This window comes from Cupressus sempervirens, chromosome 11, assembly GCF_028749045.1.
Source record: "Cupressus sempervirens isolate cs-2001-9-10 chromosome 11, ASM2874904v1, whole genome shotgun sequence".
Classification (NCBI taxonomy): Eukaryota; Viridiplantae; Streptophyta; class Pinopsida; order Cupressales; family Cupressaceae; genus Cupressus; species Cupressus sempervirens.
The window spans coordinates 786791904-786863992 of NC_143128.1; the positions used below are offsets into that span (position 1 = coordinate 786791904).

The 72089-nt window shown below is 36.6% G+C and overlaps 1 protein-coding gene across 1 annotated transcript; it reads left to right on the plus strand.

The window, feature by feature from the left end:
- Positions 1-10164: 10164 nt before the first annotated feature.
- Positions 10165-36875, plus strand: LOC149531950 (thioredoxin domain-containing protein 9 homolog). The gene is made up of 5 exons (XM_089809631.1): positions 10165-10304; positions 10420-10541; positions 12751-13032; positions 36204-36362; positions 36519-36875. The coding sequence occupies exons 2-5, from the start codon at positions 10518-10520 to the stop codon at positions 36705-36707; spliced, it is 654 nt and encodes a 217-aa protein (XP_089665757.1). The 5' UTR covers positions 10165-10304; positions 10420-10517; the 3' UTR covers positions 36708-36875.
- The last annotated feature ends 35214 nt before the right edge of the window (positions 36876-72089 follow it).

Genomic DNA, 72089 nt, shown 5'->3' on the forward strand with positions numbered 1-72089 from the left:
ACATAGGCTAAGCATTTATCTTTGAGCATGCGACAGGGGTCTTATAATTTCCGCGATACCAGAGCAAGACAAAATAGGATTTTAGACTTGCAAAGCAAACAGTCTATTACATCCGTGTAGGTGGACATTGAACCCAACCATACAGACACAGAGGAGATATTCTTTGATCAGGACAATAATATGGGTGATCGAGATGACAGGAATACAGGATTAGGCGGAGGCAGAAATGCTGGTCTAGATCAGGGGGAGGTACTATTCCGACAGTTACTGGATACATTAGAGCAGGGGCAGCGTATGCAGTAGGAGCAGAATAGGCGAATGGACATGATGTTGCAGCTCATGGCTAGATAGATGGGTGTCAATATTAATCCAGGTGATGCCAACAACAAAAACAATAACAACGAGGGAAACAATAACGATGGAGGCCAAGGCAACAACAATGGTCTTGAGAATAACATTAATGGTAATAATGGACATGACAACAATGGAAATGAGGCTGATAACTTTAGACACGTTGTACGCCCAGCACGGACTGCGAGCTTGAGACCTCTTCTACCCACTTTCCCACCCAGAGATCTGGTTCAACCAGTAAATGAACCACAAATTATCGAGTTACAGGATCAATTCAGGAGGGACTGGGAGGCTAGTGGACCAGAGTTTCAGGCGGATATTTCTCTTAGAGATTATATGGACTTGAGGATGAGACACATGCCTAAAGCAGGAGAGAGGAATCAAAACTTTGAGCTGAGGAAGAAAGTTGGAAAACTTTCTTTACCTTATTATGATGCTTCAGGGAAGATGACTGCATGAGCTTGGGTGCAGAAGGTAGATACATACTTGCAACTAAATCCTATGCCTGCGGAGGAGGCTATCAAGTATGTGGCTATGCACTTGGATGGCGTTGCACATGAATGGTGGCATCATGGCATGGTGACTTTGGGGCATAATCAGATTACATCCTATGAGGAATTCACCAAAACATCGATTGGGAGATTTGACACTAAGGATCCCGAGTTACATTTCAAGGAGCTAGCACAGTTAAAACAGTCAGGTTCTGTGGATGCTTACATTGTCGAGTTTCAGCGCTTGTCTATACTTGTTACTGATATCTCTCCTAGGAGATTGGTGGTGTTATTTTGTGATGGTCTTGCTGAGCCATTACGAGGTTGGGTGAAGGGACATGATCCACTCACGTTAGCTGAAGCAACTAAAAAGGCACGAGATTTAGCCCCTTCGGTATACAAAGGAAAAAAACCATTCAACAGATTCTTCCTACTGCAAGGACAAAGACAAAAAATCATTTTAGAAAGAGTATAATAGCAAACCCAAAGAAGGATCAAAAGGACTAGACAATGAAACCTTGAATGAACTTCGAAAGAAGAAGCTGTGCTTCCATTGTAGAGAGCCTTGGGACTTATCTCATAAATGTTCTCTCAAAGCTAAGGCAAATCAAATGGAGTATTTTTCAACAGAAGAGTCAGAGTTAGAAGGGGAAGATCAACACTCTGATTCAAATGAGGGTAACACTATAGAGGAGAGCAACATTCCTAAGGATGATAGATCGTTGGCACGCTTGACAGGGGCCCAAAAGGCAATCACATTCAAGGTCAGGGGTACTATCCAGGGGCAGAAAGTGATATCTCTTATTGACACTAGGGCTACACATAACTTCATAGATGCACAGTTGGTAGCCAGGAGAGGGTTACAGACAGAGGACCATGATGGGTTTAGAGTCATGGTGGCTAACGGTGATAAGTTATTATGCACTCGGAAGATATCTAATCTTTGCATCAGGTTTGGAGATGGCTACGAGTTGGAGGATGAGTTATATGTTGTGGACATGGGAGATTATGATGTCATCCTCGGCATGACATGGATGGCTTCACTAGTTGAGTTCACACTCAATCTAGCGAAATTGGAGATGAGATTCCAGCATGAGGGCAGAACTGTGGTACTTAGAGGGCTTTCAGATGGAGGTTGCAGAGTAGTGTCCTTGAGGAGAATGCAGAGACTTTTTCGTCATGATGACATAGAGTGGGCGACAGAGTGCCACATTATGCCAACTTCACTAGAGCCACAAGAAAAGAGTCATCCACTAGATGTCCAGAAGATACTTGATAGACACACTAAAGTATTTAGCGATATTCCTCATGGGGTTCCTCCTAACAGAGGGATGGAACATGTTATTGAGCTCGAGGAGGGAGCCAAACCAGTTATGATTACTCCCTATCGTCATCCTAAGAAACACAAGGATGAGATAGAGAAGGTGATTAAGGATTTGTTAGAGATGGGGCATATCAGGCCCAGTAAGAGCCCCTTTGCTTCAGCAGTAGTATTGGTAAAGAAGAAGGATGGGACGATGCGCATGTGCATCGATTACAGGGCACTGAATAAGAAAAAAATTAAAAATAGGTATCCCATTCCTAGGATTGATGAGCTGATTGATGAGTTGCATGGGGCATGCTTCTTCACCAAAATTGATTTGCAATCCGGATACCATCAGATCAAGATGAGAGCAAAGGACATTGAGAAAATAGCCTTCCGATGTCACTATGGCAACTTTGAGTTCATGGTTATGCCATTTGGTCCAACCAATGCACCCGCTACATTTCAGAGTTGTATGAACCAGGTATTCAGGAAGCAGCCGAGGAGATTTGTCTTGATCTTCTTTGATGACATCTTGGTCTTCAGTAAGACCTGGGAGGAGCACTTACATCATCTAGAGGAGGTGTTATCTATTCTGGAGAGAGAGTCATTGTATGCCAAGGAATCTAAATGTGAGTTTGGCATGACTGAGCTCCTTTACCTTCGGCATATCATTAGTGCATATGGTGTTTGGGTTGATCCCGAAAAGATTAGAGCTATTGTAGAGTGGCCTACTCCCACAAACCTTACGCAACTTAAGGGATTCTTTGGTTTATGTGGTTTTTATAGGAGGTTTGTTAAGGGATTCTCACAGATTGCTACACCCTTGACAGATCTTACTAGGAAAGGAGCCTTCGTGTGGACAGGGGCAGCACAGAGGTGTTTTGAGCATTTCAAGCAGGTAATGTCTTCATGTCCAGTTCTAGCTCTACCGGATTTCACGAAGCCTTTTGAGCTTCAGTGTGATGCATCAGGTGATGGGATTGGAGCAATATTGATGCAAGAGAAGCATCCCATTGCATTCGAGAGTAGGAAGCTCCGGGGAGTTGAGAAAAGTTATTCTGTCTATGACTGGGAGATGTTGGCCATAATGCATGCATTGGCCAAATTTTGATCATATTTGGTAGGTGGACGTTTTGTGATCAAGACTGATCGCAACAGTATTAAATACTTCGTGAGCCAGCGTGATCTTAATGACCGACAACAAAAATGGGTGACTAAATTGTAGGCTTATGACTTTGACATAGAGTTTTTCAAAGGTAAGAAAAATGTGGTGGCTGATGCCTTATCTCGGAGACCTCATTTATGTGCTCTGGCAAAAATTTCAGGAGATTGGAGAGATCAGATTATAGCAGAGTATGTGGGAGATGCTTGGGCTTCTGGATTGATTTCAGGTACCATACATGATGATCGCTATGAGGTAATAGATGGATTGATCAGAGTTCAGGACAGGGTTTATTTGATTCCGTCATCACATTTGAGAGAGGTGATACTAAAGGCATTTCATGATGCACCCACAGCTGGACATCCGGGGGTTTTCAAGACCTACAGGTAGATCCAAGAGCGGTTTTCATGGAAAGGGCTCAAGGATGATGTTCAGAGGTATGTCAAGGAGTGTGTGGTTTGTCAACAGAATAAGGGAGAGCACACATTTCCTGCAGGTTTATTACAACCCTTGCCCATTCCTGATAGGAAATGGGAAAGTATTTCGATGGACTTCATCACTGGTTTACCACGAGTGCAGGGAAGGGATTGCATCTATGTGGTGGTGGACCACTTGACGAAGTTTGCTCACTTCTTTGCTATTCTGTCCACTTACACAGCAACACAGGTGGCAGATCTTTTCTTTAAAGAGATATTCAGGCTACATGGGCTGCCCAGATTCATTGTCAGCGACCAGGATAGTAAGTTTATGAGTTTTTTTGGCAAGAGTTGTTTAGGTTGTGTGGTACAGATCTTACACCTAGCACTAGTTATCATCCGCAAACAGATGGGCAAACATAGATTGTGAATAAATGGGCGGAAGGATATTTGAGGAACTATGTAACTACACAACAAAAGGCTTGGATCAGATGGTTGCATATGGGAGAGTATTGTTATAACACCACTTATCATATGTCCATCAAGATGACTCCTTTCATGGCACTCTATGGTTATGAAGCACCTAGCTTCATGGATTTAGTTTTGGGGGACAGTAGAGTGCCCAAAGCCAAAAACTTATTGCAGGATAGTCAGGACATCCTGAAAGTGCTCAAAGAGAATATACAACTAGCTCAAAATCAACAGAAATTGTATGCTGATCAGCACCGAATAGAGCGTAGCTTCGAGGTAGGGGATATGGTTTACTTGAGGCTACAACCATATAGACAGTCATCGCTCAAGAAGAGTGAAGCTGAAAAGTTGAAACCTAGATTTTATGGTCCCTACAGGGTGATTCGCAAAGTGGGCAAAGTCGCCTATGAGCTTGAGCTTCCAGAGGGCAATCGAGTGCACAATGTGTTTCATGTGTCTAGGCTTAAGAAAGCCATTGGCCAGAGTGTAGTGCCTTCTGCAGATTTACCCCCTTTGGATGAGGAGGGGAAGCTTGTGTTAGTACCCGAGGCTATTCTGGACACCAGAGAGAGGAAGCTTAGAAACAGGATAGTGAAGGAGTATTTGGTTAGATGGAAAGACCTGCCAGAGGAAGATTCTACATGGGAGAGTGAGCAGGTTATTCAACAGGCTAGACTGAGATTGCTTGAGGACAAGCAATTTCAAGGGGGGTGGACTGTAATGTCCCCATTTTAGCAGTTGACCAAGTGTGTGTGTGTTAGCCTTGTTCTACATGGTCCCGAGGGCTAACGAAGGGTTTAATGGGATCTTGGAGTGTTTTGGCCTAGTCATTTCCAATTTGGGCAAAAACGAAGTTGATTTACTCAGTTTTAGGCATACTTACTATTTTTAGTAAGTCGGCAAGACACAGTGCAGGTCAATTTTGGTGATTGGATTCGATACTCCTCGGTGAGAGCTTTCCGATGAGCTATCACTCGCATTATTCGGAGTCCGATTGCTAATACATTTTAATGCCTAAAGTTTTATTAAAGTAACGTCTAATTTAATTGTAAAATATTAAAGTGTTACTTAATATTTATTTTATGGTGATGTGTACCCAAGGGAGACATAAGGGGTATTTTAATATATGTTTTATATTACACATCTTTTATCCCACATTGCCCATATGAGTTGAGCAGACCCTTGGGAATAGAATAAAAGGAAGCATTTGTGGCTTCATTAGAGAGGTTGAATATGAGAAGAAATTGGTGTGTGAGTTGCAGCTCCGTTCTTGGCATTTGAGGATGTCTATCCTCTCTTGTAACATTCTAGACGTCATTCCCTTGGGGTTTGGCCTTTGGAATTCTTTGTTATTGGCTTCATTATCAGGCAGTTTAGTTGCATTTTCGGCTACAGGCAGATTTGATATTTTGCTCATATCTTCTTCACTACTTGTCGGACGCTTATGCCGCTTGGAGGGAATGGTATTATGAAGGTAGTGGACTGATTGGAGGACAAAGTATTGTAGCAGCAAGTTCGTAAGCATGGGCTGGAGTATTATGTCAATATTGCTGAAGTAATTAGTGAGTTGATAAATCTGCCATGTATTTGGTTTTATGAATTCTGAAAATAACATTTTATTAGCAGCAGTTCATTTCCACTTTGCATATCATTGTAGTTTCTTTCTTGTTTATGTTGTATGATACCAATTCCATGCACGAAACACAACAAACAATAAATGTTTGATTTTTGAAGTTATAAGGGGTTTAAAACATTAAACAGAGAAATAAGAAGTTGAATGCAAACTGTTTGAAATAATTCCTTTCAGCAATTTGGTTTAGTTTTTTGGGACATCTAGGGGTGTCCATTTCATTTTATGCATGAGCATGGATATCACAAGTGTCATTCAGATCATTGTGTTTATTTTGAGAGGTTGGATGATGACAACTACATTATTTTATGTTCATATATTGATAATATGCTTGTAGCTGGGTCTAACATGGATCATATTAAGAGGTTGAAACACTTGTTAGCACATGCATTTGCTATGAAGGATTTGGGGGCAGCAAAACAAATCCTTGGTATGAAGATTTGAAGAGATAGGAAGAACAAGAAATTGACAGTATCTCAGACTAATTATATTGAGAAGGTGTTGCAACATTTTTCTATGGGGAATGCTAAAGCTGTCAGCACACCTTTACCTGATCATTTGAAGTTGACTAAGGAGATGTATCCTAAAACATAAGAAGAGGAGGATAAGATGTCCAAGGTACCTTATGCTGCAACTGTAGGAAGCTTGATGTATGCTATGGTATTGACTAGGCTAGATATTGCACATGTAGTGGGATTTTTTAGCAGGTATATGAGTCATCCAGGGTTTGAGCATTGGAATGCAGTTAAATGGATTCTCAGATATTTGAGAGGAATGCCCAGCAAGTGTTTATACTTTGGGGGCTCTACTATTGATTTAGAGGGCTATGTTGACTCAGATTTGGCAAGGGATATTGATATCAGGTAGAGTACTATAGGTTATGTATTTACTATTGGTGGGGCAATTATGAACTGGGTTTCTAGGTTATAGAAGGTTAATGCTTTATCCACTATAGAGGCAGGCAACTAAGGAGATGATATGACTTCAATTCTTCATACGAGAGTTGGGACATTCAGAACAAGATAATTATTTGTTCACAGATAGCCAAAGTCCCATTCATCTTGCAAAGAATTCAGCTCTGCATTCAAAGACAAAACACATACAATTACGGTACCATTTTATTTGGTCAATTTTGGATGATGGACAGTTAAAGATAGAGAAGATACATACAAATGATAATCCATTAGATATGTTTACAAAAGTTGTGACAAGGGAGAAGCCGATTTCCTCTTCAGCTTTGGTTGGTCTTATAGACTGAACAAAATAAAAGAACAACATAGTCTAGGGTGGTTTGACATTCCAGTGGGAGCTAGAGGTTTTAGCAGTGCTATGATCAGTCTCCAAGTGGTGGGTTATTATTGTGGAGTTTGATTAGCCTCCAAGTGGGAGATTGTTGTGACGTGGAGCCTAATTAGACTCAGAGGTTTATTCAGCATGATTTACCTCCAGATTATTTCTACAGGGGTTTGGGGGTAGTGCCCTCGAGATGGGGTCAAGGGGTAGCGTCCCAAGTGCACTTCCAATTGTAGTATAGGGTGGGGTCGAGGGACAATGTCCCCACAAGGATTTTCGAGGGCAGCGCCCTTGAAGCCAAAAATGACCTTATATTGTAAAAGGTGTTGGCTACTATTTTTCTATTATTCTAGCCCTAATTTTGGAAGCAGCAAAAGCTTGTACAAAAAAGCCTTAGGGTTAGGGATTTCATGATGAATGGTGATATTGTAGCTTCTTGTGGCAGTATTGAGATGTAAGGGATTATAGATTGTAATCAGGTTGTAATCACTGGATAATAATAATATTGGACTTGCTGTTGGTGGATGTAGCCCACAGATTGAGTGAACCATGTTAAATCTTGATGTCTTGTGTTCTCTTTTATGCGATCTACTGTTTTCTGGTATTGGTTATATTTGCATGTAACTGTTATTTCTGTCTGAGGTTAATCCTAACATTTACCTGGTCATTTGAAGTTGACTAAGGAGATGTGTCCCAAGACACAAGAAGAGGAGGATAAGATGTCTAAGGTACCTTATGCCTTAGTTGTAGGAAGCTTAATGTATGCTATGGTATGTACTAGGCCAGATATTGCACATGCAGTGGGAGTCGTTAGCAAGTATATGAGTCATCTAGGGCTTGAGCATTGGAATGCAGTTAAATGGATTCTTAGATATTTGAGAGGAACATCCAGTAAGTGTTTACACTTTGGGGGCTCTACTATTGATTTACAAGGCTATGTTGACTAAGATTTGGTAGGGGACATTCATACCAGGCCGAGTACTACAAGTTATGTATTTACTATTGGTGGGGCAGCCATGAGCTAGGTTTCTAGGTTACAGAAGGTTAATGCTTTATCCACTATAGAGGCAGAGTATGTTACTGCTATAGAGGCAGCTAAGGAGATGCTATGGCTTCAATCCTTCTTAGAAGAATTAGGACACCCTCAGAATGATAATTATTTGTTTACGATAGTCGAAGTGCCATTCATCTTGCAAAGAATTCAGCTTTGCATTCTAAGACAAAATACATATAGTTCCAGTACCATTTCATTCGGTTAGTTTTGGATGATGGATAGTTAAAGCTGGACAAGATACATATAGATGACAATCCAGTGGATATGTTTACAAAGGTAGCGACAAGGGAGAAGCTGAATTCCTCTTCAACTTTGGTTGGTCTTTTCGACTGAACAAAATAAAAGAACAATAGAGTCCAGGGTGGTTTGCTATATTCCAGTGGTAGCTACAGGTTTAACAGTGCTATGATCTGTCTCCAAGTGGGAGGTTATTGTTGTGGAGTTTGACCAATCTCCAAATGGGAGATTGTTGTGATATGAAGCCTAATTAGATTTAACCTAATTAGACTCGAAGTTTATTTGGCATGGTTTTTCTCCCCATATTATTTTTACGGGGGTTTGGGGGTAGCGCCCTAGGTACACTCACTATCCCAGTACAGGGTCGGGTTGAGGGCAATGCCCCCATAAGGGTTTCTGGGGGCAGTGCCCTTGAAGCCAAAAATGCCCTTATTTGTAAAAGGCGTCGGCTACTATTTTTTATTATTCTAGCCCTAATTTTGTAAATGACAAAAGCTTATATAAAAAGGTTTAGGGTTAGGAATTTTATAATGAATGGTGATATTGTAGCTTCTTGCGGTGGTATTGAGCTATAAGGGATTATAGATTGTAATCAGGTTGTAATCACTAGATAATAATAATATTGGACCTGCTGTTGGTGGACATAGCCTAGGAATTGGGTGAACCATGTTAAATCTTAGTGTCTTGTGTTCTCTATTATGTGATCTACTATTTTTTGGTATTGGTTATATTTGTATGTAACTGTTATTTTTGTCTAAGGTTAATCCTAACATTGATTTCACACCCGAGGTCACATCCTCCTCGTCGTTTATTTAGTGGTGGTTTTGGAGGTCACCAATGCTCGATTTCTCATCCTCAAGGCATGGTTCTAGATGATCCCCGTTGGCTCCCCCTGTTCCTCCTACTCATGCATGGCCATTTGCCCATCCAGATCCTATGTGGTCCTTCCCCTAGCTGGACTTGGCTATCTTGTCTCCCATGCCAGAGGGAGATAAATATAATGAGAAGAATGATGATGTTGCGGATGGGTGGGCTCCTTCTGAGCTCCCCACCAACTCTATTGATGTATGGAGCCATGATGATTGTGATCCTCCCTCGACTGACACTACTCTTGCAGCTTGAGGTTGATTTATATGTTTTTTTTCATGAATAGTTAAGTGTTCGACCTTTGGCTGCATGAACTCTCGCAGGGTGACCTTGTGTCCCTCGACCTTTTTTTGGTGAATATATAACTTTATATTTAAATTAATAGAAATGAACCTATTCATAAAATAAAATAAAATAGTTGTAATGAATTGGTCACCACATATCATGGTTTTGGGGAAAAAATGATTTAGATTTTACTGAAATTTCATCAATAAGAATATAAACACTCATGACATCATAAACCTATTTGTCAAAACAATTACACTAACTAAAAGTTAAAAAATTATTCCATACAATTCAATTTAAAAATAAGTGCACTAAAACTTCAGCTTCAAATTTTTTGTTTCTCCCATATGAACTCATGCTTAGGGTGTAACGGGAACATTAGTTCCCTCCCTCACTAAAAAGGGCTGGGTGAATAAGAAATCAATATTTATAATCATTTTGAAAATTGTTTATTCAATACCCCCCCGTATTCATACGAATTCAAAATTAACCTTTTGGCACAGAAAAGTGAATATGATCGTCTAACGTATTGTAAACGAATACCATACGACATTGCCGCTAGGATTTGATTTATACGACCACATTCTAGCTACTGCTGCTCAGGTACAAAATTTTGTGCAGTTGAAAGGAGACCATCATTACTTATAGTAGGAAAGAGATTCTCTTGCTCATCTGAGAGGACCTGGCCAAAATCGCAGCCGGCGGATCTGTTGGGGGAGTCGCAAAGCTTCAATACCCATGGTAATTGCTCTTGTCCCGCTTAACAAGGATTCCTTATAATTGCTCTTGTTCCGCCGGAAACATGAATTTATATATGTTTTATGTATTGTAATGTGTATTGCCTCTGCCTTTTCAGGGACATTGAAATCGTTTGCTATTAAGTAGAAAAACCCTACATTGTCATCTGTGCAAAGTTTGAGAAGACAAAAACAGGTGCTAATTGAATCAAGCAACATGAACGCGGAGCCGGTGCAGAAGGTTTGGGCGCGATCATTATTACCTCTAATTCTATCTTGATTTGTTGTTAGATGACTGGGGTAGTTCAGTGGATGCCCTTCCTACAAAATTTTATATAAAAATTGCTAATTCTATTTCACTCAAAACAGGAAAACAATGTTGAGTTCTTGTAAACTTCCCAAATATGACACGCTGATCTTTTTAACTAGAAAATTGATAATGCAGATGTTTTTTTGCCTGCCCTCGTTGAAGAGCCAAGGCTTCAGAATGTAGAGGATTTCTAATCAAAACTAACTTTCGAAGGTTCAACCATTCAGGAGACTGTCGTTAGGATTTTCTTGTCAGAATTAACTATATAAGGATTGTCCCTGAGAAGGAAACAATAGCGCTATTAATCTGATCTGGCTACCCCTGATTGAACTGCTCGTATCAAACTTGCAGGCAACTGTAGCTATAAGTTCGTGGTCCCATGATCTATTGTTTTAACTGTAGTTACACAAACCTGAATGTCTTTTAACTGGCCGCCGGATGGCGCTAAGAAAAAACAAGACGAAACTCAAAGATCTCCACAAGTTGTATTACAATTAAAGAGCGCTCTGTGGGTTTTACCAATACACAGCAAAGTGATCCATATTTTAGCCGAAGACACAAAAGTAAATGACAGATCCGGGATCGGGAAGGTCCAACCAAACATCAAAATGTATGCTAATCCATGCTTAATAGTATAGTACAATGACACATGTAAACCAAATGATTTAGAAAAACAAGATAGCTCTAATCCTTTCACAAGATCTAATGCTTTAAGTTGTCCGTTTTTAAGAAAAAATGAAGTATAAGGTAGAAATTGCACTACCTACAAGTTTACAAGTTCCCGTTTCCTGCATCAATTTACGCAATAATGTTTGACATGACAACTAAGCAGAGAGTAAAGACAAACATTTGAATAAGATGTCATCTCTCTATAGTAGCATACGACAATGAACCAAACTGAAGAATCTTCATCGGTAGGGATACTGGGATTTCCTTTAAATAATTGTTTCAGAGAAAAACAATACGATCTACTAAGACTGGATTTGCCAATAAACAAATTTTCCAAAAAATATTGACCAAGTTTTTGAATGAAATGTAAGGAAATATATAATTTTTCCAAAGCATAGTTGTACTAATGGTTATTAATTTAATTCTATAAATTCAAATGGGGTTGAGTGTAAGAGGACAGTAATGAGAGCAAGAGAGCAAGCTTCCATAGGATAATTGGGGTTTAATACACAAGTAGACTTGGTAAATTTTAAATGTTAAAATTGGATAGTGGGCATTTAAATCTGGTGCAGCATTTCCAATATTCAAATCTGTTGTAAGTTCCAAATTTTCCGTTCTACATGCTAGATCAATTTTGTCAAGAAAAAGAAAAGACACTCCATATTCTCTCAACTAGGATAGAGAGGATAACGATCAACTACAATGATTACCATGAAATTTAGATACCTGAGTTGAAAGATAGAACACTCTTCCTTGGAAATCTCTTCCCACATTCATGCAGTTTCCAGCAGAAAAGAAAAAGAAAGCTCCCAGTGACGGAGCCAAATATAAACCACTGCATCACATAGAGTCCTAATAGTTCAATGAGGCGGATCCCAAAAATCTTTGAAGAAGCAGTTTGCACTACCGGGAAATCTTTCAGACAAACATTGATTACCTTATTAGTTATTCTTTAACCACATGGCAAAATGGCAAATGCATTCAAAGGATGGTAAATGCACTTTACTTAGTTTGTTCCCTACTAAAAACTCTCACCCTGAATTGGCTAGAGGGTCCACTTTAATTTTCCGTTTATCCCTTTGAAGAGAATCTGACAATCCTCCTCCTTATTAGTATAAGCTATTATAAATATATTTTGAAAAATAATATTTAGCTGCCAAATCTGACTGCACCTATTATGGATGTGTTTGATAGCAAGAAGTGACTCAAAGGCTTTGTGACAACAATTGCTGTACAATGCTAGTACATTATATGATCTGTAAAGATGCATTATCTACCTAACCTGCCTGGGTTTGATATAGTTGTCCTATCAAAGTTCAGTTTTATCCATTTCTTTCTTCGGCATACTATTTAAAGTTTGGTCTTGAGATCTTAACCTCACCAACCCCATTACCAGAGTATAATTATTATTAAACTTGGTTATAATTGTTTTGTTTTATATTGACTTTGCTATGATGAAAAATAATGACAGATTATTGAGAATCAAGTGCTAACCATAGCAAAAGCGGTAGAGGAGAAGCTGGATGAGAAGATATCTTGTTTAGATCTAGATCGGTTGGATGAAGATGATCTGGAGCAGCTGAGAGAAAGAAGGCTGCAGGAGATGAAGAAAATGGCTGCAAAGAGACAACATTGGCTTTCTCTAGGTCATGGGGAATACCAAGAAATACCCGCAGAGAAAGAATTCTTTGCTGTAGCCAAGGCAAGTGAGCGCGTTGTTTGCCACTTCTACAGAGAGAACTGGCCATGCAAGGTTTCTGACTTCAACCTTTCCCCCTTCTCTTTTTTGTTTTGTAAATTCAAGTCCAGATAATGAATGGGTACAAAAGGACATCTAATCAATATTTTAAAATGAATCTTCCAACTGTTCTTCCGTTTCTTGGTTGTAGCTTTCTAAATATATGTACTTGCATATGTAGTGTGAATATTTATGGTTATAGTCTTATGTGCTCTTTTGGGCACATGGTTATTCCTCTCTTTATTGTCTCAAGAACAGGAAACTAGTATGAACAGTAAAATGACTAAACTTTTCATAAACCTTAATGGAAGCCAAAGGACTGTTTCCTTCAAGTTGACTGGGGCATCATCCTTATTCAGTCTGCTTGCGAGATTGGCAACCAGTAAAGCTTAAGTACACCATTCATCCCCTTCAAAGGAGTCATGCTGCTTGATATATGTATTCAGTCTGATGCAGGAGCATCCAAGTTTTATGCAATCTTGCACACCCAAACATAATATTCAAATGATTTTGATTTTTCTTTTCTGGTATTTTTCATGTGTGGTTAGCCTTGCTTGATGTTCCTGTTCTTATGCTGTACTCTTTCTGTCATGATCTCACCCGTTGCTGGTGTGAGTTTAATCTTACGTTGTCTGGAGGTGTAGATTTATAATAGCAGTTGTTCTTCAATGAAAAGTTTCATTCCTGAAGTTGTACCTCCTTCATGATGATGACTGTTAGTGGCAGTGGTTACAAATCCTGAAACATGGGCGATTAATAACAGTTACAAATTAAGTGGATGTTGCATTTACCTGTCAGGTGCAGCCTCACCTTAAAAATAGCTATTTCTGAATAGTGACTTGTAATAGTTAGTAATGCTGGGTGGTTAACATATGGCTTAGTTTACTACTTCTCTCATCCATTTTCTGCAGACCTTTAATACTCACATCTGAATGTTGTCATGCTTTCTGCTGGCATTTTCACTCTGCTGAATTCTTATTGCTGGCAGTTATAGACATCATCGTTTACCTGGTGTGGACACTACTTATCAAATAAAAACCTTGACCCAGGCAGTGGCAGAATAATAAATTGAAGGCATTTTGGTTAAAGGTGGCTTAGTTGAGAAGATTTAAAAAAATGGCCAACAGGCAGCCTGTGTGCCAGGCTGAGTGTTAGTTTTGAAGTTTTAGTTGGAATGCTGAAGGTTTTTAGTTACTGACTAAGTTACCGATGCTGGTTCTGATGCTCATGTGGGTGTGGGGTGCTGATGCATGGTTTTTTTTGGGATTTTGGATGCGTCCATATATATATATATATATATATATATATATATATAGATACACACACACACACACACAAATTTATGTATGTAAAAAAATGCAAGACATATACAAAAATAAACCATTCCATAGCAATTAGCATATTCAAATTGAAATAACAGTAATTTCAAATTAGTAAATTACTAGTTCACGGTTCAATGTTGATCACTCAAGAGTCAAGGCTCAAGATTCACAAATCAAATTCGATCAAAACATGGTGCTCAAAACAGCCGGATGCTCCACGGATTCTCCTGGATGCTCGACTGATGCTTTGTGGATGCTTTCCCAAGCATCCCTCATGCATCCGCACCCGCATCCCCCAGAAAACATGATGCGCCGGTATCTTAGGTTATTGAGTATTTTTTAAGGTCTGTTTTGAGGGCTGTGCGCCTGCAGCTTAATTGTTTGATTTTGGACTTTCCGAGTGTTGCTAGCTTATATGCCTCTAATTTTGTTGGCCAATTAAAGAAATGAGTTCCATTGAAAAATTTAAATTGCAATGCATTTCTTTCAAAAGGAGGAATGTTGTTACAATGCGAAATACTGTCTGCTGTTGTCTGTTGACTGGGTGTGTATAGTTGGGTTCGCTTTGTACACCTAATTTCTTGAGTGCATTAAAGACTATTTTCATGAAGTTATTGGGTTTTGAGCTTTAAGTGATATAAATTCAAAGTTTCAATCATGGTCACTGAGAAATCTTCTGAAGTGGATGTGTAGGCCTTATAGAAGTTGTGTTTGAATCATGACAAGGATAACAGTAATCCAGCCATACAAGAATCTTGGAACTTCCCTATCTATCTTTTCATTTTGAAACATTTTTTTTTAATTGATTAGTTTAAATTTTAAAACTTTGAATCAGTTTGCTGTGCGTCTCTCAAACCCTGTTTTGCAATGCTCATCTTTTCTGCTATTCCTGAACTTCAGGATGTTGCCATGTCCAATGATTCATGAGATTCTATGGATTTACCCCGCCTCCAGAAAAACAAATTGCTGCATAGATGTACCATACCAATGTACCTGCACCCTTACCCAAACCTGATTTGGTAACTTTGAGTTTCTCTTATAACACAGATGAAATGGGCTTCCTTCACGAGGTACTGCTGATGGAACCATTTCTTATGCCATATTTGTTCCTGGGTAATTGGCTGTTCAGGTGAGACAGGACGCTTATGGTTAACTTGAGTGTTACTGGACTTGGTTTTTTCCTTCCATTTTATTCTTGATGCATCCTTTACATGTGCATTGGCTAGGTATGGTTCAACTTGATTGTTAGAGCAGGCACTTAAGTATTTATCTCACTCCAAAGGCCAGTAGCTCTTTTTCTGAGTCATCTCTTACCACCCCTCTTGCCTTTGCTCTAGTGGCTCTGTCATAGTTTAGCTTGATGATTCCTGGAGGAAGGGTTTGCCACTGTAATTTCCCTTTTATAGTACCTTGACCAATCTCTTCTTCAGGGGAAGCAATGATTTAAATTCTCCACTTTGTGAAGACATCTTTATTCCCGCTGAGCAATCTTTGCGTGTTTTTCATTTTAATGGTTTCCACAAAGATTCAAACAAAGTTTTATTTAATCTTACCATATACCATATCTAAAGGTTTAAGACTGTTCCTAGAAGTGCTCCCATTTTTTAAAATCCAAGATTCCAATTTCTATCTGGTTCCTCTAAAGAGCTGAAGTTGGAGTTGGCTGGTTAAATCTGTAAGGTTCCAAAAACTTTGAGAAACTGTTTTGTCTCCACAGGGGTGCCCCTTGTTACATGTCTGTGCTTTTCATTCTTTCTAAAGGCTATCCAAGTGAAGTTTGCATCCTTGGGCCATTGGAACTGGTGCCAAATATTTAACCAGTGCATATTGTCACTCTCATCAATTTCTACTATAAATTAGTAAGTTTTGTTATCAGTCTATGTTCCATGGATTCTTTAGATTTGTGGATATGGGGGAATAATCCTTGGCAATGGGAGATCAAGGCCCAGATTTGGGACGACAGAAGGGTGGAGGTTTTCAGGGCTAGCCTAGTGGGGTTTAGGGGCAGCACCCATTGTGGAATTCCTATTGTAATTGAGGGCTAGCAGTTATACTGAGGAGGGATGAGGGGTATCAGGATTCAGTATCAGAATGATTTTTACCAATTTAAACTTTATCAGCCACAATAGTATTATTACCAAATTCCAAAAATCATGCACATAAGAACACAATAACACAATATTTATGTGGAAATCCTAATGGGAGAAAACCATGACAAATCAATGCTATTATATAATTCTTCTTTTACGGTGTTTGTAGGCACCAACTTGTAGCTTAGTTTGTGAGCATAAACCCACTGGAGTGTTGAAGATTGTAGCTGTGATAGAAATCTTTATCTCTAATTTTATAGAGAATATTGTGTCAACAGCCGGAGAATATATTTATGATAATACTTGAGATAATATTATTTGGAGAGACATGTGTCATGCAAATAGTCATGTGTTTGGAAACATGAAGAGTCTTGTAATTGGAAATTAAAGAGACCTTTGGGTGTAATGTGAAGTCTCTCAATTCTATATATAAGTGTGTGTGTGTGTGTGTGTGTGGGTGTGTGATTGCTTTGTGAGTTAAATAGAACAGATCAATCGAAAACATTGTACTTCAACATTTTATTATCACTGGTGTGGTTGGATTTTCCTCTTGGTGTGGAAGGGTTTTCCTAGGATAATTTCTTGTGTTTTTCGTTCATCTTTATTCTATTTTTCTTATTGCAGTTACATCATTATTTTCTGGGCAAAATGTCGACATGAAGCACCAACTTCCAATCTATTAGAAGCACCAATCCTATTCATTTTGTGAGTACCAATTTGCTATAGGCCCCACCCTCTTTATCCGTTCATGAGAGGCACCAACCTCTTATCAATGGGAGTTTTGCAGAGAAAATTTCCTGTGAAATTGTTGTAGCTGTGAGATGTCACATCCAAAAGGATAGAGATGGAGAAGTATAATGGCGACAATTTTCAGTTTTGGAAAGTCAAAATGGAGGATATGATTGTGGATAGAGATCCATGGGCTATACAAAACCTAATTACAGATGATGTTTGGGACGTAATATATCAAATAGCCAAGGGTTTGATGAGACTTTGTTTGGCTGATTTTGTGCTCTTGAATGTCAATGAAGAGATGTAATTGAACTTTCAAAGAAACAAGGAGACATTTATTAGGGGGAATCCTTGGCAAATAAGATCTTCTTGACAAAAGTTGTATTCTTTGAAGATGAAGGAAGAAGGAAGAAGGATCCCTTATAGATCATTTCAATGTGTTCAACATGATTGTTGCTCAATTGGGTTTTGTCTGTGAAGATTGATGAACAAGACAAGTTCATGCTTCTATTATGGTATTTTCCATTGGAAGCATGAGAACCACTTTGAAGATGGAAGATGTGCTTTGCTTTGTTGTTGTCTGAAGAAACGTGAAGGAGATCTTTCAAGATTGTTGACGAGGCCCTAGTTGCTGGTGGTAGATCAATGGAGAGGGGCAAGAAGGACACAAAGTATAAGTCTAAGTTAAATATTTTAATGTTTAAATATCAATCTAAAATTAAATGAATTAATTCATTGTAATAAAAAAGTATATTAACAAGGATTAATAGTTTATATTATATATAAAACATTTCTAAGTTCTTAACTATTAATCTATGTCAATATATATTTTAGTTATGTTAAATATATTAACAATGATTACATCTAATTAAAAAAATAATATTCTTAAGTATTAATCATAATTAATATGTCTTTGGACATTTGGTGCCATGGTTAAAACTCTTCATTGATTAAGTGGCCACCAAGGTTTAAACTTGGGTTGGGCTATTAGACTCCCAGGCCTTGTGCCTTAGTTGGGCTGTTGATCTTAACAAGTGAAGTGTGGGGTGAAGTCCCTCGTTTGTGGCTTGATTGGTTCATAGTTCTTGGTCAAAAGTGTTTCACGTGGAGCTAGAGGGCATCATGCTAGTGTCACCGGTCATGCTAAAATGTTTACTAGACATAATTTAAAAAAATAAATTAAAAAAGTCATGATTAATATCATGAATATATTAAATAATATTTACAATGATTAGCATAATATAAATTAATCTTCCAATATTATGAAATATGATCTATACATAGTTTTTGATTGAGTTAAGCAACCCAGCAAAGGGGCTGATCTTTACTAACATGGCCATTATAATTGATATATTCCAAATGCAGATTTGGATCTCATATAAATGAGAGGAGACATGTCTCATGAAGAGATATGTCTCTATGGTGTAATCATCATTTAATAATATTATATTAACATAAATAATAATAATATATATATATATATATATATCTATTTATATGTATTGTATTATATATATATATATTATATACAATAATATTATTTAACATAGATTATTATATATGTAGGAAAATGATGATTTACCAATAACAATAATGTATCTCAGATTGAAACAATCCAACTGAAGCTACAACCTTAACACTCCCTCTTAGCTAGGGAGGATTTGTAGAACACATTGTGCTCTCAAGTATATCAAGATATATTGTCTCAGTATGATATTCATGGAATGACATATTTAAGGATATCAACATAAATCTATCAACACACACACACACACACACACACATATGCTAACATATATTAAATATGGAATTTGTTCACACTGAGGCTAAATTTCTCAACACTTCCTCTTTAGCAAAGAGAGAATTGAAGCAATTTCTATAACTTTAATATAAGTTTAAACACCACCTTAAGTGTGGTCTATAATAGTAACTATATCATGTTGTCTGACAAAATTCAGCCCAAAGAATCATGACAAGTTGGTTATCATGGTGTTCGGCAAAATCCAACCCAAAGAACCATGATAAGTTGGTTATCATGGTGTCTAGCAAAATTTGGCCCAAAGAACCATGATAACACTTGCTCTTGGATATCCAACACATATAGGTACTATAAATCAATGTAGTGTATCTAGGAGATAGGTCAAACTATTGATAAAGTCGTCACCTTACAATAGTGACCTCACACACATGAAAGATCGTCACCTTTCATTACATATCATATGCGAAATAGTAACCGCCATGAACCAAGTTAGTGGATGGTATAAGGGCTTTCAACTCAATTATCTCTCATAGAGAAGAACACATTATAATAAAGTTTACTTAGAACTTCTCCTGATAGAGAAGATATCATTCACAAAGGATTGCACCTCAAAATTCTTCCTTTGAACAACAATGATCTCGGGAAGTCGGGTCCTCTAGTTACTCCATTAGAAGCTCTCTTCGCGCAAGGATGTTTGTCAAACTCCCTTTGAATCTGATATTAATCTTTATACTTAGTGATAAGTCGTTATTTCCTCATGATGTACACATTGGTAGGCCCATTAAAATTACGAAGTCACACATGTATTTTTCAGACTCCCCCTGAGTATCAATCTTCTGAGCTCCTACGTTGCTTTATCCAACTTGATCATTAGATGACTAATGACTTCTAGACTATAACTTCTTCGGAGCTATTGTCATAAGATTGAGTCTGCACAATATTTGGTAGCATGTGTAAGGTACCAACTTTCTTTCTTGCAAGATCATTTTCAGATACAAAGGAAAAGATCAAGGATAAATAGTTCATATAGAAATACAAATAAGAGAGAGATTATAATGAGTAGATAAATGTAAAAGATAAGAATATCTATTTGCACATGAGGGTCCATAGAATATCTCCTTTGAAGTGGAAATGAAACATTTGATATTATTTCCCCCCACAATGTAAATTCCCACTTATTCCATTGTATATAAGGTTCCGAGTCACTAGTTGCAAATTAACTGTAGTATCTTCATTCAACTTATTTACTTTAACATAACCAGTAAACGATATGCAAAATAGGGAAGTGAACCATTCACCAACTCTTAACTTTGGCCTTCTTACGACAATCAACCTTCTGAGATGTTGTTGTGATGCAATCTTCATAAAATGGTTGCACCCAAAATCTAAATGGTTTACCAATTAATAAATATCCATCACAGTGATTTCTGACAGAATGCCTGTGCCAAGTTGAGAAGACCACCAAAGAATGCAATATGTGATGGGTACTATTATGTTTGACAGATTTGCTCAACACCATGTCATCATCGCCAAATATCTTCTAGATATGCTAATGAGGGAGTTTGTAGAACTCTTGCGCAGAGTGAAAATCTTGAGCAAAGTATTATTTCCTTAGGTGATCATTATATTTTTCGAGAACTCCTTAGTTATAGATATACTTTCTTGTATTTTGCCCTTAATTTTATCTTTCACATTCTTCTATAGATGCTTGTGAATACCCAAGATGTTGTTTTGTGGTCATATGTACTGTGTACACATGGAGTTATTCAGTAATATTTACACTCAACCACCATTACTTTGTAACGAAGTATGAGTTCTATTTCAACACATAGATATAATAATCCCTTCAGGTAAAATATAGAAGCTTCCTATTCGAGAAAATATTTAAATCTTGAACAATCCATATTAAACAAAGTTTTACTAATATTGTCTCCAATGGTTATTCATGTAAATTATTGCATTCAAACTTCCTTCATAATACATATCATGCCATTGACTTCTCATGAGCATTCTTGCATACTCAAGTTCACTACATGGTTGAAATATTCACTCTTACCTTATAAGAGATATCTTTCCAATCTTGCCAACTTTTTTTATTCATCTATCCATGTGGATCACCCCAATTTTTGTGTTTTGACTAGTGAGTAATAACTCGAAGTCTCACTAAAAACCCTTGGTGATGTGTGATAATATTTTCTCTATTACTTGTTCAGCGTGTTGTGTATTTTGTTAGACTTAACACTACTTTTAATGCCACTTGTGATTCAACCTAGGCTTGTTTGCATATGTGACAATCTGTGTTAATGGGCTTGCCGAAATAATCCATGTGCGATAATTCATCAATCCGATCTATTAAATTCTCGTTCCAAATGAATTATTGATTCGTGTAAATGTAATAACACTTGCCTTATCATCAAATCAATCCTTGATTGGGTCTCAAGACCTTATCTTTTAATGATTGTGTGCATTGTCTCTATCATTTTATCTTCTCAGAATATTGTGCCCATTTTGTATGTGTAGAGCCCACTATACTTTCAATACCTTTATACAGTTTTTGTGGTTTGATCCACGTTCCCTTTAATAGCTTGTCTTTACTACGACCACATTCTAGACTTTATTGTACATCATAACATTTGCCAAATTGTGGGATCCTTAACCGATCTTCTTCTTATTCACATCATAGATGATCAATTCACATGATGGTATTCAATGTTGATGTTCATAAAACTTTATTTTAAGTAATTATTGCACTTCATTCTTGTGGTCTTCTCGATATCAACGCCTCTTAGTTAATGTGTAATGCCAATGGTATTCCAAATTACTATATGATGTAAAGGAACCCATGAATATAAATTACATTGATTTACCCTATCGATTAGGCAGAGTTGAATGACACCTAGCCTTGGGTCTCTATGTTACTAGACTCAATTTGAAAATTGATCGCTCAACCTTGTATTTGTATGAGTACTATTTGTATTTATAGGTATGCAATTTCTTTACTGACCACACCTCCTTCAATGTTTGCGGGTCTCTTTTATTCGTGATTCCCAATTTGCATGGCTGTCCTTATTACACGGTAGTGTATATAGAATAAACCAAATGTCGGTAATTGATATCTCCCCAATGACTAGTTGATTCATTGCAATGGTGTTAAATATGTGTTGTTTCTGACTTTCACTGCTTTATTTTCATTCAAGGACTGGCCATTTATCAAGTGTGCAGACCGTGGGTCCAATGATCTGTATGAGTCTATGCTGACTTCCTTAATTAACTTGCCTGGTATCTGTATGGAACAAATGTTCAATCTCTTCTCCTGATTGCCATTGCCTTCTCTCGCCAACTATATTTGTGTTGGGTCTTATATCCTTCTATGATCCTTGGGTTCTTCTCTATGCCACTTCACAGTTATATCTTTTCTTCCTTCAACCGTACTCTTACCAAATAATGCCCTGTTGAATTGGTGCCCATCTGCGGAGCTCCCACAGCATTTGAATGGCTGTCATTACCATACTTTGATAACATCAAGTGTTCTGGAAGGGTCTGCGTGAAAGCTTCTATGAATGTGCAGATACTTACCTCCGAGTGAAATCCATGGTTTTCACATTTATAACTGGTGCTTTCCAAGCAACGATTTAGTTGTACAAGGGAGGGGGTGTTGTCCAGTTATCATTGGGATCCTTAACACCATTGCATTCTGTCCATCATCATTTGAGGTAAAAAATCTCACTGAATATGTTACGTGCAGTCCAATGTATTTGTGTCTGTTAAGAGGGCCATATTGTGTATGCCTTATACATTTGCAGTTGGCTCTGATACCATGTTGAGTTGGCTCTGATACATTTGCAGTTGGCTCTGATACCATGTTGAGTAACATGGGTCATTTTTTGCAAATGTACTAACATGGCCATTATAATTGATATGTTCCAAATGCAGATTTGGATCTCATATAAATATGAGTGGAGGAGACATGTCTCATGAAGAGACATGTCTCTATGGTGTAATCATCATTTAATAATTTTAAATCAATATAAATAATAATAATATGTATGTGTGTGTGTGTGTGTATATATATATATATATATATAATACTGTTATATACAATAATATTATTTAACATGGATTAGTATATATATAGGAAAATGATGATTTACCAATAACAATAATGTATCTTAGATTGAAACAATCTGATTGAAGCTACAACCTTAACACAAGAGCTGTCTAGAACAACTATTTACAACGAGGTCAAAAAAAGACCAATAACAACAGACTAACAACACAGCTTCTAATCCACATCAAGTGGGTAGATAGTTCACCCACAACTTGGGGAGGAGAGTGACAGTCTGCAGAGTGATATTTCATTGCCTGTTATACAACCGTCCAGGTGATACCTTCAGCAGGGTCCCCACCACAAGGGAAAGTGGCAGAGCCTTCTTTGAGAGAGAATCAGCAAGCAGAGAGTGCTGACAATGCTGTACCTCAGCAAGCAAGGTTGGCACACACCAGGAGCATAGCAGTTGGAGAAGCATTAATATGGTTAATCATAGATAATATATTGAATATTAATGAAAATATATTGACAAGAATTAAAAGTAAGGGGTCCTAAAAAATAGCTGCATCCTTATCGGATACCATTTCCCAATCTTATCCATATTTGTCTCCACGCAACTTTGTTATTATTGAATGAATAAATGGTTGAAAAATTGTTTCTCCTACGTGCATCAATCAGAAGTGGTCACATATTTGAGCACTTCCTCTTGTCATGCACTGCGTCAAAATGCCCCACATAGCAAGTTAAGGGAGCGAGAAAATAAGCTTGCCCAAAGTCACTTCATAATTTGATGACATTTTGAAACCTTTTTTACATTAATCCAAGGCATCTATGAGGCAAGCCCTTTTTTTTGATTATTGTCAATTTCCTTGTAAATTCTGTAATGAATACTTAGAGTCAAAGCACACAAGGATTGATAGGAGTGGATATATTACCAAATGTTGTATCCTTCATCTCAAGTCTTTTGAGGTTTTGGCAATGAACTCTTAGTCAACAAAAAATGTTTTAGAAAGAAATGCAGAGAATGTGGTTTCTGATATTTGTTTCACTCTGCCTTGTTGAACTTACTTAAAACCTTCCATTATCCAATTTGCAGTTAAAACTCCGTGCAAATAACCCTGCAGCTAAAGCAAACACAATGACCATTCATTTTCTCAAAATTTTAATGACTAACATATTGATTAACATGATCAATGTTTCATTGTAACTGGAAATGTGCTCAGAAATTTAAGTGATCATGAAATGTTTGCTCAAAATATTGTCACATCTTTGAAAATATTGGGACTGTTATTGACATGAATGCCAGTAACATGACAGCCGACATGTTTGTGTTAATAATTGAAGCAAGACTCTTGATACCACTGTATTTAATCATTCACTTGTCAATTTTATTTATTAGATAATCCTGATATGAAATAAAGACATCCCTCTGCACACGGGCATACCAGAAAGCAGAAAATAATACTGAAGCCTGTGCTGCTATCTCTTCATATAGTTATCTTTCCATGCCTTTGTAACAATGTACTGATATTCTCAGAAATATGAAATATCAAGATGCAACTGTCATAACATCTTGAAAGGTTATTAATTTGACACTTCAAATGGTCACCATTTCTGGCATTCGACTGAACAGACACATCCCAGAGCTGCCATTTCAGGTTTTGAGCAATGTCTTAAGTGTTGTGCCGAATGGAGTTCTGGCATAATGTTGATCAGGGTAATGCTGATGTCTGTTTTTTTCCCCCACATTCATTGATTCTGTGCTCCTTTATTTCAAATTCTGCCCAAAATGATGGTGTCATAGAATATTCTCCATCCTTATATGCCTTTGACATTCTTCATGCCTTGCACAGGCATCTTGATAATGGTATGGATCTTGCAATCTGCCGTAAATGCAATTTTTGAAAGAAAAGTTTCATATTCATTTCTCTTTTTTGGACAATGTTTATGCAAGCCCTGGTGAAAAACAGTAAAACTCTTGAAAGTTACATAAAAACTTATAACAACCTAGTCTTCTGTATTTGTCCAAGTGTTTTCAGTCCCTTGTAAACCTTTGCAAACATGCACTCTCCAGTATGAAGAACGAGCTGTTATTTGAGATGAAGATTACAACAGTGATAACATACCTCTTTGTAATATTGCTTGCAAAGAGTTGGGATGCTAATAATGATTCCTCATCTTTAAAGTTTAGCGTCTGAAGCTTGTCTGTTTGTTTATGGTTTCCAACAGGATTAGCTCTTTAATTACAGACATTTGAAATTACCAATCTTGCTGACCTTGTTTCCAGAATTGGTGATTATCTGAGTGATGGTAGGTATGTTCACTGTTGGTGGTGCCAGTGCTCCCTTTTAGTCTGCACCCCCAAAGATGTGGACCTAATGTTAATTTGTGGAAATCCAAACATCTCTCCCCCAAAGACTCCAGCCAGCCATAGTCTTCCTGAAATAAATTTTTTACTCGCCCAGAAACTTCTTTTCATTTAGTGCATGCTAACATAAATGACAATCTCTTAACGGGATATTGAACATTGGAGCACAGTCAAAAGCATGAAATATAAGATCTTCTCTTTATGCAAGATATATTAGGCATCAAATATAATCAATGTGCCATCATCACTTAGTTGTATATGCAGGAGGAAAGTTAATTGGCGCTGAGGCTAGCAACAAGCTTACTGTTTTTATGCTCCAAAAATCTGAAAAGGAGCATTTGGTGTTTTAGCAATAGATTGAGAAGATCAGCTAGTCCAAAAGGTAGCCAATCACATATCTTTAGCACTCAATGATGCAACTGGTTCACCTAATCAGGGGTTGTCCCAATTTAGCTACCAAGGAAATGGGTGCAGAAAATGGATTTGAAATGCTGACATTTAACTGCACTGGTAGTGAGCACAGGAAGGGGATTTGGACTTCTTAGAGAAAACAATCAAGGGAACTATGCCCCTCCAACTTATCCTTTGTTTCTTTAACACTTTCACTTCTATTTCTGCAGTTCCAGATATGACATTGCTCACGGCTATCTAGTTATAAAGAGTATATTGTATATTCTCGCCATATAATCTTCCCCCATCACTACCTTGAGTTATTGTAATTTATATCTTTTGTGTTTGTGAAAGGTTTCAGCTTAATTAAAGAAAAAAATGGAGCTTCCTTTAGCAGAATTTATTTGAGGGGGCTCTCAATCTGTAGCCAACAGAAGGCATTTGATTGGTCCGTGTCATTTTGATCTGTTGCACAAAACAAATATTTAGAATAAAATGTAAATTAGTTAATGAAGCTTTGTTCTATTCATCACAGATTGCACCTAGTATCCAACATGAGTTTTGAATGACGGCTAATAGGGTTCACCACTCGGTAGATGATCCCCGATGGAATCTGCCAAAAATATGAAACCCAATTCAAGTGTTGATGTCCCCAAAGAGGCTGGTGATCAGTAAGCAAGTTCACACTCTCATCAAGAGAAGACAATGCCCTCATAACTCAAGTGCTTCGAGAAGGATATAAAATTCTTTATTAAGCTGATAGGCTTCTCCTATGGAGAGGACACGCCAACCTACAAACATTACTTGCTTCATGCTCGTTAGCTGTCTCACGCAAAGCTTCACGCTCCCAAACCACTGAGCATCTTGTTTCCTGCTAGGGAAGTGGTTAACAGGCTACTGTGAAACCATGTTGATACAAATATGTTGACTGTAACTTTTTTATCGACTCCCTCACATTGTCATGATCACAGATACCTGATTGAGTACAGATTTGCAGATGCTCAGATAATGATGGACATTTGGAGTCCCTTTTCGGCCAGGGCAATAATACAGGCAACTAGTAAACAATTTTCAGGCAAGCTTTGAACTCATTTTTCTTTTCGGTTTTGATATAAAATTTATGATGCAGTATGATTTCCTCCTATCCTTTCATTATAACAGTCGTACAATGTGATCTATCTCAATCATTCACTGGGAAAACAAATTTTTTGTTGAGGCAGGAGATGTTCAGCCATTTGGCTACCTAATCGATGCCAATAACCTTGTAAATATGGCATCTTTAAATGGAGGTAGTGAAGGTATTTCAAGTGTCTTGTTATAGGCAGGAAAGTTTTGAGACACCGATCCTGGACAGTGACAAGTGCGGTTTTCACATAAAAATTGCAATTCTTGACATTGAAAAGAAAATGCTACACGGATGGTGTCATGAAGTAGATTGAGCAAAAACTACATGGATGAAGACCCTTGGCTTACACATTTGAAAGCGAATGTGCTTGACCAAAATCTACCACAAGAAATACCTTGGAGGCACCTTGGAGAAACACAAGGACAATTTTTTCATGTGGTATCCCTTTTTGTGGAGTTGAATCATGTAGAAGACACCATCTAGGTGCAATCTATTTAGGGTTTTAAGGGTTTTCCATGTTAATGTTTTTTGCCCAGAATTTGGATATATAGAAACATAGAAGAGTAAACTACACAAAAGACTCAATACATTTATCCTGGGAAAACTCTTCCAATCGGAGGGAAAAACCCAGCCACACCAGCAAAATATCACTTTTATTGATAATCAAAATGTTCGAGTACAAGTCTTTCACTTGACTGATTTACAATAAAGCAAGCATCACATAAATAGATTGCATAAGACTCTTCATCTTTCACAAGGTCTCTTTGAGTCCCAAAAATAGAATCCTTCATATTTTTACCTATACAACACTTCACATTTCCATACGCATGCCTCTTTGCATGACAAATGACACGTCTTTTTTTTTGACATAATATTAACTTAAATATAATCACAAATATCTCTCTGTGAGCTGAAGATGACCATAATGGTCATAACAAACAAATTTCTTTCTCTTAAAATCAGAGATAAAGATCTCAATCGCAGTTACAAACTTCAACACTCCCTCTTAGCAAGAGAGAGATCTTTAGTTATGCACGCACACATAGCTGCAACCAAAGATGATAAATTCACATAACATATGTTATCTCAGCATAACATAATTTACCATAGTTACTTCATAGGTACATAGAATGGAGTCTCACACACATGACTGTCACCATGCCTTCTCGCAGAGGGTAGAAAGAAGACTTTTATTTCAAAACTTCTACCAAAGAAGGATACATATCCACCATGCCTACTCGCAGGGGGTGGTCCACCGTACCTCCTTGCAGAGGGTGAAACAAGGGCTTTCACCTCAGACTTCTCCCAAAGAAGAATGCATTTCCACCGTGTCTACTCGTAGTGGGTGGTCCATTGTACCTATTCACAGAGGGTGGAATGAGGAATTTCTCCTCAATCTTCTCTCAAAGAAGAATGCATTAATAACAAAGATTTTCTCTTAACAGAGACTGCCTCTCAACAGAGACAACCGAGATTTTCTCTTAACAAAGACCCCCTCTCAGCAGGGACAACTTTAATAACTGTGATTTTCTCTTAACAGAGATTCCCTCTCAGCAGGGACGACTTTAATACCCGAGACTCCCTCTCAGCAAGGACACCTTTAATCACCAAAATAAGATGACTGACTATTGCATAAACTTGCAAAGGGTTGGACATCTCCCTTTGTCACATAATCTCCCTTTGAAGCTGAATAGTCTTCCTCCGAATACGTATCATTAAAGCAACATTCATCTCATTGCTTCTTTGTTGCTTCCTGCAATCATACGAGATATTTATAAGAACTCATAAGATCCAATTATCATAGAGATCAAACCAAAGATACAAAATTCATAGAATACTTATCTCTATGAAGTTTGATCTCAACACACATACATAAAAATGCAGCCCAACATTCATACGAACAAAATGTGTTACGCACTAAGAATGTTACCAAGCAGAAAAATGAGAATTGGGATCTTCCAGTATAAGTCTAACCACAAGCTTTTGCATAAAGTTAAGTTAGTATGCACATGATACATTCAGAAACGACAGCACCGAACATTAAAACCTCTTGTGTATGGTTGTTCATTCAAGTGATCATCAGCATCTTGCAATCGATCTAATATCTCATAGAACATGCCAAAGCCCCAAAGCCCCTTATTAGTTTATGTTGATGCCAGCCTATAGTCCATTGTTTCAATAAATCTCTACACACACGTAGAGTAATTCTGCATGCATACAATGATGGAGTTGCACGAAAAATATACACAAGAAATGTTTGATACTGATCCATTAAATCTTGCATGGTGATAGACAATAGCCTATGCCCCTAATCAACACAACATGAAACTTCTATGAGTTCCTTTTGAATCACAATCACATACACAGAACATATAAACTGAAAAAAATCAGAGCAGAACTCAGAGAAATCTCAACAAGCATCACTCGCAGAGCTTGCTAAGAATAACCAGGATAAAAAATATCAACAGCAGTTCCAACCTCTGAACATGTATTCCCCCTTTCATGTATCACATACAATTTGCATAAAAGTTGAATCACTAGTGAATAAGGTACAATTTCCCTATCTTTATCAGAACCACACCAGAGATAAAAAACATAATAAGCAGCCAACACTTCTTGACATGAAGCACATCAAATAAAAGAAATATTAAACCCCAACATCAATTCAGTAAGTAGCACTCTCATGTTTGCCCTGCATCCTGCAAATATTGAGATCAATGCTATACTCCATTTTTAGTAAGATAACAAATTCAAAATCTATATTTAAATATAGAGCACTTAAAAAGTTGATACAAAAAAAAAAACTTATCTGAAGCTTGAATCAAACTCCCTTCCATAGCTCTAAATTCTGTAAATGATAACAATCATCCCAGCTAGTTCTTGGCTCTTCAAACCTGCTTTCTTCAGAAAGATTCAAGAATCCTTTTATTGTTTATTTGTCCTCACAGTTCATCACTAGCTCTTCTCTTGATCTCAGATCTTTAATAGCAACAAATAACATCATTTGTTTGATTATTCAGAACACCCCTGAACAACCCATGAAGGAAGCACAAGTCTCCAATGTTGTCATTGCCAGGAAGTAGGGAATAGCCCATAAAACCTCCTGCAAACTGATTGTAGCACATTCTTGAGTGCATAAAGCTAATAAATTGTGTGCAGGCATGCATATGAAGCCAAACAATAGTACAAGAAACTGGGACCTGGACTTGAATAGCAGCTCTCCTCCTTTGAAACACTCGAGGTAGAGACCTTGATTCTGCTCTTTATCTTATAACTAGGACTTGACGGGTGCTTTGGTGTGGGTCCTATCAAATTGAATCACCACCCAGACAAGGAAGTCGATGAAAAAATTGAGCCGATGGAGAGAGAAATTTGATGAGGCCAATACGACACGACTGGAATTACAATACTCTGATAATGAAAGTGACTCTCACATTCTTAGACAAACATATACAGTCATAGAGGCTTCAGAAATATTCTGCCATTCAAACATAAGTTTTACACTATTCAACTCTCTATGAAATATGATAGATATGTAACACAGATACTTAGACTGAAACTGTTCTGAAAATGACTGGCTGTGTCTGAAGAAATAGACGCTGCAAATTCTAATGAAATCAAAGCTGGAACTCGACCCTTGCTGCAGATAATCAATTTCAATAGAATAATTCTACGTTGGCTAAAAGAATCCACCTGTAGTAGCCGGACATCTGAAGAAACTTTGCACATAATAAAACTTTACAAAATCATAAACATGACATCCCTGATCTTTTAATGGAAGCTTATTGTGATATGTTTCTTCATGCGTTCAAATCTAGAAGATGAGCAGACCGGTGGAAAGATATGGCTCAAGAAACAACTGTCGTCATTATGTTTGCTTGGCAAAAAGAAAAAAACGAATAAGTAGCCACATATACGACCCCGTTTGAATTTGAATAGACAGAACAAGACACCAAAAACCAAGAACCGATGACTGCCAGAATAAGAACCAACAACTGATGATTTACAGATAGGATAAATTGTTAAGCTCGTAATAACCAAAACATGGATCTTTACTGACCACGACAATCTATTATACCCCGCTTGATTGCATGAAGACAAAGAATCCAGAGTTTGCATATGCATGCATTGCCTATCTCTCTGCCTTGATAAAACGACCTTAAACACTTACAAGAACAATTCCATCTCGAACAAACACATAATCCACATGCTACACAACCATGACCCACCCGGCAATAAGAAGAGGAATGAAGAAAATATCATTCCTGTTCTGAACAAGTAACACATAATTTACTATGAAAGAAAAAATGCAGAAGGAAGTGACTTGAGATGCTCTAACGAAAGTCTAGAGAGAGGAACCCAATGAGAGACATGCAAAAGAAAGCTCAAAAATAATCATTCTATGAACATAACTTCTACACAGTGACCCTTGAGAACTCACAATAGCAGAATAATACACAGCTTGGATATCTTGAACGGCTGTCATAATCAATGATAGTAGCATGAGTTATCTGGCAAACTTCAATTTTCATCAAAAATAAATTGCACTAAAGCGACACTTATCAAGGATAAATAAATAATCATAGCACAAATATGATCGCTGAAATTTATGAACAGGTCAAAAAAATTTAAGATTTAACATCCGCTGCTGAGCTGCGACCAGATTTTGATTTCTGCAACTTCAAAATGCTTGAGATTGAATTGAAAGTATTTATTAACCTTGCTTCTGCCTTTTTTATTTACATGCAACTCATGACAACAATCAGGCAAAAGCAACACCACTCCTAAGGTTGCTATTATCTAATTAGGCTCTGATACCATGTTACTGTTTTTTGCCCAGAAATTAGATACACAGAAACAAAGAAGAGTAAACTACACAAAAGACTCAATACATTTATCCTGGAAAACCCTGCCGATTGAATGGGAAAATCCAGCCACATCAGCAAAATATCACTTTTATTGATAATTAAAATGTTCTAGTACAAGAATTTCACTTGACTCATTTAGAATAAATCAAGCAATCACATAAATAGATTGCATAAGACTGTTCATCTTTCACACGAAGGTCTCTTTCAGTCCCAAAAATAAGACCCTTCATATTTTTCCATATACAACACTTCACATTTCCATATGCATGCCTCTTTTAATGACAAATGACAGATGTCTTTTTACATAATATTAACTTAAATATAATCACAAATATCTCTGTCATAACAAACAAATTTCTCTTTCCTAAAATCAGAGATGGAGATCTCTATTGCAGCTACGAACTTCAGCATTCCAGTGGTGGGTGAGATGGTTTCAAATTTTCGTAAGCCTTCTTCCCAGGGTCATGATTACAAATACACTAAATACTGGAGTTTAATATAAAGGAAGATCAAAACAGAGTTTTGCGCAACAAGAGTCCTCATTTGCTTGAATATTTAAATGGCACTTTCACCTTTGCTCTCTACAATGCTTTCATCCACACTGGCTTCTCCATAGTGGTAAGTTCAAGGACAATGTTTTGTTATTTGAGATTTGAATTATATCTCACAAAGTCTGCTCTGCTAGATCATTTTGTTTGATCATATCTGGATCTAAAGTTGATTCTCTGCAACAAACAAATGAAGAAACCCTTTGAAATTTCCCCCCCTATAGATGCTTAATTCTTAGACACATTTTTTCAGACGGTTCATGGGCTTTCTTTATACTTACACATTTGTTTATATTTTTTCTGGAGCAGCTTCAACATCAACATTGCCCAAAATCAGTTTAACATGATGCTTTGATGGTCACAATACCTTGTTCTATGGCTTCCATTTGGGTAAAAGCCATGAGGATAGAAAAGTTTAACTATGTTTCACTTTACAGATGCCGAGCATGTTTGCTTGAGATTTTCATAGGATTTTTTTAGCAGATCCATTTTGATTGTATCCTACAATAATGTTATTCCCAAATATGGATCATTTTATGGAATAGATTATTTAAATTGCCTATCCTTCCATATTTCGTTTAGATATTTTCTCAAACAGTTTACTGGCACAACCCTTCATACATGACTTTGTAAATTTCAAATCTCACTCACAATTTCCATTCATGCGCCATCTTGTGCATTACTGTTAATGTTCATCTTGTCGAGACATTTTGTCAGATAGTTCATGAGCTTTCTCTCTACTTCCACAGTTTGGTTTATATGTCTTTTGGAGCAGCTTTGACATCAACATTTGACAAAAAAACAACTTTAAATGGTGTTTTGATGGTTACCCCTACCTTATTCTATGGCTTCCATTTGGGTAGAAGCCGTGAGGATTTTAGGAAAGTCCATGTGTTTCACTTTATGGTTAATACATTTGCTTGAGCTTTTAATATAATTTTTTGAGCAGATCCATTTTAATTGTGTACACGTTAATGTTATTCAAAAATGTGATCAACTGTAGGAAGTAGAGAGAACCCAAATAGATAGTTGTTAAAATTGATTCAATTTTTTTTTTTGGCATCACGAAAATAGAGAAATGTACTCAATGAAGTAAAAGGACAAATCAGTATAGCACAGGATTGCATGCACCTAACAGGCGTGCTGATTTCAAGCAGATAATGATGTCAAAAGGATTCAGGAAAATGGTTTTATAAGTTATTTTAACTCTATGTTGTCCTAACTATTGGAATTAGATCGAATCCCTATATCGAAATACTAGATTCCATTGTTTATTTCAAGAATGGTGAAAGAGGCATAGAAATATAAGACCATCTAACACTATATGTCTAAGTAGATCCTAGTTTTGAAGTGTTGATATGCACTTGCTCTGTGATTGTTAAGAAGAAAATCTAATATGTTGTCTAGGCTATAATAGTTATAGTGTGACGTTTTAATGGTTTTTTCATTTTTAGATGCTGAGATGATGGACCCAGGATTGATTGTGTTTGTATTGCCCTTTCACTAGGTGTTCTCATTGTTGTACATGTACATAGAATCTGTTGGAACATTTGGGAGATTGACTTCTACGAAACTTGAAAATTGCACTGAATATTTAGGCCCTTTCAATTATTGATGCAGAAAGAGGGTAATAGCGGAAATGAAAATAGGAGCAGAGAAACACAACACATATAGGTGTTAAAAAGATAAAGTAGGGAATGTGGATATCAAGAATCAGAGAGCCGGAAAAGGAGAACATGATATTGTCGGGTAGATTTCCCACACCTGAGATGGCTGCTCATGCACATGATGCAGCTGCATTTCTCTTGAGAGGTGAGTCAGCCAATTTCATTTTCTCTGAATTAATTCAGTCCCTTCCTTGCCCTGCAACTTCTTCTACAATAGATATTCCAGTTGTTGTTATCCAAGCTGCATATGTTTCTTCTGAAGAGCAAGAGAAGCAATAAGTACCACAGTTGTGCTCCAACATGAGCACTGATAAAAAACAGCAATGCTTATCTTGAATCAGAATTAACTATACAGAATCAATTTGAGTTCAGTGACATCTCAGGAACTGTATTAAAAAACATTGAGATGGTGGGTTGCTAGATTGATTGGCCAAACATGCTAATGAATATTGCAGATGGGGTAGATATCAGATCACTCTTCTCTTTCATAAACTATTTACTTAAGAAGAAGAAGGTGGCCTCTTTACATCTCTGGGATTTCACTTAGAATATAATAGTAAGGATTAAAAAGAAAACTAAATAAAAAATGGGCTTATCAAGATGATAAGTGTAACGATAGGCTGCGAGTTGATTACCACAGTTAGTCTTGTATAATTACTTCACTTGAGAGAGGAAATGTTAAAGCCATATGAATGCTTCCATTGAACCCAAGTATAACAATATATACTCAATTTTTTTCGGACATTCATACTCTGTTCCAAAGCTCTTATTTTGGGAGAGTCAGGAAGGGTGATAAATGAGGGGGGAGAGGTCATTGCCTCATTTGACTATGGTGGCGAGTGTAAAGCTTATTTCATAAATGTCGGAGATTAAACACTTTATTTCATCACAATCTCTACATAAAAATTAGGTTCACCGAAAGATTGTTTTTTCAACATATCAATTTATTCTATCGCCCATATCTGTCAAACCTGTTATTCTATTGACCACAAAGTTTAATGCTTAGAACTTTAGTATCATCACAAAGACAACATTGCTCTCCCATTAAACCAAATAACTATAAAGTTGCAGATAAAGTCCCAACTTCTGTTAAAAACTGCCATGTGAAAAATAGTTTTTTTTTTCTTTAGTCTCTTTGATGGATCATATGCCATCTTCTATGAACTGTGGTTTTTTAATGAGTTTATGGCAAAACTGAAAGTAGACAAAATATCCAAAAGCATTTTCATGGCATTTATATCATATCTCATCCACCATTAATATCAATATTTGTTCCCTATAATTCTTAAAAAATCTAATATAAAATAATATTTTTAATTGATATCATAAAGCTCCTTGTGCATCTTCACTAATATTGTGAGTCAACATAACATAATGTAAACTGTAGAAAAATATTAATTAGTAGAGTGAGATCAATTGATTTCTTTGAATTATATTATTATTCTATCTTGTTTAATGATTTCTTTAATTGATATATTGAAGCTATAACAACATAGTTTTGCTCCGCATTCTATAACATATTACACTAATAATCTATTAACTCTAAAAGGATTTTGTACGTGAAGAATCATGCTCCAACCATATGTGGAAACATATATAGATCTTAACAATTATATAGATGTTAAAATGCGGTTGAGTTTTACTTTCAATATCCTATCGGCTTATCCCTTGAACCTCTTATAGGCGCAAGTGCTAGTTCTAGTTGGAATTACAAGCTACTATACACTCACCTTATTAAAGTACCGCATCTATGGTGTATTGGGCATTGCAAGCTGAAACAGTAGCTGAAAGTTGGAGATAAAGCACAAGAATAGTCCATAAACCATTTAACATATAGAGCACTGCACCTGATAGGGATTTGCAGGCTCTCACCTTATAGTAGGATGGACACAATGTGAATTTTTGTTAACAGAATTTCAATAATGTAAGTTTAGAAATCGATAGACAGTATAATATGAGGCAGGATTAAAATGCATTTATGGCAGCGAACCTTCTTTCAGTGGCAGGGTGTGCAACTCTTTATCCAATTGTTCTCAATCTATTGACCTTGGTGGCAAAACATACGGATTTTTTGGGCAAATTTATTAAATCTTTTTGAAGAAAATTTTAATCGTAAAATTCATCAGTTATGTAATGAATGGTAATCTGGAGTTTTATTAGAGTTTAAAAGATACACCTAGCTTTTGGTAACATTGATTGGCTGGAAGGACAATATTTTGTTGTCTACATATGCAATGATCAAATTCACAATGCATATCTGGTTTGCAGGTAATGGACAAGCACCTGAGTCTCTTAGCAAAACAACATTTAGAGACACGCTTTGTGAAAATTCATGCGGAGAAGAGTCCGTTCTTGTCAGAAAGGCTCAAAATAGTTGTTCTACCTACATTGGCACTGATAAAGAATGGGAAAGTTGACGATTATGTGGTATTCCTTGTTTGAACATATGCCTTTATTTAATATTTTTTTTAATTCCTTGTTAGCGTTTGCTTTCTGTGTGTGAAATAATCTGATTGAGGAAATCTTTTGAAGACGTTCTTTCTTGAATAATTGAAGTTTAAAGGTTATTTATGGTAATCTCAGGTGGGCTTCAATGAGCTAGGCGGGACAGATGAGTTCAGCACAGAAGAACTTGAGGAGAGATTGGGTAAATCCAAAATAATTGCATTTGAGGGTGAATCATCAGGAGGCAGATTAAGAACCAAAGCTTCTTCTAACAAACGGAGTATTCGACAAGGTGGTAACCAAGATGATTCAGAATCAGATGATTGATAATTTTACCTGAATATATTAATCACCTTTGCATTGTTTAGTTGAATGAGTATATTATTGAAGGCTGGAACTACTTTTCAGGCCATATCAAATTTATAATGCATTAGAGTATTCTGAAAGGGTTTTGATGTGGAATAAAAAGCACAATTTCATCTTTTGATCTTTTAATCCTCTGCTGGAATATCCTTTAGCTACATTTTATGCTCAGCTGAAGAATTAGTTTGTTTTTACAATCGTATATAGTCTTGTTTGTAGATTTTAAAAAACATCCGTGTCTGTAAGGGGGGCACTAATGTTTTGAGTTAGCAATTTTAACATTAATTTTTCTTGAAATCTTGGCAATCATAAAATATTGAAGGTGAAAGTTTAATGTTTTTCACTTCATGTATTTTGTAAATTTTTTAAATCCAATTAGATAAAATTCTGATTGAATATTGGTATATTATATTTTCATTTAGATAAATTCTTCACATGTTCAATAACTATAACTTTTATGGTTTAAAACTATTGTAAAGAAATTTAAATGATTTTAAACAATTTACATTTGTTTTAATAATATTTAAGAAGATTATTTTTTAACAATTCTTAAGATTAATCTTTCTTAATATCTTTTTATGTTTTTTAGGTCATTAATATATTGGTCTAGAAGTAATTAAGAAAAATATAAACAAGAGATGCAAAGTGTAATAGTTACTGTCTAAGGCATAATTGTTGTAAGGCATAATTGTTGTAGAGTTGCAATGGAGTGGATAAATACAAAGTTAAGGTGAAGTGAACACAAAATAATATTTTAGATCATACTTGTAAATTAGCATTGTTACTATTGTAAATGTGTTCCAATAGTAATCTTTAATCTTTAGCACTTATTTTATTTTGCATGTAAAATATCTATGGTACCACTAGAAAGCAAAACATTAGTCCAGTCAGAACCTTGATGAATCTTATGCATCTATTAATAATTGAACATCATGTATTTGTCTTGCCAATTGATAAACCATGGTTTACATTGTAATTTAGTTGTAATGACCATAGTCACAACACCAGTTGGAGTTTGATTATGTATAGAGACCAAAAATAAAATTAATAAAATGTTGAATCTCCTAAAAATGATAAAATAATAATATTTTAAATTTTAATTTTTGATAAATAAGTGGCAAATGCCCATTTTATTGATTTCAAAAATATTTACAGAACCTTGTTCAAGTGCAGGCACTACATGGAAAAGAACGGGGTTAAGAAAATCCCTGGTGTAGCTTGAGGCTTGAATATGTATAGTTGCCCAATATGGGACTTGAGGGCATACCCTCTTTTAACAAAAAATTTAGAGGGCATATGCCCCCTATTACAAAGTATTTAATGTATGATTACATAATTGAGAAATTCCTCTTTTGAATGTTTGCATAATTGAAAAATGACACTTAAGAAAGGTAAGGTTATATCATTAAAGATTGGAGGAAGAGAGCTCGAAACTAGAAGACTCTATTTGCCAACATATCCACTTGCCAAAGTTTCTGAACAAACAAACACATAAATTACTTCCAAAAAATGTAGTTAGCTCAAAATAACATAGAGCATAGTAATCAACTGCTTAGGAGGTAGTCAAGAAAGTTCCATGCTCGGGCAAGCTATATCCAAAAACACCTTAATAGAGCTTGGAGAAAGAAGAGCCTTCTAGAGGTATTGCAACCCATACTTGGTTAGGAAAGCAATAAAGATACTATAACTAGATCATTATCGCTTCAATAAATCCAGACTAGTAATTTGAAGGAGAACTAAAAGAATAAACTACAGAACATAATGAAACCTTTAATCTTTGACATCCCCAAACTAGCCAAAATTTTACTGGGGGAAGATAAGAGACAAATCCGCTTATTGTAATCTTATGAAACTAACTAAAAGTAGGTATCTCCAGTCCCACAATATAAACTTACTAGGTATTGGAGGTCCTAAATACTGTGGAATCGACCAAACTAGTATTTAAAGTAACAAAAAAATGAAGCCAAGCCTTGCTCAACTTTTTGAAGAGTAAAACTTACTAAGACTTGATGACTATTAAATTTGTAGATTCAGTTAGATTGATTCGATATACATTATTGTTATTGGTGAATCATCATTACCTATATCTACATACTCATATAATATAATATATAATTATATATTATAGTATATTAGTTAGCAAAAGTATGTGTGTGTGTACACACACACACACACACACACACACACGCAGGCACAAATTATTATTATTAAATATATTAATTAAAAGATGATTAAACTTTAGAGACATGTCTTTTCTCATATTTATATTAATGCACCAATAACATTGGCAATGTTAATACTATTATCTCTAAAAGTTGTGCCTATGATTGGATTCTAATTCAGTTAATTTTGGGTAACATGGAAACACTCCTAGGCAGTGGAAAGTACCTAAGTTAGGAGTGAAGCTTCGGGTTATAGACATGCTCCTCTTGATGTTTTACTGATTTACTTCTTCAAACAGGAAAATAAACTTGAAGGGGAAAGGGTTAGAAAGATTGCTTCAAAATAAATAATGAGAAGTAAAATGGAGTGATACACTAGATGGTAGGATGACGATATTGCTAGCTTAACTCGATGAGACAATTTTGGGTAGCTAACAAGAACTCAATATTGCAAAGAATCATTCACATATAAATATTTCACAAGAAGGATGTACTTTAGACAAGGAGTTGAAGGGAATGCTAATATTCTCAATGTCACAACTTGGAAAAAGAGTAGAGTATCTCGACTTGCAACCTACGTGAACAATCAAATCTCTCGTACAGTTTAAATAGGAGATGGAACCCATATATTTAAGGAAAACTCAAGAAATTCTATCAAATCAAATGCTTAAGCAACAAGCAGACACAATGAGGGTTCTAAGACTGTTCCTTCATTCAAATTTCAAAAGTCACTAAACAACACTCATCCAGATTGACTGTTAAAGCAAAGTGATATGCAGAGGATAAGTATGAAGGACTCCTATGAGGTCTTGACAATACTATTTTGCATAGGACTTCATCATTGCCAGCCCTTTCTCCACATTTTGGGAATCCTTAAATAGGCCAGGATTGCAACAAGCTTCAGATGGGGGGAGCACATGTTAGCGGTCCACTAGAAGAGTCAGAGATTTAAGAGAATTACATTCACATTTAAGTTCACATCTTCCCATTATGGGTAACACCAGGAGAATAATCATGAATTGCTAGGTGCTACATGCCACGGAGTACCTTAACTACTTCATTGCTTCCTATAGTGCCTAAAGATCAGATCCACAACCACCTTTGCGGGCATAGCCATTAATAGCTGCAACTGACTTTGGAATGAATCATGTCTTCTTGGTGATTGTTCCACAGAAGAGATTTGCTTCGATCTCCACCATCCCCATACTCAAATGCAAATCAGATATTCATTAAAACTGAGCCGTTTGAACCACCAACCCACCCCTTCTATCGATGCCAACCCGCACCGCTTTGTTTCTGTATTGATATTGTGCCACCCTGGGGTAAAATTTAACTGACTTCCAAGACATAACCATGTGTTACAATATGATAGGCCGAGTATGCCACCCTTTGGTTGATTTCACAAATGACAGTCCAACAAGGTCATATACATAATAGTTGAAAAGTCAACTTTAAACTTTGACTCCCAATCTCTCGACACTATGACCTCACGACATACTAGAGAGGAAAACCCTTCGTGATATCTTACCATGAAAAACCTAGCTTCATGATCCTACGATCATCACAAATCTTCTTTATATCATAGAGTCGTGAGCCCATGAAAATAGCTCTATGGCCATACGACAAACCTTGTATTGTAGTATCAAAAATCGACAATCTTACCCGTGAGATCCTATGACATATACTTGTAAGATCGAAACTTCATGAGATTGGGACTCTTCCTCTGCTGTGGCCTCTTAGGTTTGACCATCCTCTTTACAATCCTATGATCATTGACTGCTTCCTTTTAACCACGACTGCTAACTATTTACTCTCCACCCAGGCCCGCAAGGACACATGTCACCTCCTCGCTTTGTCGCTATGGATAAGGACATTACAATTTTTGTTAGCAAAAAAGCAATAACCGTAGATCTACCAAACATCTACGACGGAAATATAGTTGAATCTTCTCTGTGCTTTCGAAGACCTCCAGCCAATGGGAATGTGTCCGTATGCCAACCTGTTCTGACATTGATTTTGTCATATTTTGGCCCAGTGACTGAAAGTTACCCTACATATCCATGTGGCAAGTGCTCGCTATGTCACATAAATTAAAGTACTCGCAACTTTCCATAACGACATAGTGAGGACCATCGATCTTGGGAAGATGTAGGATGCACTCTGCTAGAATTGAGGGAAAAAGGGTCCACCATGCTACATGTCCATTTGTCACTTTGTCGCTATAGATAAAGACCTTGCAGTTCCCTAAAGCGATAAAGTGACAAACCCTTGATTCACTGAAGATCAAGGGCTCTCGTGATTTTTTTGATATCGTGACATAAAATGGGACCCGTAGAACTCAAAGCTTATAATAAATTTTTGTGTAACCATAAGACATGCAGATTTTATATGATTAAATCCTAGGGATATAACAATAAAGCATGGTCAACATTTTACGTATCCCCTAATTGCATGGGCATAAATGAGTCAAAAAATTTGTTTTCACCACCCTAAGAAATATGACTGGTCAATCCAAGCCAAATTTTGACATGGTGAAAAAAATGGGTAACAGTTTTTGGTGATTTCTACTGAATGGTTGCCTTCTAGACATCGAACCAGTACCCTTAAGAAATCTATTGAGCACAAAGTCACCCATGAATGATAATTGACTTTAAAATATTAGTCGCACAGGTGTGGATGTATGCATTTGGATCAAGCATTGCCATGGAAGGATACTGAGAAAAGAGATGTTCTATACTGGTAGATGTGCAACAGTTTGCTTGCTCAGACCTCTGGAACATTAGGAACTTATTGAAAGCAGGGAAGACTACAACTAAACACACTTGTGCTGGACTACACTTAGGGAAAATGAAAACAAGGAATATATACAAAACACACCAGATACATAGCTAGATCTACTTCAAAATAGAGCTTGACATGTATCCCATTCATAGGGATGGGTAGGACTCCTCCTTCCATAGTTGAGAGCTGGTAGACATTGTGTTCTTTTTATTTTGAGATCATGAACAAGCCAATCCACATATTATTGAACTTGTTATGATGGCTCGGTCTGCTTTTAAGAACATCCCACCACAAAATTAGATCTCCTTCCTTGAACACCCTGAGCTTTGACCTCTTGTCGAACACCCTTTTGGTTTGCATCTATTGGTGTTCCATTGTTTGCAATGATTTACTCCTTTCTTCGTCAAGCTCCAACAACTTGGCGTACTTCAACTTCATAAGATCACCCTCTTCAGAAAGCATCAGACTGTCAGCAAGCTCTAATGATGGAAACTCTATAGAGATAGATAGTTTGACTTGTTTCCCATACACCAGAACATAGGGTGAGTTCCTCAAAATCCGCTTGGGAGTGATTCTATCAAGCCATAAGGATGATCTCAATTTGGAATGTCAGTCTCGTTTGTTATCTGCTAGAGTCCTCTTTAGTATCCTCAGCAAGTTTTTGTTTGTATTCTCAGCCAGTCCATTACCTTGAGGATAATAATTCGGTGAAGTGTTGAGATATACTCCATTCTTCAATGCCCATTCAATTATTCTTATTCCCACAAATGCCAAGGCATTGTTAGATATAATGGAGTTAGGAACTCCAAATCTACAGATCAGATCATCATAGATGTTCAGAACAAAAGTCTCATTGGCCTCTTTCAGAGCTATTGCCTCTGTCCAATGTGTGAAATAGTCTGTGGTAGTCAAAATCCATTTGTGGCCAACACTAGAATTTGTATTAATGGGCCCCACAAAATCTATACCCCACTTCATGAATGGTTGATCAATCAAAATAAGACATAGGGGTAACGCAACTAACATTTCCTTCCTATAAAATAATGCACATTGCTTACACTTTCTTGCCTAGGCATGAGCTTCCTTAAATAGGTTGGGCCAATAATATCCAACCCTCATAATTTTATATGTTGTCATTTTTGGAGAAAAATGACCTCCTGCATTATGAAACTACTCCAAAAACTTGCTAGTATCATCATTGTCAATACATTTAAGAAGAATTCCATTCATATCCTTTCTAAACGAAAGGCCATCCACTAATATGTAGGGTACATACTGCAGTCTGAAATACCTTCTTTTGGCCCTGTCAAGTAAAGGGGGACATTCTCCAGTTTGCGAAAATGTGTCATATCTTGTAGCCTGTTTTCTTCTTGACCTTTTTGGGAACATCTTGATTGGTTAGGATAGCTTCTACTATGTCATCTATACCCTGAGTTCTTCAAATTGGCTAACTGCTCATATAAGCCTTTCTCTTTGACAAGTTTGGCCACTTGAATATCCACATCATATTCCATGACCCTAGTTATCCAACCAACCCTTTTCTCATTAAGGTCCTTGCTTAACAAGAACTCTTTCACACTAGGATGGGCCAACTTAAGATGAATCCTGTTATTAGATACCAAATTTTTGAACTTCTTTAAGCTTTTCACCATAGCAAGCACATGCTTCTCAATGAAGCTATATCTCTACTCATAATCTTCTTAGCCTTTACTAAAGAAAGCAGCAGGCTATTCTATATCTTGATCATTTTGCTGAATCAATGTTGCAAAAATTGTATCCACACTACCATATGCATATAAGGTGAAATCTTTTAAAAAGTTAGGATTTACCAAAGTAGAAGTAGTAGAAAATGCTTCCTTTATCGCCTCAACACTCTTCTTGGGTTCTTTTGACCAACTAAAAATGGTATTCTTTTTAAGCATTGAGGTCAATGGCTTCAACAGGTTAGTAATATATGGAATAAAGCGTCTGACAAAGTTGATTCTCCTAATGAAACTTTGTAATCTCTTCTTATGATGTGGTAAAGGCAATTCTAAGATGGTTGCAACCCTCTTAGGATCAATGGTGATGCCTTCTTTAGATACAACATATCCCAATAACTTCCCCTCATGGACAAAAACCACACACTTCTTTGGATTGAGGGATATGTCAAATTCCCTACATCTCTCTACGATTTGTCTTAAATGTTCAATATGTTCCTCAACACATTTAGAGAAAATAGTGATAGCATCCAGATAGATCAACACAAATTTATATATCAAATTGCTAAAATCCATCTCCATGGCCTTTTGGAAAGTTTCTCCTGCATTAGATAGGCCAAAAGGCATCCTCTTATAAGCTATGGTACCCCATTTGATGGTGAATGTAGTTTTGAACTGGTCTTCCCTTTTGACTAGAACCTGATTATAGCCAGAATATCCATCAAGGAGTGAAAATCTCTTAGAGCTTGAAACATATTGGAGCTTCTACTCCATGGATGGCAAAGGATGATGATCCTTCAATGATACCCTATTTAGATCTCTAAAGTCAACACACAACCTTAGCTCTCCATTCTTTTTTCTGACAGGAACTAGATTTGATACCCAACTGGTGTATTTGATAGGAAATATTATTCCACTCTCAATAAACTTGAAAACCTCCTTTTGCATTAAGGGTTCCAGCTTTGGGTTAACAAGACTTTGTTTTTGCCTTATGGGTTTGGAATTGGGTTCCAACTCAATTATATATTGGGCGAGGCATGGATCAAATCCTTTAAGATCAACATATCCCCAAGCAAAAACATCATTATATTCTTGGAAGAGCTAGACATAAGACTACCTTTCTTCAATAGGAATTGCTTTGCCAAAATTTAATTTCTTTCCCTCTGCAATCTGAAGATCTTCATACTGATCTTGTTGAACTACCAAGCTAATCTTATTCTTCTTGAATTGGTCATAAGTGTTAAAGATAGACCCTAGAGTAACCAACCCATTGGGCAGTTTATTAGAATTTAGTTGTATAATTTGATCACCATATTGCTCCCACACCCTTCGTTGATGAAATGCTAAATGCAGGTTTTCCTCAAGTAGAAAGTTTAGGATTTGTTCATCACTATCAAAGACCTGCCAATTGACATCATTTTCAAGTATGGAGGGCTTGACCACAACTTTTCCATGTCTTTGTACATCTTATTTTCCAATGCTATCAACTATATCAAATCTTTCTCCTATGGTAGCTAACCTATCAACATGATGATTTAGTTTTCTAGGGATAACAACTATGTTAAAAGCATCAAAGTTCTCAATTAGGTCCCAATCTCTTTGTTTATATATTTTTAGTTTATCATTCTTAGTCATGTGCAACCCTCTCACTTGGTTGACAACTAACTCACTATATCCAAACACCTTTATGCATTTGATACCTCTCACCCTGGTCCAAATTAATCCTTGAATTAGCCATTCATATTTAGCTGTATTGTTGGTGCATGTAAAACTGAAATGAAAGGCTGTATAATACTTATCCCCCTGAGGAGAGATCAACATTTCTCCCCCACCCAGACCATTCTTGCTCCTAGAGCTATCAAAATATAATTCCCAAACCCGATTTCGCTGCTCAAGATGATCAATTGTATTTTTTTATAAGGTTTGACATTACTAGTCCAACTTCTTGGAAGACATAATTTCGTAGACCAACATTTGTAATATCTTCAATGTCATTGGTTTCGTTTCTTGGGGAATTTTTTTGTTGCCCACTCATCTAGTAAGTCATCAGGGATACCATCAACTTGAGTATTTGTATCTTGGGCGACAAGATCTTCCTTTTGATCAAGTGCAACACAATTAGCATTGATCACACTGGGTGTGTAAGGTTCAATGTGGTCTTTGGCAAGTAACTTAGACCTAAATGTTACTTTGGTTCCATATGTGGTCCTAAATAGCATATGAGACCAATCTGTTGACATATAACCTCTTATCTTGGCCGTGAATTCTCTTGACAAGCAAATAAAAAAATATGGAGGCAAATCTATCACAAAGATATCTTCGGGAATAGAAAAGTAGGACATGCATGGAGTGTTAGGCTTTTATTCTTTATGATACCTAAGGTGTTAACACATGAACCATCTAGCTAGACTACACCTTTCTCTAGGGGTTCATACCTTAAACCTAACTGGTCTGCTATTTTCTTGGGCATGACAGAGCTTGTAGCCCCACTATCCACCATAAAATTATACACCAGATTATTTCCTATTATCAATGAAACATAAAATGGTGGAGGCTTAACATCCTTTCCTTGGATTTGATTTCTTTTCTTGTTGTCATCTTGGGTAGCAGCTCCTTGATTTGTAAATATAGCCTTCAAGGGCGCACCAACAAGTTGGCTTGGAACATCTGTTGCCAAAGCCTCCTTCAACAAGGTAGCTTGTCTTGGAATAGATAGAGAATCCCACATAGACATGGTCATACTCATACTTTTCATACTTTCTACAATGTTAAATGGTATGGTACCATGCACCTTCGTTTGGGCCTCGGAAGTAGTTGGATGTACTAGTTGTTGTGAATGTTCTTGAGTGACAACAAGAGTACTTCTTTGTTGTTCTTTCTTTTCTTGAATTGTGGATGGATTTTCAGTTAGCACATCTTTACTTGTCTCTACATTGTTTTCTAGGGCACTTTTCTTTGTTCTAGTGCATACACCACTTGTGATATTATCTCTATTTACACCATAGTGTTCTTCCACTTGCCAGTTCATGAATGTAGTATCCATAGGAGGAACCTTTGGTTGCCTCTCAACATCAGCATCCAATGTAGGTTGTGAGCTAGAGGCACTTTGAACCATTAAGGCTTGGTTTATTAGTCCATTGGAGCATGTAGCCTGATTATGTTGTTGATTGCAAGGGTAACACCACCCATATTTTTCTACTAAATTATTTTGAGCAGGGACCATATCACTAATAGAATTTGGAGGAGGAACAATATTCAGAGGATTGGATTATAAGACCTAAAATGTCTATGATTATAGTTTTTCCTATTAGGTTGGTATTGACTCTAAAGTTTCTATTGAGAAGGCTAATTAAAAACTTGGTTATGAGATTGAAATGTTTTCTTAGCCTAATAGCTTCCTTTCTTAATATTAATCACCTCATTTGTAAGGCTTTGCTTGAGACTTTTCATCCTTTTCTGGCTATCTCTTAGCTCCTGGAGTTTTGATGAAGGACCTACAGTTGCTACTTCTTGGCTTGGAATAACTAGTATTGGATTTAGAGGTGGTATAACTAGTGGTGTATTGGGCTAGATATCTAGATATATAGGCATTGGAGGCCTAGGGACAATCTTACCCACTTGAATAAGACTATTCTCAGCTCCTATAGAAATGTCATAACCTTGTGGTAATGAATAACCTCCCATATATTGTATCATAATAGAGATATCACTATTCAAGCTTCTCAACTAATAGAGAAAAGCATGTTCTTCTAAAGGTCTTACTTGAACTAGTATTCTACTCCATGTTCGTTGAAATCTGTAATTAAAGTCCATCATCTGCTCCTGAGGCACCCTTTTGATGGTCGTGAGTTGCTCAACTAGAGACAAAAAGTTTGACTTGTCTTCAAAGTGTTTTGTTAGGACATCTCCCAATTCATCCCATGAAGTGATCGGGCCCACCGCAAGGCTTTGAAACCATTGTAGAGCTTTCCCTTTGAATGAGGCTACAAGAAACTTCAAAACAACATCCTCTTCTGTGATGTGATGCACGTTACATAGTGTAGCAACATCTCTAATATGCTCAAATACCATTGTCTAGCCCTCTCTAGTGAAGTTTGGTAAACTTTTCAAGGCGACTAGGGCAATATCATGATGTTGAGCAAAGAGTAGTTGAATCCCTTGGTTGAAAGAAACAAAAGCAAACTATCTTTCCATTGGTGCTTGAAAGATTCTTCTCCTTGGGACAGTGACTTGCCTCACAACAACAACATGACTTGATGGTGGAGGGGTAGATCATGCACTTCTTGTTTGAATAAGTTTATCCTGAATTCTTTAAGTTGTTCTACCTTTCCTCATAGGTGGGGATAGTTCTCTATATTCAAATCTTGCAGAGCTTCTTCTTGTCTACACTTTTCTCATAAATCATGTGCACTTTTCTCCTTCCACAATTAGAGTCTCCAGATGTGTATATTCTATGCCTCTGCATGGTTGATTTATTGTTGTACATACCAACAACAAAAAGAAAATAATGAGAAAAGGCAAAAAAATCTTTTCTCTCTCATCCCACTGGGCGTACCAAAATTGTTATCTCTAAAAGTTGCACCTATGATTGGATTCTAACTCAGTCAACTTTGAGTAACATGGAAACACTCCTAGGCAGTGGGAAGTACCTATGGCTCCTCTTGATGTTTCATTGATTTACTTCTTCAAATAGGAAAATAAACTTGAAGGGGAAAGGGTTAGAAGGATTGCTTGAAAATAAATATTGAAAAGTAAAATGGAGTGATACACCAGATGATAAGATGACGATATTGTTGGCTTAACTCGATGAGATGCTTTCAAGTAGATAACAAGAACTCAATATTGTAAAGAATTATTCACATATAAATATTTCACAAGAAGGATTTACTTTAGACAAGAATTTGAAGGGAATTCTAACATTCTCAATGTCACAACTTGGAAAAAGAGTAGATTATCTCAACTTGCAACCTACATGAACAATCAAATCTCACTTGCAGTTTAAAACTGAGATGGAACCCAAGGATTTAAGGAGTAAATCTCAAGAAATTCTATCAAATTAGAAGCTTAAGCAACAAGTAGACACAATAAGGGTTCTAAGACCATTCCTTCATTCATATTTCAAAGGTCATTGAACAACACTCATCCAGATTGATTGTAAAAGCAAAGTGATATGCAAAGGAAAAGCATGAAGGACTCCTAGGAGTTCTCGAAAATACTATTTTGCATAGGACTTCAACATTGTCAACCCTTTCTAGACATCTTGGGAATCCTTAAATAGGCCAGGATTTCAACAAGCTTCATATGGGAGGGGCACATGTTAGTGATCCACCAAAAGAGTCAGAGATTTTAGAGAATTACATTCACATTTAAGTTTACATCTTCCCATTATGGGTAATGCTAGGAGAATAATCATGAATTGCCAAGTGCTACATGCCATAGAGTACCTTAATTGCTTCATTGCTTCTTGTAGTGCCCATTGATCAGATCCACAACCACCTCTGCCGGTGTAGCCATTAACAACTACAACTGCCTCTGGAATGAATCATGTCTTCCTAGTGATTGCTCCACGGAAGCGATCCACCAATCTCCACCATCCCCACACTCAAATGCAAATTAGATATTCATTAAAATTGGGTCATTTGAACCACCAAACAATCCCTTCAACTGATGCCAACCTACATTTCTTCGTTTCTGTATTGATATTGTGCCACCCTGGGGCAAAATTTAACTGACTGCCAAGACATAACCATGTGTTACAACATGATAGGTTGGGCACACCACCCTTTGGTTGATTTCACAAATGATTGTCAAATAAGGTCATATACCTAATAGTTGAAAAGTCAACTTTAAACTTTGACTCTTGATCTCTTGATACTACAACCTTACAACATACTGGAGAGGAAAACCCTTCATGATATCTTACCATGAAGACCCCAACTTCACAATCCTATGATTTCCAAAAATCTTCTTTATATCATAGCATCACGAGCCCATGAAAATAGCTCTATGACCATACGACAAACCTTGTATCGTAGTATCAAAAATCAACAATCTTACCCCTAAGATCCTACGACAAATGCTTGTCGTAAGATTGAAACTTTGTGAGATCGAGACTCTTCCTCTTCCATGGCCTCTTAGGTTTGACCATCCTCTTTACAATACTATGATCCTTGATTGCTTCCTTTTAACTGCGACTGCTAACTGTTTACTCTCTACTTGGGTCCGCAAGGACATGTGTTGCCTCCTCACTTTGTCACTATGGATAAAGACCTTGCAATTTATGTTAGCGAAAAAGTGATAATTGTAGATATTCCATAGTTCTACGATGGAAATATCATTAAATCTTCTCTGTGCTCTAAGAGACCTCTGGCCAATGAGAATGCATCCATATGCCAAACTGTTCTGACAACGCTTTTGTCATATTGTAGCTTACCGACTGAAAGTGACCCCACATATCCACGTGGAAAGTGCTTGATATGTTGTATAAATGAAAGTACTTGCATCTTTCCATAACGACATAGCGAGGACCATCGATCATGGGAAGATTGATCATTGGGAAGATGTACGAGACACTCTGCTAGAACTAAGGAAAAGAGGGTCCACCATGCTACGTGTCCATTTGTCGCTTTGTTGCTATAGATAACTTAGACCTTGTAGATCCCCAAAAGGATAAAGAGAGAACCCTTGATCCAGTGAAGATCAAGGGCTATCATGATTTTTTGATATCATGACATAAAACGCAACCCGTAGAACTCAAAGCTTATAGTAAAATTTTGTGTAACCATAAGACATACATATTTTATAAGATTAAAACCTAGGAATATAATGATAAAGCACAGTCAACATTTTACATATCCCCTAATTATATGGGCTTAAATGAGTCATAAAATTTGATTTCACCACCTTAAGAAATATGACTAGTCGACTTAAGCCAATTTTGTGCATGGTGACAAAAATGGGTAATGAGTATATTTGTAGAAAATGATCCATGTTACTCAATATGGTATTAGAGTCAAACATCAAATGTGACAAGGATGAGCAGAAACCTAGTATTTTTCCAAACAAGAAGACATAAGATTAGCGAGAAAAGCAACATGTCTTAGCCATGGAGGAATGAAGCACATTGAGTCATACATATTCCACAAAAATCACAAGCGTGGTAGAGGAAAGATTAAAAGGAAGACAAAGATATGCTCTAAATAATATAGAGAATGGTAGTAGTGAAGAACATTGATCTTGGAAGGAGATCAATGAATATAGTGGGGTTTTTATGCATTATTTGAATAAAATAAAGGAAGTATCATCGACAAAGAAATAAGGGAAAGGATACACACAATCCAACCAAAGACAACATAGAAGATTGAATGGATAGAAGACAAGGGATACACAACAAACAAGAAAGATCCAACATTTGAATTGCAAACAAAAAATTAAATATTAATGGAAAGGATCATCAACTTTGGGGAAAGAAATTTGCACAAGGTGTAGCCTCCACCACAAGTATCGACAATACAAAGGAACATTGAACCTTACAGGGCAACGATACAGGAACCAATTGGCAGAGCAAAAAGCAATAAGTGATAGAGATTTATTGAGAAATAACAATGAGTGATAGAGATTTATTGAGAAATCATAAGACGAGCAAATATGAGGGCATCATCAACCTAGCAAATGATAAACCTGGCAAATGATCATTGAAGGAATAAGTACAAAGGAGTGAGTAAGAGTAAATGATAAACAAAGAGACCTTATGTCATGACTCGTCATATGAATTCTTTGTTTGTATTTACATGGGGATTAGTTGGCAACCTTGTTATTTTGACTAGGTCAACTATTTTTTTTTTTTTTTAAAGACTTGATAGATTAATTCATGGATTAGATTAATCTTTTCATTTTATATGCTAACTAATCTAGAAATTAGTGTTATTAAATGATTTTCTAAGTTATGTTAAACAAAAGGTTAAGTTGATCTACAATCATGTTGATGATACTTTGTAGATGTGATTTTTATTCATATTTTTATGTATGCATATGCCTTATAATCATGATGTTCACATATGATGTTTCATTATTCACTGACAGATACTGACTCCTTTATGTTTGCAAGTGTTTGAGTGTCTGCAGGTGTCGAAGGCGAGGGTGTGGTTGAGGTAGAGAGAGTTAGCCTTTCAGAAGGGGATAGACAGATAATCCCCGCAGCAGATCACACACCACTTAGTCTAGCATGAATTAATGTTGTTGCATTTGATTTTATTTAATTTCCAAATATTTAAATGGTAATGAGGTATTGGAATGAATTTCAATGATATGAATTCGGTTTCTAATTTTATAAAAAGAAAATAAATGTGCCATTTAGTTCTTTGTTTTAGAAGTTTTTAAATAAATAAATAAATTAGAAGTGATATTTTATTTATTTATTATAGCAACCTTAACCTATTCCTCAAAAAGAGTCGTATTTTTATTTTAAAAGATGGGACTGGTTCTAGCATTTGGGGGAAGTGCATCATTTAATGGTAAATATTCACGGGTAGTGGGAAGGCCTACTTTCCACCTGGTGCGGCAGTTTCTACTCCATGATTGGGAGGTAATGGAGAGAGGAAAGGATAAATGGAGGGAGAGGGAAATGATTTAAAAAATAACAGAGGTGAACTAGGGGTGCAAAGGGGAAAAACATTTTGCATTTGGAGAGTTGGAGGGAGCAGACTAGACCTTTTCCGAGGACACATGCAATAGGAGAAAGGAAGAAAGCTTAGCCACGAAAGGATACAAGTTCCATTATTTTCTTTACCTATGCCTATTCCACACAGAGGTTAAGATCTTGTAGTATTTTAGGGTGGAAATTAAAATAAAATGGGTATGTTTTTCAATGTTTTCTTTTACAACTCAACGGTGGAAAAACATAAGTTGTTTTAACACCCACACCAACTGTAAATTTGGAGTATTTTCTTTGGGTAAACTCTTCCTTCAACCTTTGTTTGATGTTGTAGTTAAAGCTGTGAGCATCTCAAAGTGTAAACATTGAGATTTGAAAAAAAACTCCCAACTGTCGAAGGCCTCTTAAAAACGAATACAACTGTGGAAGAATGCCTTGTTTTCTTTAAATTTTTTTTTGAAGTCTGCTGAATTCCTCTTTGTATGATTTGGATATATGTGGAAAGGCGGCTTCTCTCATCTCATTTTGTTTTGAAAAGAAAAAAAATAAAACACCACTTCAACCAACAACTTGCATTATATATTTTACTGGTTCCAACGTTTTCAACCTTGTAAGGGTTTGTCAAGATGTGTTGGTAGCTACTCTATTTGATGTGGAAGATGCCTAAGTTTATTTCATTTTACCAAATTCCCTTCCTTATGTTGGGTGATGCGACGCGCTCCCCTATCCACAGGTGGTTAATTATGTGGTGTTCCATGTTCACTAACAGTCATGGCTTTTGGTGCAACGGCAAATGGGCCCTACAATTGGTATCAGAGCCTGGTTTTGGCCTAGTCATGGGTTCAAATATCCTCGGTGCCTTCCCGACCCGCATAAGCACCTAGTATGCGCGTCGAGGGGGAGATTTTTGGGTGATGCGACGCGCTCCCCTACCCACAGGTGGTTAATTATGTGGTGTTCCATGTTCACTAACAGTCATGACTTTTGGTGCAACGGAAAATGGGCCCTACACCTTATATTCATAGGAGCATTACTACATTTAGTAATTCAAGTCAGCCATAAACCTTATTCTTATCTGTTGTAACGATTAGAAATAGAGTAATAGTGTAAACACACACACACACACACACACACACACACACACACACACACACACACACACACATATATATATATATATTTCAATGGCTGGAGGTTTATACAGTGAGTTTTCCAAGGTGATATCTTGAGTGGAAATGAATTGGATTGGGAGCCACTACAATTTCTTTTTGCACACGAAGTTTTAGATCCTTAAAATAGCACACAAATAACAACTTTAACTTGAATATTGAAGGCCAATGTGTGATCAAAAACAAGGTCTGTACTATTAACCTTTAAATTAGAAACATAAGAATTCAACAATTAGTAGGTAGTTGGAAAAACTAATCCTTTTTCTAAAGCATAAGATGATAATTCTCTTTATCTTACCATCATTGCTAGACTTTCACCCAGTCACAAAAGGTATTGGTCTTTATTACATCAGGGGGTAGAAATATTGCTTGGGATACATTTTCTTTTTTGTATGAGAAAATGGCTTGATACTCCAGCATATATGGTGTTCGTTATTGCTGTAGATTGTTTTATAATGAGAAAATGGTTTGATGCTCCAGCATATATGCTGTAGTTATTGCTATAGATTGTTTAATAATGAGAAAATGGTTTGATACTCTAGCATATATGGTGTTAGTATTGCTGTAGATTTTTTTATAACATTAATTTTTCCATATCCAACATTCTTTATTAAATATATTGTTGAAGGTTCCAGCCTTGCTTTTAATTGTAATATGAAGCTAGAGATCTTGTGTACATATTGTTCTTGGGAATTTATTAATACTATTGAGTACTTTCAGCTGTAATGTAAGTCACTAGTGCGGTCATTTTTACACTAGTTAATGCTGATTGAGAATATTATTAGCACTTGCACCAGAAAGAGGTGCAAGGGGTACGCCGATAGGTTTTATTAGAAAAGAAAAAATTAAGAGATGTAAAATTAATGGAAAGATTTCTAATTGATAACATATAATCAAATTTGTATATAGAATAGTGGCATATACACATCACTAATCTTTTTAGAGGTTCAAACATTGTACAACATTCTAATTCAAGAGTTGATTTGAATAGCACATTTTTTGAACTATAAATAAATTTAAATGAAACATCTGCAATATCATGCAATTAGTCATGTGAGGGTTTTTTCTTTCCAAATTCATTGAATATAATTGCACAATTTCTCAGCTGTGGCCACTCCATCTCTTATGGACTCTTTGGCTTCACACTTTTCCTCATCAATTCCTAACTTAATAAGAATTATACAAACCTCAATCAATTCCATTTTCATCTTGTATCCCACATAATCTTGTATAAAATAGTTTAGGATTAGATATTCAATGTGGCATGGAGATTTTTCAATTCATAAAAATAACATACCTTTATCATCCCCTTTGAATTTCAATGAAAAATTCTCTTAGAATGATTGTATAATACTAGATTTCTTTTCTACCACCAACTGAATTATGTAGATGGAAATGAATTCTCCTTACGATTGTTTGATTAGAATGATTACATTAAAATCATAAAATATAAAGTCATAGACACGTTATGCAAACTTGTGTTTAGTGGAACCTAAGTGAGAGGGTGATCATGCTTGATATGGAATAAAATTTCAAAATAGCATCCAACATCATTCAACCATGTCAAATGGTTGAAGAACATTATTTTGACCAACGTATTAAAAATAAAATGTTAAACAATTTATTTAAATGCCCACATAATTAGAGTTATGCAACAATTTGTCAAACTATTTTGTTTATAAATAAGAGACACAATGCGACATAGTTCCTGGTTGAAACAAGCATATTTTAAAGTAGAAATGAAGATAAAGAGGGTAGGGAATTAGTACAATAAATAGTTGTGGAGAGAAGTGGGAAGAAAAATAGTGAATGGGATGAGGGGATCAAGAATCTTCAGATAAGATATGAATACAACGAAGAAGATAAATATAGAGATGAATACAAACACCTAAACATAAGAGTATGCGAGATAGGTAAATTGTAAAATTTGAGGAGTGTTGGTTTTCCATTGTAGCTTGATCTTGTAGCATTCTAACCTATTAGTTGACAAAGTTTGAAAATGCCAGGACATTTGATGTTGGAAATGATCTTGGTGTGCAACGAGTGTGTAAAAAATGGGTGAAAAGTCAATAAAACAAAAAAAATGGTCTTTCTCACATGCATTTATGTAGTAAATGAGGATGAGGTTAATCGATAGTTCATTGAGAAAAGGATTTTGTTTGTTAGCAAATGTTCTAATGGACAAGTGATAGCTTCAAAGGAAATATGCATCAATTTTCATGAATGTTTGAAATAAAACCTTTGAATTGTCACCAACATGCTTGTTTTATGTCTACAATGGAGAAAGGGATAAATAAGGAGAGAAGGGGTAGATAAGAGTGGGGGTGGGTGAGGGGAGGCTGTGGGGCAAGGTCCATTAGAGGGAGTGAGAAAGATAGAGAGAAGGGGAGATGTCTAGAGATAAAGAAGAGAGGAAGTTAAAAGTAGATGGGAAGATAGTAGGAGATTGATAAAGAAGAAGAGATAAAGAGACATTAAACATTATATATATATAAATATGTAAAAAGTAATTTTTATATTTATGAATGATATATATATATATATATATATATATATATCAAACATTATAATAATAACAAATGTAAACAATGTAAAGATAATCTAATGTGAATATGTACATCCCAGATAGAGTAGAGTGCATGTCTTCCATGTTTTGTTAACACAGCTAGGGAAAATGTGTTTCACCACATAAATGCACATATAGTTGACCCACTTTATTATTGGCACTGGCGCATTTCAATTATATAAATCTAATGGACAAGTGATAGCTTCAAAGGAAATATGCATCAATTTTCATGAATGTTTGAATTAAAAACTTTGAATTGTCACCAACATGCTTGTTTTATGTCTACAATGGAGAAAAGGGATAAATAAGGAGAGAAGGGGTAGAGATGAGTGGGGGTGGGTGAGGGGAGGGTGTGGGGCTATGGAAAATGTGTTTCACCACACAAATACACATATAGTTGACCCACTTTATGATTGGCACTGGCACATTAAAAATATATAAAAAATTGCACCTTCTAAATAATATTATATTAACATTTTTATATTTAAAATACTCTATTCAAAATAAATATAGTGATGAAAAATAATTATTATTACATAAAGTAAATGTAATTAAAATGGTAACATTCAAAAAATACATTTGAGAGTTTCAGGTGATAGTTCCCTACTTAAGATAATTTTTTACACAATTTTATTCAAAAAGATATTCATTAGGTATTAGACTGTGTAGAACTTAAAAACCCAAACGCTAAAATTTCTCAGCATCCAAACAGGTATATCATTTGGCAAATTGGCAGTGACAATTTTGATGAGATGGATAGTCTTGTCAAGGACCATCCTCGTTTAGTATTAATCACGTGAGTAACTAAACTTCTTGATAGAATTCAGAATTATGTACGTTATGCAATTAAACCTTCTGTGGTATAACATTAATTAGATATTTTTAAATACTAATGCTAATCAGTTTGACGATTGTTTTCCAAGTTTATTATATGTATGTGTACTACCAATAAATACCAACTGAAACATACCAATGCAAAAATAAGAAAACCACTAGACCGCTTACCAGCGGCTCCAAATTCAAGTTGATTTTCCAACATCTTCTCGTAGGGAATTTTAATGTCAGTTGGCCTTGTAGTCGTGTACAAAACACACTTTTTTGTTCGATCCAAAACCACCATAGTTTCTAGCAGGCTATCGACTTCTAGCTTCAAACGGAACGTAAAATGCATGTCGTCAACTTCAACTTTTCGCACTTGATTATCGCTAATCCTACTCAAAAAATTGCTGAAAGGAACGCTAACATGACTAGTCAAAACCCTGGAGTCTGATCCCAACAATGAAAAACTAGGACGCAAAACCATGCCCAATTGCAAACACATCATTCTAATTTCCTGCACCTGACTTCGTGGGGTTTCCTTCCAATCCCACTTGCAGTTTCTCCACCATTATCCTTTGCTTTTCTTTTTCGAAGAGGATGAGCTACCAGTACCACTAGTTTCATTAATACCACTTAAAATATTATATAAGATAAAAATAGTATTTATAATTTTTAACCAAATAATAGTTAAATATCATTTTAATGGATTCAAAAAAATTGATGGTTTCTATTTATATACCTTGTCTTATTCACCACTTAAGAGAGGTGTTAGATGTCTATATTTTCATTTTTACTTTGTTCTTAACTTTAGTTATCTACCCCTCTCTTAGATAAGAGACTCACAATTTACCATTGTGTTGTAGGCTCTTGCCTATGTTAAAGAAGTCATATTTTAATATTATTTTTGAATTTAAAAAATAGCAAGAAAACTAATATTCTAATATTATTATTTAATAATATTAATTATGGGATTATAATTAATCAATCAAAATGAACAAATAATCAATTATCTTTTATAAATTTATTAAAACTTTATTAGAATTAACTTAGAAAAAATTAGAAAATTATATCTATGATTCTTTTTATAAAACCACATTTATCTCATTTAAATAATAATAATAATAAAAAAATACTGAAAGTGGAAACCAAATGAACTTGTGCAGAAGGTGATTAAACTTAGAAAAAGAACGATGTGTTTGGATGATTAAAATAAATTTTTTTCCCCTCCCATTCACTTTGTCCCTCGGTGGCTTCTAAACATTGACATTTCTGAACACAACATGAATTTATAGGTTACAAACCACTTATTTTTCATTTTGTTGCATCAACGATATTACATATAGACACTTTTTACCCTTTTACAAATCCATCCTATTCTCATCTATCAACCAGATATCTCGATGGATTTATTTTGGCACAATCACAGTCAACATTCCATTTTCCATGGCAACTTTCACATCTTCCAGCTTTGCATTATCAGGCAGCCGAAATCGTAGCAAAAATTTGCCTCGTGATCGCTCCACTCGATGATATTTTTTATTCCTTTGCTTCAGTTCTTTATCGCATTCTCCACTAATTTGTATGATCTGGCCGTCCTCAAATTTTATTTTCATAGACTCGACAAAAAATAACAAATTTAGACCCTATTAGATCAATAACTACAAAGGAACAAGGAAATTGCAAAGGCAACAACCAAAGTGCTAGATTGAAATTGCAACATAAAATAGACAAAAAATAATTACTTGCCTGGCAGATTGGCCTTGAAAATGTGCACATTTGGAGTCTCCTTCCAATTGATTTGTGTATTTGCAATTGGCTATTATTTCCCCTACAAATTTTGAAGGAGGAAAATCCCTGCCAACTGAATTAAAAGCTCCAAATGAATCCCACACATCAAGAGAAAATGGTGACTACAATTTAGTGGAGATGGAAAATAATATTGTATACATGAGCAATCGATGGTGAGTGGAAAAGTTTGAATGGTGCATTACAGTTAGTGCTTTATGCTACCTGTCTATATTGGAAAAGAGAGACTATAGTGCCATGTCAGAATCTTAGTGGAAAACAAACCAATAAAGAAAAAAACGTTACGTGCATATAGAAAATGTTTAATGTGAAAATAATTTGGCCAGTGGAAGACAACTTCCGACTGGTTGTTTCCAACATGAGACAACTTCCGGTTGGAGTGAACTCTAATGGGAAAGCCTATCAGCTAAAAAAGGTAAATGCTATATCCATTTTTATGAAACTAGTTAAGTTGTTTATGAGGGCCACTTGTGCTTAAATCTTGTTACAGGTTAGGCTAATTAGGTGTCCTATGTTATGACTGATTGTAAACTATACTTAAACTTTTATTAAAATATTTTGAATTTCATCCCGTGATAACTGTTATGTCCTTGATGTTGTTTGATTTTTTGAGGGTTATCTTCGTCATGGATGGGTGTATATGGCATTGGGAGGGTGTGGATGGATGCATAATGTTTTTGCTTCTCTCAACCCGTCAAATGTTGCATGGTACGATTCATTACGTTTTGACTCTCCATGCATTATGTTGGCAAATTATGTGCTTGGCCAAGCCATCTTTAATTGTTTCAGTTGAAATATTGTTATTTCTGACATTGCGTATGGGTAGATATGCTGATTTGTACATATGGGTAAATATGTTCTTTTTACTTTTGACATATGTGTTGATGTGTCGAATGTTATTTTTTTCCCTACCAGATATTTGTGAATAGGCTACTTAGCATATGGATGTCTGTAGTAAGTTTCACAGCTGCATCAGATCCATCCGATCCATCTTGTTTCAAGAAGCTAACCTTCTCGTGCTAGGGTTAGGGAATTCTTCATGTTAGGAAGAACCTGTTGTCATAGAGGTTTGCACCCTTGTCCAAAGTTTTTACCTAAGGATAGCCTTGTGAAACATGGAAACAACCTCCAAGCTATGGGACTTGAACTGTGAGGTTGAGTCTCCGAAGAAGGTTGACTTCCTTTATTATCAGGGTGCACCTAACTACTCTTGGAGAGGAAAAGGGAGAAGAAATGCATGAAAAGAAAATCTACCTATTCTAACCTAAGGGGGTGATGCACCAAAATAGAGTGTTCAACCAATCCCTACCCATATATGCACTATTGAACCATCATGACACCAAAGGATATACACATTCAGACTTGTTTTAACCTAGCAACCACATGCAGATTAGAAAACCCAAATGAATGACACAAGCAAGAGAAGATTCACTTATATATCATTCATAGGCCAAAAGAGATACAGTCATGCAGATCATAGATCTCTACAAAACACCAATGAGAGGAAAATAGTTCTTGCACTTTCATAGTAATAGCTAAAAGAGATAAGATAGAATGTCATAAAGTTCAGAGGCAAAGGGAATTTATAGTGAAATTGCAGAGCAATAACAGAGAAGTTAGGGAAGAGTAGACCTGAACAAGATCTACAAAAATTGCCTTTATAGCTCAGGCATAACTGAGATGTCCTCTAACTGAAGTTACTCTACAACCACTGCCATTAAGTCTTACAAAGAATAATCATCTAGATCTAGGGCAAATCCAACCTTGGTGCAAACCTAAGAAATCTGATCTTTGATGGAACAGGGTCTTGAAAAGACAGAAACGGTGCCATTAAATAGTGCTGACCAGTTAGATGGATAGGATCAGAGGTGGTGGAGTGTTCTCCTTCATTTACCAAGCACAACATTCATTTAGAAGTGGTTGAAATCAATGATGAAGATCAGATCGTGCGAGTAAACCTAATATCCTCTATTTTTGGCTCGTGAATCAGCAAGGTTAAATAGTCAACTAGATTCTGGCACCAAGATGAGCCACATGGACCAATGATTTCATTTTGTTTTGCCACCCTATGGAGTGTTCATGCATTTGACTATATCTTCTTTACCAATTGTGCCACCTCCCAACCTAACAGTGATTGCCTCAAGAAATCGTGACCTTAACTACCAACCTTTCTGTTAATACCTTGGTCGGGCCCACCAGAACACGTGTCGCTGAATTTCTATCTCACTATACATAAGCTTTGAGCAACTCTTCATGGAGAGATAATGACAACTGTCGATCTGAGACCAAATCAAAGATGAGAAACTGCACAGAGTACCCTGAAGAAGTGGTGGGTCTCATATTCGCTATGTCGCTATAGTTAAAGGTCGATCATTTCCTTATAGTGACATAATGAGAAATGTCGATCTGCCACCATCTGACAGCCCTAAAGGTACACCCAATCTATCAGTGTACCGATCAATAGGAACATGGCCCACCTTGGCATCACTCGACGGCTTATGGAACAAGCTTGGTCCCATAAGAACTTGTGTTGTTGAGTTGCTATCTTGCTATGCATAATCTTCAAGCAACTCCCCATAGCAAGATAGCGATGATCATAGATCAAGACTGATCTGACGATCATAAATGCTCGTGTGTTTACAGAAGGGATGTGGGTCTAGGGTATCGATGACATCAAAAAATTTGCACAACTAGTGGAACAAAACCCTATTTCAATCACAATCATCCTTCCACATTGCCTGTGGCCCCACCATGTTCACTTCATGGTGCCTTGCTATGTTGCTAACGACAAGATGCCTAAGTTTTTTGATAGCAAGATAGCGAGTGCCGAGGACTTATCAAAACTCGATGTCGGAGAAAGAACAAGATAAACTACCATTACCATATTGATTGCTTTCAATTGGGTCCCATGTCCCTATGTCACCGTGAGTAACCCCGTGCAACTCACCATAGTGAGATAGCGAAAAACATAGATCTTAGCAAGATCCAACGGTGCAGAAAGAATGCGGGCTAGCAAAAAAAAACTTAGAAAATAAGGAAATACAATAAAGATTAAATCATTCATTTTTTTTTTTTTTGTATTTCTCGAGGGCATTAAAATAACATAGAAGATGGGAAGTAGCCGTTGGGGTAGGCCTGCATTTGAACTTTGAATTTTTGGCGAGGGGCAAAAATGACTAACATTTTTGGCAACTTAGAGGAGATGCAAGCCAGCTATGCATGTGACTAGTGTCCTTATGTATCCATTGGGTTGTAGAGTTGCAAAAGATTTGGATCAGTGCACTGCAAAACCCAAACCCTACCTCTGCGGGAGAAAACACTAAAAAACTCTGTCTCTGCAACTCTGCAACCTTCAAAACTCCAAAAATTGGCTATCTCACAAGGAGAAACTTGTGCTCATGCACTTCTTGGAAAGCTAGAAAACAATAGAAAGAAAACTACGCTACATATGTACATGAAACCTCAAGCCCTGTCAGAAACATGGTTTGAGATAGATCCCATTGATTGGGATAGGCAAAATTTCACCATCAGGCTTGCTTAGCTAAAAAGCATTGGTCTGTTTGCAACTGAAAATTGGATAGGGACCACTCCACAGTGCAACAAATTTTGAGTGTCTCCCTAGTTTTGCCCTATCTGCATCCCATTTCAAAACTAAATCACCCTCTCTGAAGGTTTTGACCCTAGCCTTCTTGTCAAAGCTCCTTTTCACCCACTGATGATGTGTTTCTAGGGTTTGCATGGCCTAACTTCTTTTCTCTTCCAACTCCATCAGCTCTACCATTCTTACTGTCATGGTATCATCTTCAATTAGCTCCAGCTAATGAGCTAGTTCTAGGGATGGGAATTCTAATGAAATTGAAAGCCTTGCTTCTCTACCATATACCAACATAAATGATGATTTTTCTATTGATCTCTTAGGTGTTATTTTGTCAGCCCACTGTGCAGTCCTTAACTTTTGATGCCAAAACCTGTGGTTATCCTCTACAGTTCTTTTCATGATGCTAATTAGGTTTTTGTTGGATGACTTAGCCAAACCATTACCCTGAGGATAGTAGTTTGAGGATGTGCTTAAGTAGATATTATGATCGACTGCCCATGCACAAATTTGAGCTCCAACAAAAGATTTTGCATTATCTAAAATAATAGTTGAAGGGGCACCAAACCTAGTCACAATTCCATCAAGGAACTCAACAAATTAAGATTCTGTGGCATCCTTCAATGCAACTGCCTCTGTCCATCTAGTGAAGTAATTTGTAGCAGCTAAAATCCATTTGTGACCAAAACTAGAAGGAGGATTGATAGGGCCTATGAAATCCAATCCCCATTGAGCAAAAGGCTGGTCCACCTGAATGGGATGAAGAGGAAGAGCTGCAAGCCTTTGCTTGCCAGAGAAGAAGGTACATTTTTCACACTTTCTCACATACTTATGACAATCATGGAATAGGGATGGCCAGTAGTAACCAACTCTAATGATCTTCATTGTAGTTGTCCTTGCTGAGAAGTGACCACCATCAAGGCCATCATGAAGTTCTCTGATCATTCTTTCAGCCTGGTCCTTGCCAATGCACCTTAATAGGGCTCCATTAAAATATTTCTTGAAAAGGATACCATCAACTATGACATAAGGAATTGACTGTAATCTATACTATCTCCTTTTAGTTCTATCTAATCCTTGAGGATATCCATTGCCTAATAAGAAATTCATCATATCGTCCATCCAGCTCCTTGGGTCATCATCTCTCTCTTCTTGTTGCTTTGTTAGTATCATGGAAACTTCCTCATCAGATTCCTGAGATGATATCATTTGTTTACACAACCCTTTCCCTCTTACCAGCTTGGTGATCTGGATGTCAACATCATATTCCATTACTTTAGTAATCCAGCCAACTCTTTTCTCACTAATATCTTTTCTTAAAAGGAAATCCTTCACATTGGCATGGGGTACTAACAAATGAAATTTATTATGAGATAAGAGGTGTCTAAATTTATTTAAAACTTTGATGACTGCAAGGGTTTTCTTCTCTACATAGCTGTATTTGTCCTCATACTCTTTAAGCCCTTCACTAGAGAAGGCTATGGGCTGCTCTTCATCTTTGTCATTTGTTTGAGTCAGGAGAATAGAAACACTAATCCTTTTCAAAGTTTGGATTCATGAGAGTAGGGGCTAAGGCTATGGCTACCTTGATCTCTTCAAAACTTTCTTTCCCTTCCTTGGTCCATGTAAAGACCATACTTTTCTTGAGCATAACTGTAAGGGGTTTTACCATGGTAGCAAGATTAGGGATAAATCTTCTCACAAAATTTATCCTACCAAGGAAACTTTGCGACCCTTTCTTATGTTTAGGAAGGGGAAGACCAAGTATTTCTTTTGTTCTTTCTGGATCAATGGTTAAACCATCCTCAGATACAATGTGTCCTAATAATTTTCCTTGATTGGTGGCAAAAACACACTTGCTTGGGTTAAGGGATACCCCAAACTCTCTACACCTTAAGAATACCTGTCTTAAATGATCAAAATGATCTTCCACATTCTTTGAATACGATGTGATATCATCAAGGTAAACTAATACAAAAATTTCAATCATTTTTTTGAAGGCCATCTCCATTGCCTTCTGAAATGTAGCACCTGCATTAGTTAGCCCAAATGGAATTTTACAATAAGTGTAGGTACCCCATTTGATGGTAAATGTAGTCTTGTACCTATTAGACTCTTTGACTAGTACTTGATTGTAGCCAAAAAATCCATCAAGAAATGACAACCTCTTTGAACCACTGACTTTGGAAAAAATTTGCTCCATGGAAGGGAGAGGATGGTGATCTTTAAGGGAAGCTTGGTTAAAGTCCCTAAAGTCCACACACAGTCTAATTTCTCCATTCTTCTTCCTAACAGGGACAAGGTTTGCTACCCATGATGAGTGCTTGATGGGGAAAATTATATTGGCCTCAATCAATTTGGATAACTCTTTTCTCATTAAGGGCTCAATCTTGGGATTCACTGGCCTCTATTTTTGTCTTACTGGTTTGACATTATCAATTAAATCTATGGTATGCTGAAACAAACTTGGGTCAAAACCCTTTAAATCATCATATGTCTAGGAAAATATATCATTAAATTCTTGACATAGATGAATAAATTTTTTTTGCTCAATCTCAGAACATATGTTCCCTATGTTTAAGGATTTTCCATCATCAATCATGACTAGAGTGTGATAATCTTGGTTAGCAGCCAAGTTCATGAATCTACCTCTTGCTTGGTCATCAGGATTGAAAACACTCTCTAAGATAATAAGGCCCTTAGGCAATCTGTTGGAACTTAGGTTAATGATTTGATCACCATACTGATCCTGCAGTCTTGACTGGTTTCTATCTAAAAATTTTGCTTCATTCTACAAGAAGCTTACAATTTGTTCATCAAATTCAAACACTTGCCAATGGACGTTGTTGTCAGGGATGGCAGGCCTTACTACCATCCTGATTTGTTGCTTCTTCTTTTCCTCAAGATCCCCTAGCACATCATAAGATGCACCTATTGTTGCAAGTCTATTAGCAAGTCTATTTTCTCTTCTTGGGATACTTTGAATATTAAATGCATTGAAACCTTCAATTAGATCCCATACCCTATGTTTATAAGACTTGAGCAAATCGTTCTTGATGATATTCTGACTTCTCACTTGGTGAACCACCAACTCACTATACACTTAAAGCTTGAATTCCTCTTTTCTGAGCAAGTAGGAGACCCTGAATCAAAGATTCATACTCGGCCACATTATTAGTGCAATTGAATTGGATCCTAAAGGAGAAGTAGTATCTTACTTGTGTAGGAGAAATCAACATCACGCCAACCCTTGATCCATTCTTATTCCTTGAACCATCAAAGTACATGCTCCATACCCCACTTATATCTTCTTTAGTCTCCACAAGATTGGGAACTAGAGCACCTTTCTCTAATATACAATATGTACTGAGACCTGTTTCAAGGGTTTCTGGTATAGGATCAAATTGATATGCATTAGCCCATTCATCTAAGAGAAAATTAGGTATCTCTACTAGGGAAGTGGTAGGCTCATTCATTATGTCATTCTCATCCATTTCTAGGATAGTGCAGTTCATGTTGATGATATTAGGGATGTAGGGCTCAATATGATGGAGGGATAGAGGCTCTACTCTGATTGAAGCTTTGGTTCCATATCTTGTTCTAAAAAACATATATGACCAATCAAAAGATATGTAACCACCTATTTGGGTAGTGAAGTCTCTTGACAGACAAATGGAAAAATGTGGCTTGACTTGAGCAACAGATGTATCTTGAGTTACAGTAAAACTAGGGCATGCATGTAGGGCCATTTCTACATTCCTAAGGATCCCTATAGTCTTGATAGTACTGCCATCCAACTATAACACATCCCTAACAATGGGCTTGTATTTCATTCCCAAAGTATTAGCAACACACCTAGGCATCACTGAACTACTAGCCCTTGAATCAATCATGCAATTGTGGACTAGTTTATCCCCTATAATTAAAGAAACATAAAATGGAGGGGGTTTAACCTTTTTAATTTTTTTCTTCCTTTCTTGAGGTCTATACTAGGCTGGTGGCACTTTCCATGTTGGGTGGCTGATCCTTTGGTTCAATACTTTCCAATTCTTGCTGCAACAACCTCTTTTGCATGTGTATAGTAGCAACAACATCCCACATGGAAATATTCAGATTTGTATTCTTCATTTGTTCTACCACACTGAATGGCATAATACGTGCTTTGGTAGAAGTCTTAGGAGCTGCATTTGTAGGAGGTTGAGATGGAACAACCTGAGGATCATTTACATTCCTTCTGCCATTGTCTTGCCTCTACTGCTGAAAGGTGTTTGATTGATCATTTGTTGATTGATCATGAGGTATTGCATTTGAAGTTGAGGCCTGATTGGGAGGAGGGGTAGCATCTTCAATAACTCTTCTTTTGCTCCTAGTGTTGTGAGCAATGGAATCCTGGTTTACATTACAATGTTCCTCTACCTAATGATTCATGAAGGAGCAATCACCCTGTCCTTGCGTATATGAGGCCTCCTTAAATTGGTCCTCCTTGTATGATTGTCCTACTGCAGGCTCTTGGATGGTCAAAGCCAAATAAGATTTAGCCTTTTGACACATGCAACGAGGATAGGAGCAGCTACAAGAGGGACAAAAATCCTAATCTTGGGCCATGTTGTTTTGAGGAATTATGACCCTACTTTGGTTTACATTTGAGGTTGAAGCATGGCTATTCTACCTATTCTGATCGAAAGAATTGTTCCCATAATTTTGATTTGGAGGCCTACCACTGTTCATAGTTTGATGCTACAATTGATGAGCTTTACTACCTTGAGCTTGCTGTCTCTCCAAAGTCACCACCTTATTGCTCATTTTCTACACCACAGAGAAGCTATCCTTCAGCTTCTTCTCTTGACCTTGCAATCTTTTATCTATGTTCAACATCATAGATTGCATCATCTCCTTGATTTCATCTATTCCATTTGAAGATGTTGAAGCTTGAGGAACTAGAGCAAGGGATTGTGATGTGAAAGTTGTGGGAAGAGGAGCCATTGCTAGTTGGTGGTTTGGAACATTAGGAAAGAAAGGCATGAGAGGCCTTGGGGCTAGCTTGCCTCTCTATATTAGGATGTTTTTTGGCTTTATCACTATATCATAAGCATTAGAAAAGGTATCTCCTCCCATAGTTTAGATTGTAGTGGAAATGTCACTGTTAAGAGCTCTGAGGTAATCCAAGAAGGCATTACCAGGGGTAGGTTTTACTGAAGTAGGTATTCTATCCCATGTCTTTTTAAATCTATAGTTGAAATCAGTCATACATTCATGGGGGGCTCTTTTTATAGTAGTCAATTGTTCTAAAAGTGACAAATGGTCACTTTTTTCCTCAAAGTGTTTACATAGTCCTACTCCTAATCCATCCCAATCTGTTATAGAACCATGAGCCAAACCTCTATGCCATTGTAGTGCTTTTCCTTTCAAGGATGAGGCTAGAAGCCTAACTACAACATCATCCTCTGTAATACCATGGATATTACAGACATTTACAACCTCTTGAATGTGTTCTGAGGGAGAGATAGAAGTTTCACCAGTAAATTTTGGTATACTCTTGAGTGTAGCTATTGGTATGTCATGTCTTTGAGCCAATAAAAGAAGACTCCCACCATTAAAGGTGGCAAAAGTATAAGCTCTAGGTTGTACCATATAGACAAGTGATCTATTTATATGTGCTGATGGCAATCTAGGCTAAGATCTAATAGTAGGAGGAGTAGAAATAGATCTTGTAGGTGTATTTGTTATTGTTGCACTCCTAACTGGTGATAAAGATACTCTAGTCTTCCTTTTTCTAGGATTTGAAAATGAAAGCTCTTGGTACTAAAATTTACCTCTAGAAGATGCCCTTGTTTTAGCTTTGGGCATGAATTACTGCAACTTTGGTCTAGAACCAGATGTATTTGAAGCTCAGAGTCACCAAGTACTTGAAGAATGAGCCTCTTGAAGGCTTGAACATCGAAGCCAGTACTATCTCCTTGGCATTAATCTTGAGATCTTCCTTTTGACACTAGTAGACTTGAAATTTTTTGAATAGAGTCCCACCGAGCATGCCAAAAACTATTGTCAAAAAGGTTTGCACCCTTGTCCAAAGTTTTTACCTAAGGAAAACCTTGTGAAACATGGAAACAACCTCCAAGTTGTGGGACTTGAACTGCGAGGTTGAGTCTTTGAAAAAGGTCAGCTTCCTTTACTATCAGGGTGCACCTAACTACTCTTAGAGAGGAAAAGGGAGAAGAAATGGATGAAAAGAAAATCTACCTATTCTAACCTAAGGGGGTGATGTACCAAAATAGAGTGTTCAACCAATCCCTACCCATATATGCACTATTGAACCATCATGACACCAAAGGATATACACATTCAGACTTGTTTTAACCTAGCAACCACATGCATATCAGAAAACCCAGATGAATGACACAAGGAAGAGAAGATTCACTTATATATCATTCATAGGCCAAAAGAGATACAGTCATGCAGATCAGAGATCTCTACAAAACACCAATGAGAGGTAAATAGTTCTTGCACTTTCACATTAATGGCTGAAAGAGATAAGGAAAAATGTCATACAGTTTAGAGGCAAAGGTAATTTATAGTGAAATTGTAGAGCAATAACAAAGAAGTCAGAGAAGAGTCGACCTGAACAAGATCTACAAAAATTGCCTTTATAGCTCAGGCATAACTGAGATGTCCTCTAACTAAATTTACTCTACAACCACTACCATTAAGTCTTATAGAGAATAATTATGCAGATCTAGGGCAAATCCAACCTTGGCGTAGGCCTAAGAAATATGATCTTTGATGGAACATTTTCTTGAAAAGATAAAAATGACACAATTAAACAGTTCTGACTAGGTAGATGGATAGGATCAGAGGTGGTGGAGTGTTCTCCTTCATTTACCAAGCACAACATTCACTTAGAAGTGGTTGAAATCAATCATGAAGATTGGATCGTGTGAGTAAACTTGATATCCTTTGTTTCTGGCTCGTGAATTAGCAAGGTCAAATAGTCAACTGGATTCTAGCATCGGGATGAGCCACGTAGACCAATGATTTCATTCTATTTTTCCACCTCGTGGAGTCTTCATGCATTTGACCATATCTTCTTTACCAACTGTGCCACCTCCCAACCTAACCGTGACTACCTCAGGAAATCGCAACCTTAACTGCCAACCTTTTTGTTAATACCTTGGCCTGGCCTGCCGGGACACGTGTTGTTGAATCGCTATCTCACTATACATAACCTCCAAGAAACTCTTCATGGAAAGATAGTGATGGTCATCGATCTGAGACCAAATCAAAGATGAGAAACTGCACAATGTACCCTGAAGAAGTGGTGGGTCCCATATTTGCTATGTGGCTATAGTTAAAGGTTGATCATTTCCTCATAGAAATATAATGAGAAATGTCAATCTATCACCATCTGACGGCCCTAAAGGTACACCCAATCTGTTAGTGCACCGACCAATAGGAACATGGCCCACCTTGGCATCACTCGATGGCTTATGGAACAAGCCTGGCCCCACAAGAACACGTGTTACTAAGTCACTATCTCACTATGCATAATCTTCGAGCAACTCCCCATAGCGAGATAGCGACGATCGTAGATCAAGACTGATTTGAAGATCAAAAATGCGCATGTGTTTACGGAAGGGGCGTGGGTCTGGGGTATTGATGAAATCAAAAAATTTGCACAACTAGTGGAACAAAACCCTATTTCAATCACAATCATCCTTCCACATCGCCTGTGGCCCCACCATGTTCACTTCACAGCGCCTTGCTATGTCGCTAACGACAAGATGCTTGAGTTTTTCGATAGCGAGATAGCGAGTGTTAGGGACTTATCAAAACTTGACACCAAAGAAAGAACAAATAAACTATCATTGCCATATTGACTACTTTCAACTGGGTCCCATGTCACTATGTCACCTTCAGTAACCCCATGCAACTCGCCATAGCGAGATAGCGACAAACATAGATCTTAGCAAGATCCAATGGTGCAAAAAGAATGTGGGCTAGTGGAAACAAACTTAGAAAATAAGGAAATACAATAAAGATTAAATCGTTCATTTTTTTTTTGTATTTCTTGTGGGCATTAAAATAACAGAGAAGATGGGAAGTAGCCATTGGGGTAGGCCTGCATTTAAACTTTAAATTTTTTGCAGGGGCCAAAAATAAGTAACAAAACCCTGGGGGAGTAATTACTCTATCGTTGGCATGGTAAAAGCACTTGGGCCACACCCCTGTTCAGATAGTAGATGGACATTTTTCATTGGCTAAGGATCAGAACTCTCAAAAATAGGACATCGAACACTTGGAAGTTGCTAACGCCTATTGGCTGCTCACTCTTTCTTTCCTCATGATGTATATGTATTCTAGAATTCTACCTATGTACCATACACATTTAAGTGGACATTTTCAATGAATGGATGTAATGAATACTTTTAAGGGTTATCTTTTGAGAATTATATATATCATAACAACATTGTAATTGGATTTTGTAACGAACTTTGTAATCTTTATCAGTTGTCTCAATGAAGTATCTTGACTTTTCAACTCAATTGCTGATGTGTATCTTTTATCTTCCACATTTTTCGTATTATGGATGATTTGGCATAATGTTGTAAGAGTCTATCATTACACCTCATATTGTGAGGCAAAGATAATTAATAAACCATTGTAAGTAGGAAATCAACATACTGAATATTACACACAAACACTCAAACATCCGTGAAGACAAAGGGAATTAAAATGACAAATATGAAAAATGGATATTAAGCAACTAGAGAAGGAAATTTTAAATAGACAACAAGGAGGGGAAAGTTTTTCAAAGATCTTAAATACTTACAAGTCCAATATTTTAATTGCTCAATCAAAATGTAGTATGTCCTACTAAAGCACCAAGAACAATCAATGGTTGAAGGAAAAGCATTCAAGATCTTGGCGGATGAACCAGAGAATTATGTATACACATTATAAACTTAAAAGGAATTGATGAACTTAATCATACTCTATTAGCAAGAGTGATTTACACTATAGAAAGACACAAGTATGAATCTATAACATTCCAAATAGGAGCCATATGTGAACCGAGAGGTTTGTTGAATGAAGAGCTTCATTTCTGCACACGAGTGAAGTCTCACAAAAAAGCTTGTCAAACTATATATCAGGAGATATCAAACTTGTACAACAAACTAAATGGGGAATTCAAATCGGAGTTCAAAATCATCAGTCCTAGTTGAAAATTATGATATTCTAGGTGTATAAGATAGACAGTGAGATTCTATATCTAGATAAATAAACACACAAAGAAGATATGGAAGATAAGAAGTTTACCAATCACTAGAAAGTACAATACATAAAGGATAATAATCAAATCATATTATATTATCAAAATCGAGGTGGCCATCACCAATGATCAGAGACAAAACCAAACTTGAAGTCACTATAGATTGTAAGGAAATGAGAAAGAATTAGATTTTATTCAAAATCATGCTTAAGAATTTATACAAAATAGATGATATTCTAGTAGAGAAATAGGTGTAAAATGGTAAGACATAAGACAAGTCTCTGAAAAGACATCTCTACCTATCTAATCCTTCGATATAGATGGAGGTACAATAGAGATCTACAAGATGAACCAATACATAATACACAGGTCAGTAAGTGAAAAGAACAAAGGATAAAATACAATCAATGTTTAAAATGTCATGTCAGCAGATTGAACATGTAATAAAAATAATTTCTTCCATTATGATTTATCTTATGATGCTACTCAACACAAGATATAAAAAAATGAACCCCTATTCCTAGGGGCAATGGATAAGGGTCCAAGGAAGATTCATAATTGTCAAACCTTGACTGGAGATTGCTAAAAGGAGTATTGAGCCTCTTGGTCATTGCAAAAGGTTTACAAGATCATGTCATTACTTACAATTGACATGCATATAAGATCACTTAGTATTATTAGCCATTTTAAAGACGAAGGTCAATTTACATAAGTTTTACTAGTTGCAATAAGAGATAAGATTTGTTTGAGTTATGAAGTGTTAGCTTAAAGAATAAATTTGATAACTGAGTGTCAATACACTTAACCAAGATTAAGAGTAAGTGCCG

What these genes read in the sequence shown, in the direction of transcription:
- LOC149531950 (XM_089809631.1), top strand. Translation starts at nt 10,518, where the DNA reads ATGAACGCGGAGCCGGTGCAGAAG. An exon ending in ACGCGGAGCCGGTGCAGAAG is followed by an intron (nt 10,542 to 12,750) that starts GTTTGGGCGCGA and finishes AAATAATGACAG; the next exon opens with ATTATTGAGAATCAAGTGCT. An exon ending in GAGAGAACTGGCCATGCAAG is followed by an intron (nt 13,033 to 36,203) that starts GTTTCTGACTTC and finishes TCTGGTTTGCAG; the next exon opens with GTAATGGACAAGCACCTGAG.